General features: G+C 35.9%; 2 protein-coding genes across 2 annotated transcripts; both read right to left on the bottom strand.

Moving 5' to 3' along the window:
* Window positions 1-32,057: 32,057 nt before the first annotated feature.
* LOC131074415 (CBL-interacting protein kinase 2-like) lies at window positions 32,058-32,906 on the bottom strand. The gene has a single exon (XM_058011044.2). It carries the CDS (start codon window positions 32,904-32,906, stop codon window positions 32,058-32,060), a length of 849 nt encoding a protein of 282 aa, XP_057867027.2.
* Window positions 32,907-66,611: 33,705 nt separating this feature from the next.
* LOC131074416 (non-specific lipid transfer protein GPI-anchored 5-like) lies at window positions 66,612-68,307 on the bottom strand. Its single transcript, XM_058011045.2, has 3 exons — window positions 67,950-68,307; window positions 67,805-67,849; window positions 66,612-66,772 (listed from the first exon to the last, which is right to left on the bottom strand). The coding sequence occupies exons 1-3, from the start codon at window positions 68,305-68,307 to the stop codon at window positions 66,612-66,614; spliced, it is 564 nt and encodes a 187-aa protein (XP_057867028.2).
* Window positions 68,308-72,089: the final 3,782 nt, after the last annotated feature.

Genomic DNA, 72,089 nt, shown 5'->3' with positions numbered 1-72,089 from the left:
TGGAAGATCCCACAAATCACAGGACGTGTTGCAAAACTATTGCAGAGGTTTGTGGCTCGAGGTGTGGGGGACATCTTAGAGCCAGCTAAGAGTGATTGAGGAGATTGAGGCGGATGAAGGAAACAACAAGAGAAATCTTGGTGGTTGACCAATAAATCAGTCGATAAGGGAAAAAGCAGATTGCCAGAGATAGAAGGCACATAAATGGCAGAGTTGTACAGTTGGTTGTCTGGGCGATCAGATCAGGCAAGATCTTATTGGATTTGGTTTCCCTCAAGGGTGATGAGGAAACCCTAACCATCTAAGGATTTGAATTAGATTTTGGTGGGAAAACTAGAATATAAATATGTAGGCCAAAGACATAGTTAAGGTTCTGCTGAAGAGAAGAGGATAGTGCTACTGTGAAGTGATTGAATGTTACTTCTGCATGTGAGAGAAAATCAACCAACTGCTCAACGAGAATCTAAGAAAAGAGGGAGAGTGAAGAGAAGAAATGGTAGTGGTTATATTGGCAGAGCAGAAGTGAAGAGAGTTGCAGAGAAGGGAGACACTGGACCGGTAGAGTGTAGCACCGGTAAAGTGCAGAGCAGTGAGGAGGAGATCAAGGGAAGAAGAAGAAGAGGAGAGGTGTACTGGAAGATTTTGTCAGCATTAGAGTAGTAGATGAGAGTAGCGGAAGTCTGAGTTGGTGTAGCAGAGATGGTATCTCACCGACAGAGTAAGGTATATGAAATGGTTACAAGATTCACTTGTAACAAGACAACTACTTTTGTAATTGATGTTTTTATTGTGAACACTGAGTTGTAGCTTGATGCAGGGGTTGTATATCCTTTGGGTTGTAGCCCATAAACAAGTTAGGGGTTGGTTCTCCTTGGGTTGGTGCCCTAAACATTGCAACAGTTTTTTATTGTGAGGCTGGATTCGAGTAGTAGACTTCAGCAGCATTGATCATCAAGGTTTTTCCCATCTTGGGTTTTCCTCGTACATGCTAGTGTTATGTGATGCCCCCTGTATGTGTTTGCATTTGTGTTGGTCTCCTCACTAATCGGTAAGTCTATTCCTCGTTAGAGGAAATAATTGATATGTAAAAATAGGATACAAACTAGGAAAAGTCTGAGAACCATTGATTCACCCCCTCTCAATGGTGCATTGTGTTTAACAATTGGTATCAAATCCTAGGTTCCCAGTTAGATGAGATTTCTCCAGCTTGGGTAGATTCTAGCTTAAGGACACAATGGTTTGTTTAGTGTCAATCACTTCTCCTGTGTTTGATGGTTAAAACTATTCTATTTGGAGTTGTGGAATGGATGTCCTCCTATCGTCTCTAGGGTTTGATGTATGGATGTCGGTTATTAATGGTCTCCCTAAGAATGTCAGTCCTCCCATCGGATCTGAAGAAGAAAGAAGATGCTTGTGCAATGAAGAAGCCATGAAGGCCATATTCAGTGGGCGCACTAGTGATGTCTCTTCATGGGTGGAAAAGTATAAATCAGCAAAGAGTCTATGGGATAGACTAAGGAAGCTCTATGGAAATGAACCCTGTACCACTAGATAAATGTGTGGAAATGAGAAGAACAATACAATAGATACATGTGCAGATGATGAAGGGAAATCCACTAGCAATCACAGCATTGCTAAAGAAGGAACCCACCTCCTCATGGCTCAAGGATATGAAGATGAGGAGCACACATCTGAAAGTGGTAAGGAAAATAGATACCATCAACAAGATGTGTTTGGCAGTGATGATGAGGAAAAAGGAGACAAGACATATAGATCTAGCCATCAAGATCTATTGTATAGTGAAGGAGAAGAAGAAGAAGAAGATGCAAAAGTAGATCTTGAGTGTGAACTGGTAAGTGCTTTAGAAGAGCTTAAAAATGTTAGAAATGATTTTAAAATATAGAAAAGATTAGTTCATAAGGATTGCATTTAGTTGAGAACCTGCCTTGATGTGTCAAACCAAAAGGTTGGCCTATTGGCTTCTCAACTAGAAGAGACTAAAATATTGACTGATGATTTGAAATCGATCTTGGACTCCAAGGAAAGTGAAAGGGAGAACTTGAGAAATGAATGCAATATATTCAAGAATGATGCTATAGTGGAGTAGAACCGGCTGACAATATGCCTTGAGGAATATGAGAAATACATCTCAGAGTTCAAGTCTTAGGCAAATAACACTAGGGTGTCCTGGTGTGAAAATATTGCATCTAGGCTAGAAATTAAAGATAAATAATATCATAAGCTAATTGGAGAATTGGAGACTCTCCAAAATGACCTTGAGAAATGTCACAATGAGCTCAAGGTAAGAATCTCGCTTGATGGCAATAGTGATGCCTTGGACAAAATGTTGAAGAAGCAGAAGCATGCCAAGGACATTGAAGGATTAGGAAGTGGTATCAGTGAATGCTCCACCAACAAGAATGTCCCCCACAATGACATTCAGTTTGTCTCCTCAAATAGAGAGAATAATGGACAGACCTTCATAGTCATAAATTCTCCCCAAAAGAAGGTTGACCTAAGAACAACTGGTGAAGACTTATAGACAAGAATGAAGACCAGTGTTGCACAAAGGAGGAACAATGTAGATCCAAAAGGTAAACAGAAGATGGGAGAAGATAGCTTCTCCGGAAGCAAGAAAATGAGAAAGCAACAAAGAAGAACTCCTACCAGCAGAGGACAAACAAATGCTACCACCCACAAGGCAAATAAAGTGTGGGAGAAGAAGAGACCAGATGGAAGACCTACACATAATGGACAACCAAGGATCTATTCTCAAAGAGGAAGAAATGGAGATGCTAAACCAGCAAGATCTTCCCACGCATGGAAAAATAAGTTTGTAAGTTGTATGCCATCCTTTACTGGTTACTACTTTGCATATAATGCTTATGGTAATAGGGTAGGGGAATGTAGAAAGAGATCTAGAAAGAATAATTCAGGATCTCATAAACATCATGCATATGAGAAAAATGTATCCAGGGGTAGATACATGCATGTCCCCTCTCTCGGTTATGCAAATGTTGTTTATCATAACTACAATGGTTTTGGCCATAGCGATTTTGAATGCATGAAGAGGAACCTACAGTCACATCGAGGCTAGTATAACAACTATGCTCTGCAGAAAGGTGGATACAAAGAATATGGAAGTCAGAGACCTGCATGGAACCAAAGGAAAAATGTCCTTACATAAGAAAGAGGTCCACAGTTTTGACTGCCAGCCACAACAACATGACTAGGGGAGGATGATCAAACTAGTATGTCAAGAGATTCCCCATTCATGAAGTTGGGATGGATGTTGTGTGCTACTATAGTGCTACATCTCATCATGGTGGAGAATCAGGATAAGAAATGACCCATCAGTAGAAGATGGTAAGACCTGCTTCCATGTCTGTGAATGGGAAGAAGAACGAGGCCAAGAAGGTATGGAGGAAGAAGACCATGGACCGATAGTGTGGATTCAATGCACAAGTGATATCTCCTAAAGCCTAAAGGAGATGCAGGATCTTAGGGGGAGTAATACAATGAACTTATCATTCACCCCCTCAGTGATCAAGGTAACATGGGAGAACATACTATTGTCGGTATGAAAGAAGAAAATGAGATGATAAAGTGTGAGGAGATCACCTTGAATACATAACTATAGATGAATACTTGATCACTACTACTTGTGTCAATAAATGGAGGTTAACAACTGGAATGAGATGCTAAGTGACAGAAAGATTAGGAGTCATAGGAAGGTACTCGGACAATGATGATGGATCGATACAAGAAACTAGTATGTGCAAGATGTTACCGACATGAATGCTAAATAGGTACTTGCAGGTTATGTAAGACAATGAAGTTGGAAATCATTGCATTAGCCCTAGTAGTATGGAATGTTGAGTTGTGTCTCCGGTGGTGTTGATAAAGACCTGAATGGCATATGTTGGCCTAGTGGCTGACCATGCAAGCATGCATGTTTATGGGCCTACCGATTAGAATTATGGCATGATGATGTTAGTGTATGGCATTGTGTGGTTCCATAATCATGTCATAGGTTATGGTGGAAACAATGGAGCTGAAAAATTCATCAGATGATCACATTTACAAAGCTAAACCGATATATGGAGGTGTTTGGAGCCCCGGTGTTAGACCCCACCAGAGATGAGGACCTGAGATGTATGACTCAGGGGAAGTTCAAGTGGCTATGATGCAAAGTTGGGTTTCTTGAACCTGGAAGAGTAAGTGCACTGACTACCCAAAATTGCAGATGATGAAAAGTTACAGTAGGAATGCCCAGGAGAATTTCATTGTAAGGGGTGTCTACCTATCATTTGGTTAGTTTTATTCATAGTACAATCACATTTGACTCCTACTTTCAGTTGGTTGGTCGTATTGGTAGTACAATCACATTTTATTCCTAAAGAAATTTGGGATCAAATGGGAGGTGTTGCAGGTTGACCGGGAAGTGAGTAGTGTTCAATGGCACATACCTCTAAAATTGAGTAGTTTAACAAATGGTATAAAATTTACATGCTCAATTGGTGTCAGTTGATGGTTGAGTCCTCCATCTCAAGTATTGTGACTTGAGAAGATGTAATAATAGGTAACAATTGGTATCAAAGGAGGAATAACTGTTGTCAGACTAAAGTTCCCTTTGCCATTGGTATCAAAGGGGGAGAAACAATTCTGGCAGTGACTGGTATATTCAAAGAGGAATGATATCCTAACAGTGCCCTTTTCCATTGTTGCCAAAGGGGGAGAAGGATTTTATAGTATAGTACATACATTATGTAGTATGTCAGATACTAGATGAGTTGACATGAATGCCAAAAGGGGAGATTGTTGGCATTGTGTTGTCATTGATGTCAACCAGTATGGGATGACTACCAGTATGAGTGATGTATGTGAAACACTGTTAAGGAGGAGTACAGGTTGAGATATCTTTGATATCACCTTGTGTTGCACAACATCAGTAAGGTAAGGAAGATGATCACTAGAGTCACCAGTACACAAGTTTATCCCTAACTTGTGTGGATGGAATGTTAAGGTTACAGTACCGGTACAGTGTATCAGCAACAAGAAGGGTATGTCAAATGGGAAGTGAAGTGTTGACGATGAGCAAGGTTATTGGATGTTGTTTGTGATGAAGAGGCAAAATGTTACCTAAATCACATCAACACTGGAGGAGAAGAATGAATAGGTCACACGTATGTTGTAAGGTTGCAGGACAACAGGACTCCCACTTGATGAAGATATAGTCATCATGAGAAGCAATGATTGATAATGAGTGTGCCCACACCGGATCTATTGATGAAACAAAGGAATATCTTAAGTGCATGAAATCAAGGTTATACACTGACCAACAAAGAAGGCATGTTGAGATGTCGGTACATATGAAGAGTCATGTGTTTGTCAGTTTGACAAACTGGTTGTGATATGGTCAAATCTGATCAGGGAGAAGGCAAGGTTGAGCAGATGTAGCTAGAGGAGAATGGTCAGACTGAAGATGAAGTCTGTTGAAGGTTGATGAAAGAGTTTCATGAAGAGTGCTTACCGGTATGTAAGTCCACCAGTACTAGGGACAAGATGCAGATACAATTGACCTCCCACTTGATGGGAATGAGCATGCTATGCATAGAAATGTCTGGAGATCGATTTTGGTATTCCATCGATAGTTTAGAAGAGAGAAGATATGATGAGTTAACCGGTAGAATAAGAGATACCAAAAGGGTTAGTAAACTGGCACAAAAGAGAAACCGGTAGAGTGTTTTGTCAGTGACCCTATCTAGACTGACATGAAGAGTCAAGCTGGTAGCTAGTCGAAATGGATGCCACATGGACTCAAGGTGGTGGACCTACATTCGGATGAAGAAGGAATGTACACCAAAGAGGTAGTTGTAGAGTTGGTCCACATTAATGGAAGATCCCACAAATCATGGGAAGTGTTGCAGAGGTTTTTGGCTTGAGGTCTAGAGAAAACTTAGAGACAACTAAGACTGATTGAGGAGATCAAGGCAGATGAAGGAAACAACAAGAGCAATCTTGGTGGTTGACCAAGAAATCAGACGCTAAGGGAAAAACAAGATTGCCAAAGATAGAAGGCATGATCAAGAAGGCACGAAAATGGCGGAGTTGTATAGTTGGTTGTCTAGACGATCAAATCGGGCAAGATCTAATTGGATTTGGTTTGCATCAAGGATGATGAGGAAACCCTAACCACCTAAGGATTTTAATTGTCTTTTGGCGGGAAAACCAGACTATAAATATGTAGGCCAAGGATATGGTTAAGGTGTTGCTGAAGAGAAGAGGATAGTGCTACTGCAAAGTGATTGAGTGTTACTTCTGCATGTGAGAGAAAATCAGCCAAGTTCTCAACGAGTATCTTAGAAAAGAGGGAGAGTGAAGAGAAGAACCGATAGTGGTTATACTGGCAGAGCAAAAGTGAAAAGAGCTGTAGAGAAGGTAGATAGTGGACCGGTAGAGTGTAGCACTGGTAAAGTACAGAGAAGTGAGGAGGAGATCCAACAGAGACAAAGAAGAGCAGAGGTGTACCAGTAGATTTTTGTCGGCAGTAGACCAACAAGTGACAGTAGAAGAAGTTTGAGTCGGTGTAGTAGAGAAGGTATCTCACCGACAGAGTAAGGTATATGAAATAGTTACAAGATTCACTTGTAACAAGACAACTACTTTTGTAATTGATGTTTTTATTGTGAACACTGAGTTGTAGCTCGGTGCAGGGGTTGTATCTCCTTTGGGTTGTAGCCCATATATAAGTTAGGGTTTGGTGCTCCTTGGGTTGGTGCCTGAAATCAGGGGTTGGTGATCCTTGGGTTGGTTCTCTAAACATGGTAACAGTTTTTGATTGTGAGACTGGATTGAAGGAGTTGACTCTAGCAGCGTTGCTCAATGAGGTTTTTCCCATCTTGGGTTTTCCTCTTACATGCTAGTGTTATGTGATGCCCCTTGTATGTATTTGCATTTGTGTTGGCCTCCTCACTAACTGGTAACTCTATTCATAGTTAGAGCCAATAACCGGTATGCACACATCAGATACAAACTAGGAAAAGTCTAACAACCACTGATTCACCCCCCTCTCAATGATGCATTGTGTCTAGCAACAATCTCAAAATGTGTCCTTCCAGTACTCATGTTTACTATATTATGGTAGGAAAACACTACTTGTGCAATAATCAAATCCCAACTTCTACTCTTGTCTTCAACTAAACATCTTAAAAAATTTCCCAAACTCTAATTAACTACTTCTATCTATCCATCTGTCTGTGGGTGAAAACTAGAACTGAACTTCAAATCTGTCTTCATATTCTTCCAAAGTGTTCTCCAAAAATAACCAACAAACTTAGTGTCTCTATCTGAAAGTATGCTCTTAGGTAATCCATGAAATCTCACTACTGCCTTGAAAAATAGGTCTGCTACATGTAATGAATCTAATGTCTTCTTACAAGGTATGAAATGAGCCATCTTTGAGAATCTATCCATTACCACAAATATAAAATCATTCCCTCTCTGTGTTTTAGGCAATCCTAGTATGAAATCCATGCTTATATCCTCCCAAGGTCTTATCGGTACTATCAAAGGTTTATACAATCCCACATTCTGACTAATCCCCTTTGCAACTTCATACAAGGTCTTAAATTCCTCAAATCCTAATACTGTTATTCTCATATTTGTTAGCAAATTCCTTCTCCTACTCAATGCATCAACAACTTTGTTAGATTTCCAACTTCTATGTCTCAACATAAAGGTGTAACTCTGGAAAAATTCTACCCATCTCATATGTCTCTGATTCAACTTACTCTGAGTGTTCAAATATTGCAAAGATTGATGATCCCTATACAACACAAACTCCTTAGGCAACAAGTAATGTCTCCACTTCTTCAAGGCTTGAACTATGGCATTAAATTCTTGATCATACATTGAATATCTCCTCTAGGCATCGTTCAATTTCTCACTGAAATAATTTACTTCTCTCCCTTCTTGACTCAAGACTACTCCTATTGTTGTTCCACTTGCATCACAATCCACTTGAAATGCTTTATTAAAATCTGATAAAGCTAACATGGGTTTCTAAGTCACTTTTCGCTTCAACAGTTCAAAACTTTTGTTTGCTCCTGTGGTCCACTTGAATTCCTTCTGATCTCCCCTCATTGTCTCAATCATAGGGTTACAAACTGAACTGAAATTTTTTATGAACTTCTGGTAGAAACTAGCCAATCCATGAAATGATCTGACCTCTCCAATGGTTTCTGGTGTAGGTCATTCAACAATTGATTTTACTTTCTCAGGGTCCATCTTCAAACCATCCTCAAATATCACAAATCTCAAATAGACTAATTCTTCCTTCATGAAAGTACACTTCTTAAGATTTATCAGCAACTTTTCTTCTCTCAACCTCTACAAAATTTGTCTCAAATATAACAAATGCTCCTCTTTTGTCTTACTAGAAAATCAAAATGTCATCCAAATATACCATAACAAACTTACCCAAGAATTTCTTCAATACCTCATTCATCAACTTCATGAAAGTACTTGGTGCATTAGTTAATTCAAAAGGCATCACCAAGCATTCATACACTCCTTCATTTGTCTTGAATTTTGTCTTCCACTCATCTCCTTCTCTGATCCTAATATGATGATATCCACTCTTCAAGTCTATTTTTGTAAAGTATTTGTCTCCACTCAAACAATCCATTATGTCATCCATCCTAGGCAAAGGAAACCGGTATTTCACTGTGATCTTGTTTAGTGCTCTGGAATCGGTACACATTCTCCATTCTCCATTGTTGTTAGGTGCTAATACTATTGGTACTGCACAAGGACTCAGACTTTCTCTGATCAAACCTTTCTCTAGCAGCTCCTGCACTTGTCTATTCAACTCTTCATTCTCTGTTAGTGTCATCCAGTGTGCATCTTTATTAGGCAAACTAGCTTCGGGAATTAGGTCCATACAATGGCTAATAATTCTTACAATTGGTAATCCATCAGGCACATTATCTGAAATGATGTCTTCATACTCTGTTGGAAAATATTTTATCTCTCCTGGTTGTTCTTCTTCATGATCTGGATTCTTAGTCTTCTTAGGAACTAAGGCAAAACATACATTCTCATGTCTTATTCCATCCAGTAATTTCCTTCCATCCACCAAACAGATTCTAGCATTCATACAAAATTCACTCTTCAAAGGCTCCTCCAAGGGCAACAAGGTTTGCTTCATCCCATTGGCCACAATAGTGTATGTATTCTTCCTTCCATCATGTATTGCCTATCTATCAAACTTCCAAGATCTACCCAACAAAAGGTGGCAAATATTCATAGCCATAATATCCTACAAGACTTCATCATGATAATTCCCAATTTTTTATTTCACTAAACATTTCTCACTTACTAACAACTTATGATCATCCTAAATCCATGCTATCTGATAAGGCTTGCGGTGTTTCAATATTTCCAAATTCAACTTATTCACCATCTCTTCTAAAAGAATATTATCTAAACTACCACTATCAATGACAACTTTACAGAACTTACTAGATACCTTACATCTGGTCTTGAAAAAATTCTTCCTCTGCAAGGGCTCTTCATCTCTCCTGGTATGACACAAATATCTCCTCATCATCAATAGTTCTCCATCTTCCGGTTTATTAGCTGATCTGGTGGGGTTTTATTCTACCACTGTTGTTATTCCGGTATTCTCTATCTTCTTCCACTCAAAAGAATGATGTCCTTCTCCTCCATACTTATAGAAAGATCCTCTAAATACTCTCCTGTCTTGTCTTCTGTCATCTTTTCCAAAATTCTAATTCTGGTAGCCATCCGGTTCTCTCCTCTAGTAGAAATTTCTATCATCTTTCTAATATGAATTACCTTCTTTTCTTACTTCCTTGTCCTTGTTTTAATCCATATAGGTTCCTCTACCTCTGGTATATCCTCTTCCTCATTGAAATGTTCCTCTAGAAAACCTTCTACCTCTGCCTTACTTCTCTTCTTTTTTCAAGGCATACTCATAAGTTCTTTGACACTCTACAATTTGATCAAGCTAAGTTCATCTTGTATAGACACCTGTAATCCATTCAAATATCTTGCAACTTGTTCAGCTTCATCATCAACCATTCAAATATCTTGCAACTTGTTCAGCTTCATCATCAACATGTCTGGATCTGATATTCAACTTGTAAAATACCTCGGTGTAATCCTTCACACTAGATTCCTTCTGTCTCAAATTCTGTAACTTTTGGAATAGATTCACTTGATAATCAACTGGCATAAATTTTGATTTCAACTTAACAACCATTGAATCCCATGTCTTGATCTTCTCCTTACCTCTTCTCTATTTATCAACCTGTAAATGCTCCCACCAAAGAGATTCATGACATTTCAACCGGGTACAGACATATTTCACCTTCCTTTCTTCTGCAGTGTTTTCAAAATCAAAATATTTCTCCATCTCTGAGATCCAATCCATCAATTTATCTGAATCCAACTTTCCATCATATTCTGGTGGGGTAAAATGAGGTTTACTATTTCCCCTACTCAAAGCGCTTAAAAACCTTTCTTCATCTGGATCAACCGTCGGTGGGTTTACTTGTTCTGTCGAGGATTCTTCTCCTTCATCTTCACTTACATCTTCAATATGTCAGCCTCTTCTCTAGGTTGTCTCAACAGCTTCCAATCAGGCTGCTATTCATCACAACAGGTTTTGTATTCCACATGCTCCACCATTTCTATTTCCTCTTCGCACCATCCTCATGCTAGTCCTCTGCAACTATAGGTCAAATCCATAGTCTAGCACCCTACAACTAAATTCTCAGGACAACACAATCTCTGGAATGAAAGCTCACTCTGATACCACTTGGTGCAGTCACCGGTTAGGAGGGACCTTAAAGAGATTAGTCCAGACCGATCAGCAAGAGTAATCACAACATAAACACAAGGAAATGATGGAGGAAATGTGAAATGAATTGAATTATATCATGAAAACTGATTACAACCAACCAGTAACAACCGGGTTACAATAACCGGCTCATGGGCCTACTAAAACATGCTCAAAATGCAAAACAGGTCACAACCGAGACCCCAAACTTAAGATTTCTCTTATATTTTTTGTCTAACTCCTTTGGTGCATTCTAATGCTCTATTACAATTATTTATACGATCCAAGGGGATCCGATCAGCCCAGAAAGGTATCAAAACCTAGAAAACAAGACCTAACATGTAAAACCAACAAGGTCGGCTTATGACAAAGAAAATCCTCCAAAAAATACAAAGGACAAAGTGAGAATCAAAGGGAAGGTCGACCACACACCAAGGAACAATAGAATTAACACTCAGGACTTCACCAACTATGGAAAGGATCAGGTAGATCACCAATACAAATACATCCAGGTAACCGGTAACAGAAAATTGTCTCAAAAACTGATAGTAATAACTTACTAGAAAAACTATCCAAATGCTCTATGGTTTGGGAATAAGGAAGATGATCAAGTCTTCAAGTGAAATCCCACTCCATAGGTTCCAGTGAGACAAATCCGGGAAACACAGAAAGAAATGTCAAAACTTCAAACAAACAAAAAATAAAAAGGAAATATTTTTGGTTGATGCAAGATTGCCATGAAATGAGGATGCTCCTGCATCTAGAAGGAATCATCTCCTTCTATTTGCTCATAGTCAAAGGGAAAAGGGAATGCATTGTTCGCTAAAACAGGTTCTTTACAGCAATGGACACTTGACTTGGGTGCCTCTCATCATATGTGTTCTACAAGTGAGTATTGTTTCTCATTGGAACCATCTAAGGTGCCTCACTTTTTTATTAGTGATGAAACACAAGTGGAAGTTGAAGGGAAGAATTCGGTTGCCATGGATGATAAAACTTTTGAGAATGTTCTCTATGTTCCTAACTTGACCACCAACCTTATCTCTATCTACAAAATCACCCACTATGAAAATGGAAAGAAAGTTGAGTTTACATCTGATTTAGTTATGGCAAAAGAACTTGATAATGAAGCCTTGGTAGCAGTGGTATAAGCCAATCACAATTCACAACTGTATTCATTCTCCCACTTTGTGCCTCAATCTCTTTCAATGTCCTTTCTCACTCATTCAAATTTGGAAAGTAAGTTATGGCATGAATAGTTTGGTCATCTCAACTACTGCTATGTTTAGTAGCTTATCTTGAAGGACATGGTCACAAGTCTACCTCAAATTTTTTTTTAGATAGTGTATGTTCATGGTGTTCCATGGGCAAGCATCCTGAAGAGAAGTTTGACAAGAGGAAGTATTGGAGAACTTTATAAGTTCTTCAATTGGTTCATAGCGATGTAACAAGCCAATTTCTAGTACCTTCATTTAGCAAGGCTCACCATGTCCTCACTTTTATTGATGACTACTCTTGCTTCAATTGGGTCTACTTTCTTGTTCACAAGACTAAAGCATTTTATCGATTTCTAGCCTTCAAGGCTCATGTTGAGAAGCAATCAAGGAACGTAGTCAAGATCCTTCACACAAAAAATGGAAGGGAATATGTGAACAATATACCTAAGGAATTTTGTACTCTTGGGGGGATTGATCTTCAACACTCAGTTGCCTACACTCCACAACAAAATGGTTTTGCAAAAAGGAAGAATAGAATGCTTAATGAGATGTCCAGCTACATGAGTCATGCCCATTCTTTTGATCTATCTTTTTGGGAAGAATCTATCAGTTGTTCCATGCAATCCAAAATCAAATTCTCCATAAGCCTTTGAAGGGTATCACTCTTTTTGAGGCATGGTATGGTAGAAAACCAATTGTGAGACATTTCAGAGTCTTTTCATGTCTAGGATGGGCTTGCATTCCTCATATAAATACAAGGCATTGGAACCTCAAATTATGCCTTGCATATGTTTTTGATATCCTAAGGGTGTTAAGTCATATCTAATTATGGATCCAGAGACACATGAGGTATTCATTGAGAGGAGTATTCACTCTGAGTAAATCTCTCTTGGCTTAGCCTCTCATCCTCCTCCTCCTTCCTCCATTGTACATAGTGGTGATAGTGACTCAGATGATGATTCTCTCTCAACTCCAACTTCCAGGGTTACACCTCTATAAGGTCCACTTTCAGTTGAGGAAGCTCGTCCTTCATCTCCTCTTAGACCTTGTTGGGCTTTATAGACTCTTGAGTCAGTAGGTTCTCTTGTTGTGGATCCTTTAGACACTCCAAGGACTCAGTTACAACATTACGAGCTTCCACATGCTTACATTGCTATCACTTCGAATCCACAAACCTTTCAAGAAGAACCAAGAGTTCCCAAGTGGGACTTTGCCATGGAGGAAGAGTATAGTTCCTTGATGAGGAGCAACACTTAAGAGTTAGTCCCTCTCTCTAAGGGGAGAAATATGGTTCGATGTAAGTGGATATATCATACCAAGTTTGCAGCAAATGGTAGTATGGATAAGTACAAGGCTTGACCTGTTGCGAAAGGTTTCTCATAGGTTCCTAGTGTTGACTATATTGATACCTTTGCACCCGTAGCTAAGATGAAATCCATTCGCTTGACACTTTCTATTGTTGTAGCTCATAGTTGGGTTGTACATCAAATAGGTGTGAAGAGTGAATTTCTTCTCAAGGAACTTGAAGAGGAGATTTACATGTAGCAGTTGTAGGGATTCATTTAGGATTATTCATTGGTTTGCCAATTGAGGAAGTCTATCTATGGTCTCAACAAGGCCCATAGGGTTTGGTATGCGAAGATGGATTCCTTTCTTCTCTCTGTGGGATTCACCAGGTGTCATTTTGATCTGAATGTCTACATTTTGTAATGGGGAATCTCATTTGATACTTGCACTCTATGTTGATGATGATCATTACGTGGAGAAACTCATCCATAATTGGCAGTATAAAATCTACTTTATATGGGAGGTTAGCTATGACTGACTTAGGCCTTTTGCATTAATTTCTTGAGATAGAGATATCATAGTCACCTTCCAGGATTACTCTTGCACAACCCAAGTATGCTCTTGATCTTCTAGCACAGTTCTACATGGCTAATTGTAAGCCTATGTTAATGACTCCCTTTCTTTCAAGAGTCAAGCTTGAGGAAAAGTGTTCCACTCCACTTATTGATGCCACATTATATCATCAGCTTATTGGGAGTCTTATCTACTTGACTCACACATTCCTTGAAATTTGCTTTGCAGTTGGCATGGTTTCACGCTTTATGTAGGAAGCACATGGGCTTCATTGGAAAGCTACCAAATGCATCTTGCACTACATACAGGGTACACATCACTATGGGATTCACTATGCAATAGGCACAAGACTTACCTTAGTTGGTTACAATGACTCAAACTGGGCTGGTGATCTTGATGATCATGATTCCACATCATTTTATAGCTTTCATCTTCATTTGGAACCCATTTTTTGGTAAAGAAAAAAGTGGCATTGTATTCTCTTTCTTCGACTAAGGTTGAGTATTAAGGGGTTGTTAATGTAGCTACTAAGGCTATTTGGCTTCAGAATATTCTCACAGAGTTTGGCTTCACCACTCCATGCCCTACAATCCTTCATTATGACAATCAGAGTGCCATTCAAATCTTGAAGAACCTGGTTTACCATCAGTGGACAAAACACATTGAGATCCTCGTGCACTACATCAGGAAGTCGATTCAGGAGCAGGTCATTGATTTTCAGTATTGTCCTATAGTGGAGCATGTTGCAGTCATCGCCACCAAACCCTTCATTGAGAGTAAGTTTAATTAGTTGAGAGCTCTCTTGGGGGTGCAATATATATCATCAAGGGGGTCAACTAACTTCTCCTTTCTCTCTTATAAGGGGGGGACTTTTTCCTTTCTTGAGATTTTGTCCTTCTTTAAGATTTCTTTTGTATTTTCATCTCTCTTTTTTTTAGGGGGGAGGGGGGGAGTTTGTTGGTGTAAATTATGTCTCATTTTTACACTTTACTTAAGCTAACTTAGGATAATGAATTCATTATAGTTTGAATATGACACACTTAGGGAAGTGTGAATCTAGGTAAGTTGGTTGCAAGACAAATTCCACTTTTTGTGGTCATATCTTGTTGTCATATTCCAACTTCGATGGGTGATCCACCTTTAGTAAAATATTTTATTATTTCTCCTACCTACCCCTACCTACTCTTGTATCTCATTATCCCACATGTCATGATTGTGTGCTCTCATTTTCATGTGGCCTTGCCTTCAGAAGAAAGCTCATCTTCATTGTATAGTTTATCCAGTTGATCATTTTTTGCATCTTGATGAGAATACAGTTTTTTCTTATAAATTCTTGTCTATCTTGTATTGTTCTATTCATTGGGCTCTATAGCTTGGTATTATTGGAAAATTCTTACATGTGTAATGTGCAAAATTGCACATAGGTAGATCACTATTTCTTGTGGAGTAATGAATTTTATTAATTTTAGCGCATTCATGTATAACTTAGATGTGTTCTTATTACGTTGGAAAGACCTAGATGTGTTAGTACAAAAAGTGGGACTAGTTGTATTTGAAGTATAGCTTAGTGATCTACATGTTTATTGAAGACTTACAAATGTGAAGTTAAAAATATTTCATGAAGCTTATAATTCAATAAAGATTTATAGAATTCAATTTTCTACCCATTAACTAACAAAGCTACATAGTGTATTGGTGTGGCCATCATGCATCTCACTTATTCACATTTCTAAAATTTTACCCTACTAATCTTATAGTTCCTTTGACTAACAATCATACTCTTGTATCTACATTGAATTACATTCCTATGGATAAGTCTGGTCACTTTAAACTCTATGTTATTCCATCAGCCTTAAATCTTGAGGATTTCATTAAGCTTCCATCTCCTCCATCTCTTTCTTCTTCACAATTTACTATTTTTATGGCCTCCAATGATTTAATTTTGTAGGATATTTCTAGTATATATGATTTATCTTCATAGGAGGATTTTTTCATGACTATTATATATATTTTGTGGACCAATCCTTATATATTAACATATGTTTTTAAAAATCCTTAGTTGCATTTAAGGGGAGAGGGGTGGAATAAGGAAGGGGAGTATTAGTGTTGACTTGTAAATATAGTATATTAACTAAGTAATTCCATATTAGGTTCCATTTTCTCTTGCATACTTAAGACTATTTATGCAGCTTCTCTATGTGTCTCATATCATAGGATTAAATTAGTTGTCATGTGGTCTTATTCTTTCATCATATTTCATCTAGTTTTTCACCCTTTCCATTATATAAAAGGTTTCCTAATTGCATATTGCACTAGTTTCATTCATGCATCTAATGAATCCTTTAGCTTCATAGAATTAAATAACGTCTCTCTTATGTAGAAAGATATTTGGTTGTAGTCAATCCTTGGCTCATGTTAGGTTGATCAACAACTGTTACATTTTTAATATCTTAATTCCATAGCCATGCTTCCCAACTTCACATATTAAAATAGAGTTAGGGATTATAATATGAGTAAGTGTATATATTCTATTGCATCTCTTTTTCTATACTCTAGATGGTTAGAATATTTTTTTGCATGGATTTAAAATATTGTGTTTCCCTTTTCTTTATGTAAATATGTAGTGATACATTTTCCAATGCATGAAGATAATACACCTATTCCTAGTCATGTTGGATCAGGAAAATAGAAGTTCGGAGATAAACCTTATTACCACTAATAAGATCATAAACCTGAGAAAATTAAGTTTTCTAGTTGTTCTGAGCCTTTTTTATGATCTTGAAAAGGTTGGGTTTGGGAGGAAAAATAAAGCCAATTGTTCTATTATCTATAATGTGAAATCTATCACACCGCTATTCAAGATAGGGTGTATCATCCATTATCTAGTTACATGCTAGATACATGTTGAGGTCATACATTTCAACTACCTTAGATTAAACAACAAGTATATACGACTCATTTATCAAAGTATACATAATTTTAGATTAAGATGTGGCACAAATGAGTGGAGAGGACTTTTTGTATAATCTATGCATGCCTTGTGCGTCTAGCTTATTGTATGTATACTAGCATGACATTTCTCTCGACAATATATCTAGACATGTTAGGTGAGATTTATATTAGTGATAATCTCTCTAGCATATCATTTGAAAGGCCATGAGATTTCTTATTTTTTAGGTTACACACTAGGTATTGATATGATAATTATTCATTAATTTGCAGGTCATACAATAGTTATTACTATAATAGTTCCTAAATCATTCAAGGTTTAGAATGCAGGCATGTCAATGGACAGAAGTATACCTCTCTAATGAGGGTTTGTGATGGAGTCTATCTTGGCAAAGAGATGATGCTATGGGAAACTTTGAAGTCCCAATGAAAGAGGTAACTTTTGATGGTTAGAAAAAAGTGAAGAGCATGACAAGATTGGGAATTTTAATATACCAATGGAGATATAATATAAAGTGAAATTGGGAGGAAAATCATGCCAAGATGGGAGAATTTACATGATAATATCAACTTGTGATTGAAGAAAATGTATATAATTTTCATCAAAACCCACATCTTTTTCTTTGTTATGCTCAATCACACCTTCCTCGACTATAATACCAACTATATGATAAATGGATAAAACAAAGATAAGTGATTAAGAAAAAGTAGCAATTGCACAATAGAAGTAATGTCGTGGTGATGTACGAAAAGGAATATGTAAAAGATGTGTGCACTAATTCTATTTTTACAAAGAATATTACTAAAGGAATAAAAGGCATAACATGCAACAATATATAGAGGTTATGTAAAAAAGTATATACTCAAACATTTGAAAAAAAAAAAAGAAGTGATTTTGCAATGACAGGTAATTCATCAATATATTCTACTTCAGGTTAGCGATAAATAATCTTAGGTAAACTATAAGTTTCTCAAATAGAATGAAAGTATAAAAGGGCGTACATATGTAGAATTGTTGTTGATTACTTAGATAACGAAATGAAAAAGTATAGAATTAATAATAAATAATATTAATATGTACATTATAAATACTTCAAATAGAATGAAACTAGAAAATTGAAAAATATATATGAATTGTTACAATTGTTGTTGATTGTTTGAATATTAGAATAACAAATCATCAACACAATTTATAAATATATCTCAACATAAAAACAACAATATTTAATTTCAACATATACCATTAAAGCAACAATTAAAATAAAAGCATAAAATTGAAAGGCTAGGGTATAAAATTGTGCTGGTTGTTTGTATTGAAACCTGTAATGTTTAAATCAAGTACAAAAGAGAACGTGCCAATGAAATCGGAAGACATGGAAAGACATGGGGCAAATGTCTCCACGTGATCTTGATACTTACACGGCAGAAAACCAGTATAACATACAATGGATAGAATCATAGAAATGACTGATACTATTCTTAATGAGCCATTAAACGACAGTTAGTGTGCGTGAATTAAGACAATCATTTGAGACTAATTGCTATTTATTGGAAGGTTCATGGGCGTAGGGCAAACTCTTCTGTGTATGGTACTAAAACTTCTGTGAATGGCTACGACATGGGTTAAACAAACAAGCATATCACCATATCTTGCCATAAATAAGACACAACATAAGTTAAAAAATCATGAGCACCAACTCATTCATGCTCCACATGAACTACGTAGTATGTACCTTACAAAAAGCTGAATGCAATTATATGCAAGGCCATGTGTATAGAAATGCTCCATATGAAAGGCTGTATATTTTCATATATCCTCATACAGTGCATTGTGGAGGCACTTCAATCTTCTTTTGTTCATGATTATATTCATACATTATATTTAACGCTCAAATTCAAACATACTATACGGCACATGCATATCATATGCATAGAGATAGATTCTGTATGAAAAGGGGATTAAGTGGCATGTGCATTAGTGTTTAGATATACGTAGTGCATAAGTTGCGTCATAGCTGAAATATACAGTGAAGAAGTATCTGATAGAGGTTGCACAAGTCTCCAGTAGAATAGTTTTATATATTGATGTATATTACAGTGTTATATGTATGGTCTTCTTTTGTTGACAACAGTTTAGATGCGAATTACTCCAAGTTGTTTGTTTCCAATACATTATTATTTAAATGGTATTAAAAAAAATTGTTGTCATATGTCAACATTCTTTTAAATGATATGTTTCCATATTTACATATTTTGCATCTTATTTTTATAAATTTGAAAAAAAAGGAATTGCATTGGATTTACTCAATAACATTAAATCTAATATTGCAAGTCGGGTTCACAAAAAAAGAAGATAGACTATAGATTTAAATGTTTTGATCTAATTTAACAAACTTAAAATCATTTATGGGAATCAAATATTAACAATTTAGTGTTTTAAACTAATTTTACATAAACCCAAATCCACAAATGAAACCACAAATGTGAGATAATTAGTAGAGCTTCTTCTTATATGTAATATAGTTTGAGTTGCATTTAAATTGGGCTATAATAATAGCATAAATCATAACTACGAATTTACAATTTATACATTCACAAAGATAACATAGATTGCAAATTGTGCTAACCAACAAAGATAAAATTATAGAACCTTTCTTTCACATTAAAGACGATAGAAACCCATTATCATACTTTGCTATGATTGTGACCACAATTAGAAATACAATAGTGTGTCTTGATAATAGAAATAATAGTAACACAATTACAATAGAAAACTAGAAACACAATGCTTACTCCTGATATTGGTTAGCTCAAATAACACACAATAACACCATATTATAGTGTCTCTATTTTCTATTATTCGATTTTTGCATTTCTAGATTTGGTAAGGATTTGGCTAGCCCTTTTTAGTACTAACAAAGTGGGGAAGTTTTTCCATCAATTTTAGAAGGCACCTCTTTTGGGAACCACGTATCGTTTCTTGTAGGATCTAAAGGGGTTATTTTTCTCTCAACTACTAATTTGTGCTTTTGTAGGGGTAGCTAGTTGAGTGTTTGTTCTTTCTTAGATTAGCTCACATTTGGATTTCGTAGTTTAAAAATAACTCTTGTTTGTCATGTCTTGTTTTCTTTCGTGCTTTGTGTTTAGAACCCATAATTGTTTTAAAGTATCCTCTCCCCTCACCCTCATGGACCTTGGGTGTAAGAAAAATCACAATATCCTTTTTTTCTTTTATAGAAGGTCAACCTTTGTAGAAGTGATCACTCAATAGGAAATGAACCAAAGAAGCTTTTCCTTTGGCCCACTATATAAGTGATAAATGTGAAAATTGGAGCCTGACTTGGTGATGTATGTCATTGGTGTCAATTTGATGGTAGACTTAGAGCCACACAGGGTTTACCAAACCCTTAAGTGGCTTACCAATGAGTGCAGGCACACAAGTCTCATGAGTAGTGGCTAAATGTTTTGTTGCAGTAGCCCACCATTTTGATTCATATTTTTTGTGGCTTATTCAGGGCAAGGAATGTGGATCATGTGCCCTAAAGTTACTCACCATATGGATCCCTTCAGATGACACAAAAATTTACAAGTTGTATAAGCTACACATAGCTTCGAAAAAGAGGGTGATAGGATCATGCTTCTAATCCTAGAGCCCCCTACCTATCATATCTTGCAAAGACAAGAATGTCAATGTTCCTTTAGGATTTTTCACATTTGAGTAAATAGAATTTCCAAGTGAGTTAGCATGTCTTCCTTTGTGTAAAGATTATTTAGTGTGTCTTCTTTTGCGATAAGACGAATGGATATTTAGGCTTTGAGGATCTTAGGCCATAATATTATTGTTATTCAACACATAAATAGTCATTTTGTCATTTTGTTTGCAGTGTTTTCTTGCCATGTTAATCATCAGACATTTATATTTGGTCAGGATTTCAATTTTCAAAACACACTTAGGCAAACCTTTCACCAAAATCACGTCTATGATAGATCTTGGCATATACTTGCCTTATCCACACACATATGTGGTAGATTTTGTCGCATGTCTGAGCAGACCCAATGCATATTTGGATGGCCCTATTGCATATTTGAGCAATCTTGTCATGTGCCTGGTCTTTTTCACTATGTATTTGTTTAAAGAGATTTAAGAGCCTCTAAGATAATTACATAGGATTCATGCTCATTCAATTATTAATTTTACCATAAATTTTTCTAATATTTCCTATCATTCCCCTTTAAAGGTCTAATCCAACCCAATCTTGTCAAAATCAAAACGTTATCTTTTATACTCATAATCTTGCATCAACCTTAACATCACTAGGTGGTTTTCTGCTTAGATCTATCATCTTTTATGCTAGGATACCATCTTAGTTTCTTGAGTTAAGTTAGCTTCCCTTGGAATTTATCATCTCATAAGAACTCATATCTTTCTTGAGCTATTCATTTGTAGCTATATATCATACTCCTAATCTTGTCTTTATTGGAGTCTCATCTTAGGACTTTGCAAGACAAATTTTCACTTTTCTTCACTCTGCTCATTTGTCATAACCTAGTCTCTACCATCCTTCTTGTCATCTTTCCATACCATCCCTTAGGTCAAACCTTTCCTTTGTATGGTTGAAAATAGAGCCCAAAAACCTAGAGGGAAGCCCAAGAAGCTCAAAAGTCTCAAAATATGGATCCCTATTCTTATGACGAGGATTAGTTTTACAATACCAAGTCCTTTAGAAACTGATGTTATAATAATGGTTCAAAGGATGATTCTCCAACCTTGGTACAAATTATAGACTTTATGGTTGATTCTAGGTGCAATAAGATATTTGATTTTGTATTACATCAATACCCACAACGTTACTTTCTTATGCTTTCTCAAAGTGGTGTCAAATTACCTCCCAATTTTGATGTGTCTAAACTTAAGGAGGTTAACCAAAATGATAATAGTACTAGTGGACATGGATTTGGAGATATCTCTATGCCTTAGTCATCGTTGTCCCTTTTCTAAAAGCCAAGTATTCCCATTCAAGATGACCAAATGTATAACCAACAAGACCAAAATAAATCTCATGTTAAGATCAATGTTTTTCAATCTCAGTATCAAGTCAACCATCATCAAATTGACCTTTTCTCAATCTTTGATCGATTTGTCATCGATCTCAATAAATCAACAATTTCTCATCAATTTTAGATTGATTAGTAATTGATCCTTTATCATTTGTCATCTATCATTTGGTCCTTTTCTCAATCTTCATCAATTTGTCATTGATCTCCAGTCAATCAATGTTGATTTCTTGTCAGTTTTTGAATCCTTGACATTTGGTTATTTTAACCTTACAATCTTATCATTTATTATCTTTGATTTTTTCATGACCTAGTTTCTCCTAGGGTTTAATGATTTATTCATTTAATCCTACTAACATCCCTTGGTAGGTTAAGTGAATTTATTCTCTTTTCCTAGGTCCTTCATGTCACAATTAAATATTTCATTTAATTAACTAACTTATCTTTGTGGATTAATTAATAAATGACAATTTATTAATTAATGTCACCTCTTCCTATTTTTTTTTTCCTAATTTTTCTAATTTCACCTTTTCCACCTAATTTGCTAATTTTAGAATTTTGAATTTCCACTAATTTTCCCTACTAACTTTTCCCACTAATTTCTCCATCAATTTTGGGCTCCACTTTTCATGCTTACAATTTTCATATGATTTGAAAGATATTTCTCCTCAATCATACCATATGTCATGAAGCAAATTATGTGCATAATTTGCTCTCAATTTGCCATATTTTTTACATGGAAATTTATCAATCAATTTGTCATAAATTTAGTCATTCAATTATGCCTTTTTGAAATCAATTTACCTTTTCGAATCAATCATTCTAATTTTATGATTTTCCTCATCAAATTGTCTATAAATTGGTGTATTTTCTCATTCAATCTCAACCACGATTAGACTAACTTTATGCTATGATTTTCATCTCTCATTGTAAATTTTATTTTCACTTGCATTTGCATTTGTAGGTGATATCCACATCAAAGTTGAAAGTGAAATAATAACAATGGATCTCAACGGAGGAGACACCTATTCTTTTCATGGTTTGCATTTTTTATGTTTATTTTCCATTCTTTTATTAATTGAACTAGGATTGCATTTTAGGTTTGTGGTAGCCTAATTATGTAGTTTGATTATTTTTCCCTCATTTCCTATGTATATTTTCTAGTGAATCCAATGTGAAAAACATAGCTAATCTTCTGTCTTTTGAGTTGTATTGAGTTTTTGAGGGTTAAATTTCAAGAAAATGAGCCTTTCTAGGGTGTTTCAAGCCTTATGCGCTTGTGTAGGGACTTTTTACGCCTGTGTAGAGAGTTCCCGCACATGCGGTTCAATTTCCTATGCATGTGCTTGAATTTCTTGCACTTGTGCTTCAACTTATTGCGCCTATGCGAGGATTTATCACATTTTGCAATTAATGAATTTGTGGTTTCTTTTTTTATTTTTTCAAATTTGCAAGGTTAAGGTAGGGTTATTTATTAATCTAAATGGAATAAAATGAATTCATCTAACATTAATTAATGTTTGGTGAATGAACAACAATCATACAAACTTCTTTTTTTATAAAAATAAGGGTTAATTTAAGAACAAAAGCACTTCAAATTGGGCTTTAAAATGAACACAAACTTTACAATTTGCTTCAATTTCATCATCTTTAGCTTAATTAGGGTTAGATAATCTTGTATGAACTCACATAGCCTAATTAGGAATGGAAATGAACAACAATCTTTCACATTAGGGCTATTAGGGTTCTAGGGTCTTAAGTCCTGCATTTTAGTTTTAAGCATTGCAAACTTGTGCATTGTAGGACTTGATGTTTGCATCAAGGCTATATTAGGCATATATCCATCATGGGTCTTTGAAAATTGATCAAAATAATCGAAACAATAGTTAATTTTGAAGTCAATTATGCCAAATTTTATCAAACTTAGGGTTTTCATGCTCAAAGTGTCTAATTTTGTACAATTTCTTCTTTGTCTAACTAATTATCATTGTTTTGTAGGTGTACTGCACTCTTGCACTTTTGTGCCAACTTCTTATGCATGTGTTCCAACTTCCTGTGCATGCATGCCAACTTCTTATGCATGTGTGCTAACTTATTTTGCCTGTGTGCCAAGTTCTTACACATGTGAAAGGGCAGAGCCTAAGGTATAAATCTTCGATTTGGTTTACAAATCATGTCAATTTCATTATATTTTTAGTATTTTAGTTTTCCATGCTTCTAATTATCTGTGCAACAACTTGGCAAAAGCTGAAGAAGACCAAGGCACAAACTACTAACTCATTTGGTGCAAGACATGGTCAAAGAACATTATCCAAAAACAAAGTTTTTACATTTTTTAGATTAGTGCACATTTTGATTTATAAACGTTGATGAATAAGTTCTTGTCATGTTTTCATTTAGATGTTTAGCATGTGTTAACCTTTAGAGGGCCTTCCTCCCAAGTAGCCTATAAGGTCGGGTGAGAGGTAATGACCTAAGTGGTAATAGGCTAAATCCAATCCCTTTCAAACCACTATAATCAAATGCGTTTGTGACAAAATTTGCAAGCAACGAGTATTACATGTTATCATAATGGTGTCATGGATCCCTTAGTGTCTGCGTGGCACATAGAAACCTGTAGAGTGTAACCTTTGTAGGCTGGGAGGCCTCCTTTAATAGAGTAGAAAACACTGTTGGTTATGACCACTCAAACGGATGCCTTAACTACAACCCTTTGTTTTTAAAGACAAAAAACTTCTATTTGCTGGCATAGGAGGTTGAACCTCTAAAACTATCCTACACTTTCATGGCTCATAGTAGATATAGCAGTTCCTTGGGAAGTGATGACCTAAGGAATTCAATGCTTGGTATGCCCAAAGTGAGTGTCATGGTGGGGAGCCTATGTTACCAAGTTCCTAGGCTATCTTCTATGAGTAGGCATAGTTGAGAGTAGACTCAAATGGTAATCCAATAGATATTGTCCTTTCTAGCCTTAGAATTTGTTGTCGAATGCACACGAATGTCTTTTATCAAAGTCAATAAACATCTTGTATTTCATGCTTGTTAAAACTGAATCATAAATAGAGGACATAATCAGCCTTACAAACATTGACAAAAATAATAATTTCAAAAGCAGTCATTATCAAAGTTGGTTATCAAACCCAAAAAATTGTCCAAACAAGATTCGAAGAAAAGTCAAACTTGGTCAAAGAGTTTCAAAGTACCCATCTAACACTTGACAATATTTTATAAACATAGCTTATGAAAACATGGGGTATCCTTGTTTCAAAATTCATGTCACTTAGGGCTAGATTTTGCATGGTTCAAATTTTGGTCTTAGGACACATTGTCATTACCCTTCATTTTAGTCCATTTCATTACAAGCATCCTCATTTTGGACTTAGGTTTAAGATCATTTTCCTAATTCTTCATTGCATTATTAGGTCTTAGCTTAGGTTGCATTTTGCATTTCCAAAGTCAGTGGTCCTCACATATCCATATCACATTGGTTTTATCATTGCATAGTCCAAACCCTAGGTCTTGTCTTAGGTTAACATTGTCAAAAAAATTCATTCATATCCTTGGTTCATATCAATTTTATCATATCATATCCTTAGATGATACCATATATTGAGACCTTATCATATTTATATCACATCCTTAGGTCCTTGTCATTATCATAGTCAATTTAAATAATAGTCTCAAAATTTGGTTTTGTCAAATTTCCAAAATCAAAAATTTAGATTAAACCCTGAGTTGTTTTTAGGGAGGCTTGACCTTTTCCAAAAAAAATTACCCTTTTGTCAATATCATTTTGTCAAACCTAGCTTAGTATCCAAGTTTATATGTGAGACATTGTTACTTTTTCATTTGTCCTCTTGTCCTTCTAAGGTCTTGACTTCATTTCAATTTCCTAAGGTTGTATCTTTAGGTTTGCATTTCAAAGTTTGACCAAATATTGAAAAATAACAAAAACATAGGTTGCATTATTTCCCTAGGTTGCATCGTCATTTTCTAAAGTTACGCTTAAATGCATTTCATTTTCATTTCAAAAATTCAAAAAAGATCAAAAACATAAGTTGTATTGTTTTCCTTTTAGGTTACATTTGTCAATTCCATTAGTAGCATTGCACAGTGACATGTCTATTGAAACAAGGTTGCAAGCTCTTATGATGCAAAAAAGTTTGACATATCAACTAATGAATGGTCCAATGAATAACACAATGCAATCAAGTTTTAATCCAAGGCAAACACAATTCTATCGAATCCAACAACAAGGCAATATTAGTCAAAAATTTTATGATGAAACAAGTGTCCAAATACAAAAATTGGAGGAGAAACTAGCTCAATTAAAAGAGATCATAGAACAAAAAGTGAAAAACAGTCAAAAGAACTAGATCGCAAATGATGAAAATGCTTCAAAAATTTTAAGGTATAAGTTGAGCCAATTGATGATAAAGATCTCATCAAAAAATCGAACATACCATCTCCCATCTCTCAAATAGAGATGATTAAATATTTTAAGCAACGAGCAGAAACTTCAACCAAATCTCAAATCAAACTTCATTCGACCAAGTCCAAATTCAAACATCATTTCATCAAACTTCGTTCAATCAAATATTGAATCAACAACCAATGATCCAACATACACAACCAATGGTCCAACATTTCCAACCAATGCAACCAATGATCCAACATATGAAAACAATAGTCTAATATTTTCAACCAACACAATCAATGGTGAAATTATAACAATATTCTCAACCAAACACACAATGTCAACAATTGGTCCAACCAATTGTCAAGTATCAAAAACATACACAGTATCAACAACTACAACCAGAAATTCAAAAATGAAAGCTACAACTCACACTAGGACACATTTCAAACATGTCAAACCAATTTCATGAAGTCCCAAAACAAGTTCAAAATACAAACCTACCAATGTCAAAACCTTGCAAGGATTCAAATGCATCTCCAAAGAAAGGTGGCTTTATTACACAACCCTTAAAGAGATTCCTAAGTGATTTTCCTATGAAAGATTAAAATCATGCACCTATGTCTAGAAATGGCACATCCCCCCATAAGAAAATTGACTCTCCAGTTGTATCTATTCCTACACCTTTCAAATATTTTCAAGAGCCTTCCATATCATACTCATCAAATGATACACCCAAGGATGAAATCCCCCAAGGGCTATCCACAATTGATTACCAAGATAATCCAATTCATGATGCACGCCCCCTTCATGCTTCACAAATGCTACACACAATGCCATCATGCACTTCATTTCTCATCAAACCTATTTACAATGATCCCATTCAAATTACATCTCTCTCGTTTCAGATCATTGATTCCTTGCTAGAATCCCCCATGCATATCCCAAATCATACCCCATGTCAAGAAGATGATTTAAAGCACCAAGAAATGAGTCCTAAAACTAATAATGTCAAGATCATGAAACCTTATCATCCCATCCAATTATTGACCTAGATCCCATCCTCCCAGTAACTCATGATGATACCCCTATGCCTATCCAAGAACATGACACCTTTTCAAATCCAATTAACATTCCACTTCCTAAGAATGATCAAGATATTCCTTCCATCCTTTTCGATGATCTCGTTAAAATTCAAAAGCAAAGTACTTTTAAAGAGGAATCCAATGATCTTCCTCCTTGTCAAGATAAAAGTATCATTTCATATTCATGTCCACCACAAGACGCTATCATCCCTTTACATCCTCCACTAGATTCCTTTGTTCCTCCATCTCCATGTCCTAATCCTCCATATACACCCCAAGATATCATTTCTTTTGATGATCTCATTATTCCTCCCATTCCATCTCATGAAGAGCCTATCGTTGATCCTAGTCCCCCTAATGATATTGATCCCTCTCATGATTCTAACATGTTGGTGCAAGATGTTCATGAACCCCCTACACACACAATTGGTTCCTCCACTTTGGCCCAATCTGATCCACTTCATAATGGACTAGTGGCTTCTTCACGAAGCAAAAAGTACCCTATAGGTCAAAATATTCATAAAGGTAAAGGGGTAGACCTTCATGAGAAAGAACCCCTCCATGTTAAATAAAATATTAATGGTCATGACCTTAGTGACATTCCTCAAGACGTTGGTATCCCTACCAAACCTACATCCAAACATGCACCTAGCATTTCATCCTTTCCATCCATCCTAGGTACCTATATCCCTTCGTCCCCTATTCAAGGTCTTTTTATTCTCTCCTTTATTTTCTTGTTATCTTAATTTATGTTAGTTTGTATGGGTCTTTTTATTTTATTTTTAATTGTTTCTCATTTATTTTTATTATTCTTATTTTTTTCTTTTTGTCTTTCTTTTTTATTTTGTTCTCTTCCTTGTTCCTTTGTGGTAGCCTTGTTAGCCTTCCTCGATCCTTGTGCCTCATCCCTCCCTATTTTTATTCACTTGGTTTGCTTCTTGGTCATCTTCTCACTTCTAAATTCTCTTTGTTTCTCATCGTGATGATGGATCACGAAGTCTGATCTGAAATGTTTGTTAAAAAACTCATACAAAATCTAATCTGAAAACACTCAAGATTAATAAAAACTTCATATCAAAGTCAATTGGTCAATCTTATAAGATAGTTCTCTTAAAAAGGCTATTTATTATTTTTATGGAACAAAATTAAAATTTTCATAATTTTTAAATGATCTTTTCATTTTATGTTAAATATAATTTTATTTATAAATGTTATATAATTTGTGAAAGATTTATTTTCTTAAATTTAATTTAATATTGAATTCAGATTTTAGTGATGGTAAATGTTTTTGTGTCATTATTTTTTTAAAATTTAAATTATGGAAATGACAAAATTTTTAATGGGATTCATATAGATTGTGTCAAATTAGTTGTTTTATAGAATATATGAATGAGCTAGTTCTGATACGTGAAAATAATTTTTATATTTAATTAGTTTTAGAAATTATGAAAGTTATTTATAAATATTATCTAATGTGTATCTTTGTAAAAATTTAAATTTAAATTTAATTTATTTTAGATTTTTTTGTAACCATGATTCTTAATCTTTAAAATGTTCTCCTATCCATTGATTTGGCTTATTATGGTTGAACCAAACTTGGTGGTTTCTTTGATATTTTAACTATGATAATGATTCTTTTGTAAACTTCTCTAAACACTCATTTATAGATTATACAAGTGAGTCAAGTGTTTTATCTTTAAAATAATGTATTGTTGTTTCATTTCCTTGTGGAATTATGAACTTAATTTTATAAGATTGAAAATAAAATGGGTCCTTGGATTTTGTATGGATAGATAGGTCCTCAAATCCTAATATGGCTTCAATTATGTTTTTATTTTAATATCTATTAAGGTAGGAAAAATATTTGTTTTGAGAAAATTTGATGTTTAAGTTCTCACCCAATATTTTACCATTGAATTAAGGAATATATTAACAATTAATTTACCTAATTTTTAATAAGATTTCTAAAATTGTAAATTTTAAACAAATATTTAAAAATTACAACCTTTAATGAAAATTTAATGAATCTTGACTATAGTTTGACCACTAAATTAAGGCATATAATTGATTATCAATAGTATATTACAAATATATAAGATTCTCTGATTTATTAAAATCTTTCCAAAAATTTTAATTTTTATTTCAATAAATCAAAAAATTGTAGTTGATAAAGAAATTTTATAAAAAAGAGTAAGATAACTATAAATTTTGTAAAACTTACCTTGAAATTATCTTGTTGTTTCTAAACGTTTATCTATCACATTCCTTAAAACTTAAAAAAAAATCTATCACATTTCTTGCCGGGAGGCCATGCCTCATACTCTCTTTTTGCTGCCTCTATGAGGCCCGGACTCGTTCTTGTATAATTGTAACTTTTTGAAATCCTTATTATTAATACAAAAAAAAAAAATCAAATGTATTGTAATGGTTTGAAAGTTATGATGGAAACTAAAATCTTGGCCCTAATCATAGCTCTGATATCTCTTCCTATATTTGTTGGAAATAAATGCAAAAAAATTTAGAAACATAGAACACTTCAAGGAGGTGACCTCCAAATATCAAATGATAACATATATACTCAACAAGATATGATATGATAATACGGAAGAGAGTCCTTACTATTATTTCTAGAATTAATTATGTAGGGACATACCTCATAATTTTAACTAATACATATTCATGTATTAAATAAATTATACTTAAGATTACATATAATATATAATATTAGTAATATCATACTAGAATCATAACAAAGGTACATTTAGAAATGTGATTAGATGAAAATGTAATATAAATTATAGGATTTTAAAGGCAGAAATGAGTTCTTTATTTAATTCTAAATTGTAGTATACTATGATCCTTAAAGGTGTAATGCTAATTCAATGTCAAAGTAGGTTCAAAAGTAGAATGAGTGAAACATGAGGTGAAAAAAACAAAACATAAGATTATGAAAAAAGTATAATATTATAGTTCTAGAAAGAAAAAATTAGAGAATAGAATTTATTAAATCATTTTTTAATATCCACATGAGGTGAAAAAAATTCATAAGATTATGAAAAAAATATAATATTATTGTTCTAGAAAGAAAAAATTATAGAATAGAACTTATAAAATTATTTTTTAATATCCAAGGACATGTCATTTAAACAATGTATGCATGTTATAATAATAACCAATATCAAAGATATGACTAGGGACATATCACAATCAAATTATTATTCACCTTTTGAGGAGCTAAGTACTCTACATCTCTTGTTTGAATTACTCTTTACTTTTCATTTATCAATATTGACTTATTTACATTAATTTAAGTTTGTAATTTATTTTTTATATATTAAAATATTTAAACAAAGTGGAAAATAGAATTCATCCTCTTGTCTAACACATTAAATTAATAAAAAATTACTCATAGCTTAAAATTTGTACCATCTTTTTATTTAGAGTCAGCTAAACGTTTTTATAGAAATGAATTAAGTCATATTTTCAATTTTATTTAAATTTTAATTTATTTAACCATGATTTTTATACATCACCGCCTTTAGGTGTAAAAAAAAAAATTCTTTAATCATAGGCTTTAATTCTTGATCATAAAAATGTTGATATTCTAGTGAATCTCTACTTTTTCTACTCACCTCTATTTTGAACAATGATGGCCCTACTTCATATATCATGGCTTTAATCTCCATATTCATTTTCTTAACATATTCATTTTCTTACCAGCTTCCTTTCTCTTTATATTCATTGTACAATGTGTCTTTGTGGTTGTCAATTTCCACTCCTTCCCAATCTTCCCAAGTTTTTTAACAATACTAATTATAGGTTCATTTGATGTAATACTAATTATAGGTTCATGTGAAACTCAAAATTGAATTTTCCCTTTTTCATCATCCCCAATAATCAAAGGTGATATATCAAACCTTGAATTGATTATCTCAAATGCATTAAGAGACTTGTGTTTACTTTTTCCATTAAAATTTTCAATCGAATTTTCTGAAACAAATCATCAAAGTATATATTAGTACATATCTATGAAAAAATTAATTTTCAAAAAAGAAGATACTCTGAAATACATTCATATAAATTTAATTTTTCTTCTCATTACATTTTTAATACCAAATTTTATTTTATTTTAAATACAACGATAAATTATTTGCTAATTCATAATTGTAAGAGTATAAATTTTAAATTTAAGGACATATTCATATATTTATATTTTTTTATTTTTTTAAAAGATGCTATTAATTAAACACTTAATCAAAACATTATGATTAACATATTAATTATTTAAAAAAATACCTAAATTTTCATATAAATAAGACATTAATTATCATCTAAATTTTAAATCTACATTACAATTATAATACACTAAAAATCTTCATTTGTCAAAAAAATAAATAAATATGATTTCAGATGAGCTACTAAGCAAGTCAACATTTAGAATGTATAGTTTAAACCAAAAATTAACTGATCTCTGTTAAACAACAAACCTTAAACTTTGATTTGATTAGATGAAATCACATTCACTTCTCCACTAAAATTTATATTATCACCATTTAAATGACTGACTAAACAAATCAAAACTTAAAATAACCGATAACTCAAATTTCTCACTTATATTTACCTGTGTTTTCATTAACAGCTTGAAAGTTCTTACGAAACCAGGAGTGCTCCATAATCTGACGTGTACTAAACCGTGTTTTAGGGTTAGGATCCAAAACTTTAGCCACCAGCTCTTGCACTTTTTCAGAAAGAAACCACGGCATATCAAATCTCAAATCCTTCTTCTGGAAACTAAGGCACCTGAAGAACCCCCCATCATTTTTATTATCAAAGGGATAACGCCCCTCAAGAAAAAGATACAAAATAACCCCACACATCCAAACATCAGCTTTGGCGCCGTCATAGCCAAAAACAGAGGTATAAACCTCAGGTGCAATATATTGCGGCGTCCCACACATTCCATGCAACTTCCCGCCCTCTTTCTTTAGCGTACTCAGCCCAAAATCAGCCACCTTCAGATTCCCGTCTCCGTCAACCAACAGATTCTCCAGCTTTAGGTCGCGGTGGAAAACCCCGCGGCTGTGACAGAAATCCACTGCGATGATCAATTCCTGGAAATATTTCCTGGCCTCTTCTTCTCTGAAACTTCCCACGCCCTCGAGTTTATCGAAAAAGTCTCCACCGCTTACGTACTCCATGATTAAGTATATTTTGGTTTTGGTGGCCATGACTTCGTATAATTGCACTATGTTGGGGTGGCGTAGAGATCTCATGTTGGCGATTTCTTTCTCTATTTGGCGGAGAGATGGAGTGAAAAGTTTTTGCTTGTCTAGAAGTTTTATGGCCACTGTGTCGCCTGTTTTTGTGTGTACTGCACGGTATACTTTTCCCCATCCGCCCTTTCCTATTAGTTTCTCTATTTCGTATTTGCCCATCAGTATTTGACCTCGTTCCATGGTGTCCTTCGTTTTGAATTGTTTATCCTGAAATTGTGCATTGTTGATTCAGATCTTTATATCAATTTTAGGGGTCAATCGATTTGGTTTCCCAGATTTTGGGAGGCACCTCATGAGGTGTGGAAATGGAATGTACTTAGTAGTTATTACATGATTTTTTAACAATACTGAATTTTAAAAAATCAATTTTGTTGGGTTGGTAGCTTCGCTAACCACAAATTTAATAGAAGATAATTAAATGTATGTCATAAGCATTTTATAATGGTATAAGGAGTGTAATGTAATGGTATGAGTATCATATGTTAAAATATTAATGTTTAATAGTCATGTAATTTTTATGCAAATAAAATTATTTCACATTGTTATCTCATAGCAATTTTGGATAGATGCATTTAAGATATCTATACTGGAATTTATTTTTGAATTTTCATATGATTTTCTCCATCTTGGTGGTGAATTATAGAATACTATACAATATTTTTTACTAATCATGATGAAAACGTGTATAGGATTAAATCATAAAAAAATTATTTGCAATGTAACCACCTCTCAAGTTCTTAAATGGTATTTTTATGATCAGCATGTCTTTTTATTTGAGTAGAAAATGTAAAGTTATTATTTATAATTTGGGTATTAACAATGTACTCCAATAAGTTATATGGCATTGAATCATTCAAAAACTCTGCCAAAAAAGTTAGACCATAACATTTGTTTCAAAGCATGTACTACCAATCAAGTTATGGGTCACCCAAAAATTGATTATTTTATTAATGTGTCTTGTGAAGAGTATGATTTGTTGAACATGCCTTACAACTAAGAGGTGGGCATGGTGGATGGAAGGGGGTGAATCTATCTAGGCCCAAATCTTAAAACTTATTTCTTAATCCATAATCAGTTTAATCTTATCCTTACCAACAATAATGAAAGATAAAACAATGAAACACCATACACAAGAGAACACTAGAATTACATGGAAAACCCAAACAGAGAAAAACAATGGCGAGAGATAACTCACAATATATAAAACTATTATGATAAATCACTACCAGGGTAGCACACTATTCCCTAAAGGACTTTTATGGTAGAGTGCATTACCTAGGATAAGATACAATGCTTGAAATATGTATATCGCTTCTCCAAACAAAGGTACAATGAATATATGAATCATAAATGAACAGGACTTCAGCATCACTGCCTCTCATAATCTCCATACATGAAGTTGTTCGTGAATCTCTGTTGTAAGTAACAAACTCCACAATAGCTACCTCACGTTGAATTTTTCACAACTGACTTCTAAAAATGGTATATTAATCATGTAGGTATAGTACACACAATGATCCACACACTCATCTACACCATCAACATCAACTTGATTTCTATATATACCATCTCCTTCATTGCCAATATCAGTTAGGTCAACCAAAATAGAGGACAAACATAGGTCTTATCAAGTTGGCCAATAAAATATAATTGCATGGTGAAAGGAGTCCAATCCAAGAGAGAGAGAGAGAGGGGACCTAAAAACAATGTACCGCTTCTTTCTAAGTAATTAGAACCGATTCACACACTATCGCACTTCCTACTTTTCAATTTCTATTTCAAAGTCATCCATATCACCACTATCGTAATCATTAATTTTTCAATCATCCTTCTAATATTTCACCAAGTTTTAATTTCTATAGGGCTTTCTTGATTTACTATATTTAAGGAAATTAAATGGTCTACCTCCTTTAATTGATAGAGATTACTAGCAATCCTTGTTTTCCTTGCAACCAATCTTTTAGAGAACCTTTTCTAATTTCACCTTTAATATTATGAAATAAAAGTATGCATCCTTCACTACACATTCGCCTAATACTAAACAAATCTTTCTTTAGTTCCTCAACATAGAAAACATCCTTTGTTCTGTATTTTCCGTCAATGTGACAATTCGCTTTCCACAAATTTGAGTAGCTTCTTCTCCACCATCCCATTCTATAAGATTGATAAACATTTATTATTACCGGTCATGTCATTGGAGTAGACACTATCAATCACCCAAACATTTAGTTTCTCTTTTGCATGAAGAGCATTTCAATAATCAAGGATATTTCATTGGTTTCATTAGTATGTAGACCATCAGACTCTTTACATACATCAACATTGTCAATTTTTATAACCGTACATAATATTTTATCATTTGACTCTTCACAACCTACATCTTTAGAAGAGTAGCACTTTTTGAGTAAAACCTTCTTTTACCTGCATGTCGCTTTTGTCTCTATCTTCTTCTCTTTTATTTCTCTCTTTTTCCTTTATATTGCTACTATCCTTAAAACTACACTTATATATATAATGATCAATTCTTCCATAGTTAATGAATTAAAAGGGTAACTTACCTTTATATTTGCTAGTTCCTTTATTCAATTTTCTTACAAAGTTTACTTTTGCATCAAATTCATCATCTAGATCAACATTATATTCCACTCTCTTACTAGCTTTAAATGTAGCTTCCTTCTTGGAATTGTCAATATCCATGCCTCTCATCTCAAAGGAAGTGAGTTCTCCATAGATTTGATCCATTGTATATGTATCCAAATCATTTCTTTCTTAAATAGCATTAACCTTAGCAATAAATGATATAGGAAGGTTTTGAAGTACCCTCTTTACTACTTCATCTCTATCTGGTTTATCATCAACACCTTTGATTCCACTAACCACTTTAGTTACCTCGTGCATGTAGCTATCAATATTCTCATCCTCAAATATTCTCTCTCAAATCTTCTTTTGAGGTTCTGTAAATTCACTTGGATTATCTTTTTATCTCCTTCAAATATGTTGCTAAGCTTCTCCTACACTTCTTTGGTAGATTTGCAGTCCATCACCTTCAAGAATTCTATAAAATAACTTATGATTGCATTCCTTGCCTTTCCATTATTCTCATTCATTCTAATTTCATACAAAGTTGTAGGTTGAGTAGAGGGAGGAGTATAATCATCTACAACAAAGTTCCAAATTCTAAATCCCATAGAGTTCAAATATTATTCCTTCTATATCTTCTAGAAGACATGGTTTGTGCCATCAGTCTTGGGAATCTTGTAAGATTTATCATAAGCCATCCTAGATCTGTCTCAAATAGTTTAGCTTCTTTTATAGGAACTCACATCTAATACCAATTGTTTAACACACATTAGCACTGGAGGGGGGGTGAATCAGTTTGGACCCAAATCTTAAACCTAATTTATCAATACGCAATCACTTTAATCTTAACCTTATCAATAAAAGAAAAGATAAAACAATTAAACACCATACACAAGAGAACACTAGAGTTATGTGGAAAATCTAAATAGGAAAACCATGGTGAGGGATAACTCACAATATATGATATATGTAGAATAATATTTCAAGCTCACTTGGTGAAGGAGCACCTAGGACTTACGTTCATAGTCCTTCTACAATTTTGGCTTGTACTGACCTTAGCGAAGTCAGGTTTCTAATAACAACTCCATGAAGGTCCAAGGTGTGTGTGTAAAGTTTTTTTTGAGTCAGGTGTAGGCCTACTTGAGTTAGTTTTCCTTCTAGGTTAGCACTTTGTGAGTAGGTGGTAGTTTGAGTAGGTAAATGGCCTTCTTATTGGTCAGAAGACACATAACTTGGTATGATCATTAGAGAGGTTTAGAATAGTCTTAGGAATGATTAAAAATTTATGACTAATGACTTGTAATAAGTTGCTTAAGTTGAAAAGATAAAATGTGAAAACTTTTGAAAGTTGTCATGACAACTTTGGTCCTAAAGAGATTAGCGGTTGAGTTAGGGCTAGCATATTGACCTAGGATACCTCCACATGTGGGGAAGACTAATTTAACCTCCTCTTGCATGGTTACCAAGGTTGGAAGTTTCATTTTGTATGATTGACAATCTGAAACTACTTATTTTCAAACTCTTATAACTGTTTTTGTGTTATTTTTCATAAAATGTGAACACTAATGGATTGAATCCATTGATCCAGTTTTGGATTGTAGTTATTTGGTGTGTTCTAGTGCTATTTGGTTCATTTCATTCTTTGTAGATAGGTTTTGTTAGTACTTTCATTGTTTTGTTTCCAAACAGCCAGTTTTGGCTTGTAAATAGTAAATTCTTGTAAAATGGTTGCCCCATAAAATCCCTCTTTGCTACAATCAAAAAATGTTGGGAAATGGAAGGAAACCCTATGTAGAGTGTAATGATGTAGGGAGGAGTTATGGAAGTGGATTTCATCATGGTTACTACCTTGTTCTAGGCAAGTCCAGGAGCAACTCGGCTAGAGAAAACAAGGTGAAAATTGTATGCATAGTGCAGGGGTGAATAAAAAACCTTAACCAAATCATTTGGGATGATTCATGAGGTCCATACAGAGTTTCAGTAGCAAGGAGAAACCTTGACAAGTCATTTAGATGCCCATTTCACAAATTTGAATAGTCACTGTCGGTTAAAGGCCTAGAAACCCTAGCAAACCCTCATTTTTGGGTTAGGGCACTATACGGCAAGTTGGAAGATGAAAACCAACAAAATATCCTAGGGATGGGTGAGTGATTGAAGAAAAGTAAAACTCTTTGCAAGGTCTTTTGGACTGTAAAACCAAAAACCCTCAAAAAACGGATTTAGGAAGCCTAATTGGGGCTCATCCTTGCAACCCTATTTCTAGGCAAATTAATGAAATCGGTAAGGAAGATGGTGAATGCAAAACCAAAATTGGACCAAATTGGATAGATTAGATTGTAGATGCCATCTCCACACCTCTACAATGACTCACAATAACATGGGGGTGAAAAGTGAGAAATTGACAAGTTGTTGTCATTATAGCAAGATTGAGCATATGGGAAACACATTGAAATGGTAGGTTTCTTTGTCAAACACTTGTTCCAAACACATTGAGATTGGTGAGGAGAAATTCCTAGCAAAGATTGGAAGGAATTGAAGGTCTTGAAGCATAGATAGACCTGGTAAGGTTGCTGGAATTGAGCAACACCAACTAGGTGAAGTGTGAGAAAGCTAGGTAAACCCTATCAAATTTTTATCAGAGCCTATAAGATTTGGGCTATGTGAGTAGATGTCCTCAATGGAATCTTTAGAAGACAACACCATGGAGACCAATGTAGAGTTGTCAAAGAAAGTGGATGATCGAGAGGAAGAGAATAGACTCCTGAAGGAAAAGTTGATTGAATTGGAAAGTAAGCTTGGTGAGATTGAAACCAAGGCAGATGAAGTGTTGGTAAAGGTTGAAGGAGAAGAAGGGAAGGGTAAAGAGGTGTTAGAAGTAGACAAAGTACCTGAACCTAATCTTGTTTTAGAACAAGAACCTTTCCTAAAGGCATTGAAAGCCTTAAGTGGTAAATCACTAGAAGGATTGCCATTGTTTACTGGTAAGATGGAAGGAGAAGTGGTTCTAGAAAGGATAGAGGGCATAAAGAACCATTTTGAATGTGAGGGAATAAATAAAGCTCAAAGAGTTAAAGTGGCCAAGTCTAGGATGAGGGAAGCTGCTCTCACATGGTGGAAATTTGTGCAGGATGAGAAGAAGAAATAGGGTAAAACACCCATCTCTTCTTGGAAAGGGATGTTAGTCAAAATCAAAGAAGTCTATCTCCCTGATGACTATGAAGTGTAGATTCATAGGAAAAGACAAAAATTAATTAAAAAAGACCTTGATGTAAGTGGTTATACGAAGGAGTTTCACAAACTTAGTCTTAGATCTCATGCGGTGGAAGAAGAAAGTCTAAAAGTTGCTAGCTACCTAAACGAACTAAGATGGAACATCCAAGAGGAAATCAGTGTAATGAGCCCAAAGACGGTTTATCAAAGCTATCAACTTTCCCTTAAAGTGGAATAAAAACTGAAAAGAAAACATGATTCAAGTAGTAATAGGGGCAAAGGTAGAGGAAAATAAAATAAAGGCCATAAGGGAGGCTTTGGAGGAAGAAACTCAGAGCAAAGATCACAAGGTGAGTCTAAACTCATTGAGAAACAAGAAAGTGGCACTAGTAAAGGAGGATTCAATAGAGGAAGGGGGTCAAAGAGTGGTTTTAGAGGAATGTCTAGTGGACAAGGTAGAGGTTCCTCATATTTTTCCTCAATGAAGTGTTATCATTGCAATCAGCTTGGTCATCCAGTATATAGGTGTCTAGAGAAGGGATCATCATCATAGAGTAGTGAAAGGAGAGTGAACTATCTTCAAGAAGAGAGTTCAAGAAGAAAGACTTCAGAGGTTGCCTTAGAATCAGAGGTAGATAACAACTTGATGATAAGAAGAACTTTGATAAAAGAACCTATCAGAGAAGAGCCTAGCCAAAGGAGGTCATTATTTAGGATCAAATGTAAGATAATGGACAAAGTTTGCAAAGTGATCATTAACTTAGGGTCAACAAACATCATTGTATCAGAAGAGGCAGTGAGTAAACTTAAATTGCAAAGGATACCTCACAACAACCAATATAGGGTCACTTTGTTGAACAGAGGCCAACATGTCCTAGTCAATGCGCAAGCATGGGGAGATTTCACCATTGGGAGGTATAAGGATGAAGTGTTATGTGATGTCCTACCCATGGATGCATGCCATCTTCTATTGGGAAGACCATGGCAATTTGATAGACAAGCTATTCATGATGGAGCCAAGAATGCATATTTATTCAAGAAATAGGGAGTCACATTCAAGATCCAATCTATCCTTGACGAAGGTGAAAAAGGAGAAGCAAGTCCTAATATCCTCTTAGTGAGTGAAAAATAGTTCTTGATGACACTTGAGGAAGGTGAAGGTATAGGGTTTGCATTGGTGATGAAGTCTAAAGAGGAAGACAAGAAAGAGTAGCCAGATTTGCCAATAGAGGTACAAGACCTATTGAAGAAGTTCAAAGGGATAGTGAGTGATTGACAGCCAACCACCTTGCCTCCTAAAAGAGCCATAAGCCATCAAATAGACTTTATATGCAGAGCATCCTTACCTAAAAAAGTAGCTTACAAGATGACTCCCCAACAAAATATTAAGATTGCCAAACAAATCCAAGAGCTCTTAGACCAAGGCCTAATTAGGGAAATCATTAGCCCTTGTGATGTACCTACCGTTTTAGCCCCAAAGAAAGGTGGTACTTGCAGATTGTGCACCGAATCTAGGGATATAAATAGGATCACCATTAGATATAGGTTTCCAGCTCCTAGAATAGAAGACCTAATGGATTTTTTATGGAAAACCAAATACTTTACCAAGATTGACCTTAAAAGTGGATGCCACCAAATTAGGATTAAGGAGGGTGATGAATGGAAAATAACATTCAAGACAACAAAGGGTCTTTATGAATAGCTTGTAATACCATTTGGCTTATCTAATGCTCCAAGCACCTTCATGAGACTCATGAATGAGGTGATGAAGGACTTCGTAGGTAAATTTGTGGTGGTATATTTAGATGATATTCTCATTTTCAGTAAGGATAGGGTAGATCATGTTAATCATTGGGAAATTGTGCTACAAAGATTGTATGAAGAGAAGCTAACCATGAACTTGTACAAGTGTGAATTTGTTAAGAAAGAGTTGGTTTACCTTGGGTTTGTGTTGTCACAAGGAAACCTCAAGATGGATCCTAGCAAGGCTAAATCCATAGTAAATTGTCCTACTCCTAAGTCAGCAACAAAGGTGAGAAACTTCCATGGACTAGCTCAGTATTACAGGAAGTTCATTAGCCAATTCAGTGCTATATGTGCACCAATGTTGGACACTATTACAGGTGGAAAGAAGGCAAATTTTCAGTGGAATAAACAAGCAGATAAAGGTTTAATGAAGGCAAAGTTTCAGTGGAATAAACAAGCAAATAAAGGTTTTGAAACCTTGAAAGAAAAGATAGCCACTCAACCGATGTTAGTGTTGCCTATTTTTGAGAAACTCTACACAGTGGAATGTGATGCAAGCAATGTTACAGTAGGTGTTGTCATAAGCCAAGAAGAAAGAACAATAGCATTCCATAGTGAGAAGCTAAGTGATGAAAAGAGGAAATACTCCTCATATGACTTGGAGTTATATGCTTTAGTTCAGGCTTTGAGGAAGTGGAGACACTATCTCCTTCATAAGGCATTTGTAGTCTACATAGACAATCAAGCTTTAAGCTTTCTAAACTCACAAGAAAAACTCAATCACAAACATATGAAGTGGTTAGAGTATATGCAAGCCTACACATTCACAATCAAGCACAAAAAAGGTCAATTAAACCAGGTTGTTGATGCATTCAGCAGAAGACTTTTGACAGCCCAAGAAATTTAGTTAAGAAGCATAGGTGTTGATAGTTTTAGAGACCTATACCTGGATGATGACAACTTCTCAAATGCCTACAAGGTATGCAAAGAGTATCAAAATCATTTTCATAGTTAGTATTCATATTTTACTTTTCAAGATGGGTATTGTTTAGAGGAGGACAACTTTGTGTGCCTAGAGGGTCAATGAGAGAAAATCTTATACAAGAGAAGCATAATGGAATTCTTAGTGGTCATTTTGGAGTCAACAAGACTCAAGAGTTAGTTTAAAGGTACTAATATTGGCCTAGGATGAGTCAAAATGTTAGGAAGTATGTGGAAACTTGTATTTTTTGTCAAAAGGCCAAGGGCACTTCTTCAAATGTCGGTTTATACCAACCTCTTCCTATACCAAATAGACCTTGGGAATGCATTAGTATGGACTTTGTAGTAGGTTCACCAAGGACAAAGTCACGATTTGATAGCATCTTTTTTTATTGTGGACAGATTTACTAAGATGGCCCACTTTGTACCTTGCAAGACTACTCATGATGCATGTCATATACCTCATTTGTTCTTCAAGGAAGTGATAAGGATACATGGTTTACCCATGAGAATTGTTTCATATAGGGACTCAAAGTTCATGAGTCATTTTTGGAAGACACTTTGGCAAAATATTGGCACCAACCTATCTTTTGGATCAGCCTACCATCCACAAACAGATAGGCAGACCAAATTGGTTAATAGGAGCTTAGGAGACTTATTGAGGTACCTTATCAAGGAGTATGGTTAGACATGGGATCAAGTGTTATCACAAGCTGAATATGCTTACAATGACACAATAAATAGAACCACTGACAAGAGTCCTTTTGAGGTGGTCTATGCTCTTCACCCAAGGGGTATGTTGGAGTTAAGGGATTTAGGAAATGCAATAACAAGGAGTGGATATGCTGAAGATTTTTCTCAGTCAATGAAGGAGGTACATGAATCAGTCAAGAAAGCATTGATGGAGAACACAAGTAAAATCAAGCAAAAGGTTGATGAGAGAAGGAAGAACCTAGAACTCCAAGTAGGTGATATTGTCATGGTGCACCTTACCAAAGAAATGCTACAACAAGGAGTACCTAATAGGTTGCAGATGATAAGGTTGGGTCCATGTGCCATCCAAGCCAAGTATGGAGAAAATGCATACAATGTGGACCTACCTAGTGAAATAGGACTGTCACTATTTTTGAACATATCAGACTTAGCTGCTTACAAATGGCCAATTCAAGGTTAAGATGATGTAAATAACCTTCGAGTACCAGCAAAACCAAGTCCAAAGGCTGAAAAGATATTGAGTTCAAGGATTGCTAAGAAGACAAGGCACCAAATTTATTGGGAGCACATAATCAAGTGGTAGGGTATGGATGATGCTGAGGCTACATGGGTTATTGAGATAGAGTTCAAGAAGTTGGGCATTGATCATAATCTGATCCCCAAAGAGGTGACTTATTTTTATTTTGTTTGGGAGAATGGTGCAGGAGCACCTAGGACATAGGCTCATAGTCCTTCTACAATTTTGGCTTCTACTGACCTTAGCCAAGTCAATTTTCTAATAAGGACTCCATGAGGGTCCAAGGTGTGTGTGCAAAGTTTGTTTTGAGTCAGGTGTAGGCCTAGTTGAGTTAGTTTTCCTTCTAGGTTTGCACTTTGTGAGTAGGTGGTAGTTTGAGTAGGTAAATGGCATTCTTGTTGGTCAAAAGAGGCATAACTTGGTATGAGAATTAGAGAGGTTTGGAATATTCTTATGAATGTTTAAAAATTCATGAGTAATGACTTTTAATAGATTACTAATATTTAAAAGACAAAATGTGAAAAGTTGTAAAAGTTGTCATGACAACTTTGGTCCTCAAGAGCTTAACGATGGAGTTAGGGTTAGAATATTGATCTAGGATACCTCCACACATGGGAAAGACTAATTAAAACTCCTCTTGCATAGTTACCAAGTTTGGAAGTTTGATTTGGTATGATTGACAATCTGAAACTACTCATTTTCGGACTATTATCACTATTTTTGTCTTATTTTGCATAAAATGTGAACACTAATGGATTGAATCCGTTGATCCAGTTTTGGATTGTATTTATTTGGTGTTTTCCAATTCTATTTGGTTCATTTCATTCTTTTTAGATAGGGTGTGTTAGTACTTTCATTATTTTGTTTCCAAACAGCCAATTTTGGCTTGTAAATAGTAAATTCTTGTAAAATGGTTGCCCCATAAAATCCCTCTTTGCTACCATCATGGCCTATTGGGAAATGGAAGGAAGCCATATGTAGAGTGTAATTATGTAGGGAGGAGTTCTAGAAGTGGAGTTCAACGTGGTTACCACCTTGCTCTAGGCAAGTCCAGGAGCAACCCGGCTAGAGAAAATAGGGTGAAAATTGAATGCATAGTGCAGGGGTGAATACAAAACCTTAAACAAATAATTTGGGATGATTCATGAGTTCCATACAGAGTTTCAGTAGCAATAAGAAACCTCTACAAGTCATTTAGATTCCCATTTCACAAAGTTGAACAGTCACTGTCGGTTAAAGGCCTAGAAACCCTAGCAAAACCTCATTTTTGGGTTAGGGCACTGTACGGAAAGTTGTAAGACTAAAACTAACAAAATATCCTAGGGATTGGTGAGTTATTGAAGAAAATTAAAACTCTTCGCAAGGTCTTTTGGACAATAAAACCAAAAACCCTCAAAAATCGAATTTAGGAGGCCTAATTAGGGCTCATCCTTGTAGCCGTATTTCTAGGCAAATTCATGAAATTGGTAAGATGGTGAATGAAAAACCACAAATGAACAAAATTGGATACATTTCATGGTAGATGCCACCTCCACATATCTGGAATGACTCAAGACAGTATGGGGGTGAAAAGTGAGAAATTGACAAGTTGTTGTCATGATAGCAAGATTGAGCATATGGGAAACACATTGAAATGGTAGGGTTCTTAGTCAAAGACTTATTGAATAAACCTTTATATTTGTGAGGAGAAATTCCTAGCAGAGATTGGAAGTACTTGGAGGTCTTGAAGCATAGCTAGGTCTGGTAAGGTTGCTGGAATTGAGCAACACCAACTAGGTGAAGTGTGAGCAAGCTAGGTAAACCCTATGATCACTGCCAAGGAAGCACACTACTCCTTGTAGGATTTCCAAGATAAAGTGCACTACCCTAGGGAAAGATACAATTATTTAAATCTAAATATCACTTATCTAGAGAAAGGTACAATGAATATATGAATCAAGAATGAATAGGCCTTCAACAACACTACCTATGCCAATCTCCAAATGTGAAGTTGTCCTTGAATCTCTCTCAAGTGACTAACTCTATAGTAGTTGCCTCACATTGCTATTTTCACAACTCAATTTTAAAAATGATTAAATCACGTAGGCATGATACACAAATTGATCCACACACTTATCTACACCATCAACATCAATTTGATCTTTTATATATACCATCTCCTTCATCACAAATATCAATTGGGTCAATTAGAATAGAGGAAAAACAAAGGTCCTATAAATTGAGCCACCAACTCATAATTGTGGGGAATGTGGTACAATCCAAGAGATAAAGAGGATCTCCAAACAACATATCACTTATTTTTAATAAATTAGAATCAATTCACACACTATCACTCTTTGTCCAAGGTCGATAACAAGGTAACATATAGATACACCAAGCAGTACATCACAAGTTGGTCCAAAACACCAATGTAGATCCCCACATGCCATGTTAGGATCCAAAAATAATGTAACACAATCTTCAAGATAGATAGAGACACCTATAAATTCACCATAAGCCAAAGAACAACACCTATCAATCAAACTAGAGTGGTTACCCTAAAGAAAAGATTATAATCACAATATATCATCATTCAGATCATATAACATTTTACATATCATGTCAAGACATTCCATGAACATCTAACAATATTCTCAACTTTTTCTTTCATCTTTCCACATCAATATCATACTAGCACAACATAATCGATAATAAACATGTCATTCCTAAGATCTTGTCAAACACATAACACATTATTACTACATGCAAATGACATCAACATCTGGATGTTGAATTGAGACAAGGCACAAAGATTATAAACATGCCCTCCAAGATACAAGACGTAAAATATAAATGTAGATAAATGAAAAGAATTTTCTAGATCAATTTTAATAGAGAACCAAAATGTCAGCCAATTGCAATCACCAACCATATCAATTGCAACACAAAGGACTTGAAAACATAGGAGTATGGAATGTTCACATAGAATAAATATTATACCGAAGTCGATAAGACAATATCTACAAATGTGAAGGAATGCAAAAATTTCTTTTGGACACACACCAATACAACTTCTACACAAAATTGCCCTATCAAGCTTCCATGGACCAAATTGTCCAGGAATCATCACCTTTTCACTCATTACATCATCTTCATTTTATTATCATGCATCTAATATTAATATCCCAATCTATTTGGACTTCAACATGCTATGATTTCCATCAACATTAGGGTCGACATCTTCAACAATATTAGTACAACATAGTGAGTGTACATATCCATATGCCCACTGCAATCAATATATATTTATTCTTCTCATCAACTTATTCATAACAATCATATAAATCATGACAAAAAATAATATTTATCTATCAACAACTAGTGCAACCTCACCATTCCTTCAATTACAATAATACTTACTTTTTAATACACTAAACCAATGGTAAATAATTAAGAATATCATCTCAAGGCAAATGTCAGCATCATTATCAAATAATAACAAGTACCTTAATCAGTTCTCTCTTGAGAAACCATTCAATATTAGTATTGCCAAACATGTCACCATAGTATGATAGATATCCACATCAATAGAATGTACATCAAACGTAAGGCATTTTCTCAACTCCCACTTGAGATACTTCACACTCTGTTATATTCATCTAAATTCATTATATCAATTACATTCTATACTATCCATAGTCATCCACCAGCAACTAATATTCTCAATTCAATTGCACCATAATGTCAGCAACAAATAGGTAGATAACCAACAACCTAATGTGGGTCTATCACCCATATTTTTGTCAATCCATCATACCATGTTCATATGCTTAAGGACACCATGCAATTACTACAACAAGCACACTTGCATAATTAATCTCTCCAAAAAATTACCAATGACACCACAATAAAGGTCATTAGTTAATGAGAACAATATATATTGCCAACATAATTACACACATATGTGTACATGTAGTGGCTCCTTCATAAACATTAACTAATATATTATTTTTCACTACTAAGTCTTATAATATATCTAACTAGTTGTCAAAATGGATATCATCATAACAACTATAAATGTGTATTCATCTATCAAAAAAAATATTATTAAACTACCATCTTATTAAAAACAAATAACTATTACCACAAAGTAATTTAGTTTAATAAGTAAATAAATATAATAAATAAATTTAATTTATATTACTAGATTTGGGATACATAATTGTAATAATATGCAAAAATCAATTGTGATGGATAAAATTATTTCGCTCTATAATTACCCAAGGAAGAATGATGTTAAAATTGTGTAGAGATAATTAATTATTGTGTAATACTTAGTTTATTTATTTTCAATACATGATTAGATTTTACATAGCATTTTCTTCTCCCTATGCAATCAAACCTCATTGTAATATGTAACATAATAGTATCATATGAAAAATTCATCTTTCATATGATACTAGAGAGAGAGAGAGAGAGAGAGAGAGAGAGAGAGAGAGAGATGGGGAGGGGAAAGCGAGAGAGTGATAGAGAGAGATAAAGAGATTAGGGGAGAGGGAGAGAGATAGATTAGGGGGAGAGAGAGAGGGGGAATATAGAGATATTAGGAGAGAGAGAGAGAGGGAGGGAGAGGGAGAGAGATTAGGGGAAAGGGGAGGAGGGGGAGAGAGAGAGGGAGGGGGAAAGAAGAGAGAGAGAGAGAGAGAGAGAGAGAGAGAGAGAGAGAGAGAGAGAGAGAGAGAGAGAGAGAGGAGGGGGAAAGGGTCATATTATGTTCTATGACCCATAAGGACACCATATAAGATCTTAGGTGTCAAATTTTGGTAAGCAATATTGGCACTACTTTTTATATTTTAATAATGGTTCATCTTACCTCCTTATGACACACTATGACACCTTATGACACCATATGGTGTCGTTAGAGGTCATATGGTATCCCAAGGGGTCATGGGATACCATATGGCCCCTAAGGACAACATATGACCCCTTATGATACCATATTGGGTTGTTATGGATTCTATGGTGTCCTAAGGGGTCATATTGTTTCCTAATGGGTCATATTGTTGCATATGACCCCTTTACAAGACCATATGACCCCTTAGGACACAATATGACCCTTTATAACTCTATACGGTGTTGTTATGGGTCATATGACCTCTTATGACACCATATGGTGTCGTTAGGGGTCGTATGCTGTCATAAGAGGTCATAGGATACCATATGACTCCTCATGACAATATATGGCCCTTTATAACACCATATTAGATTGTTATGGGTCTTATGGTGTCCTAATGGGTCGTTTTATTTCCTCTGACCCCTTCAGACACCATATGACCCCTTACGACAACAAATTGTGTTGTTATGGGTCGAATTATGTCATATGACCCCTTTAAGCCACCATATAACCCTTTACAACTCTATACGGTGTCATAATGGGTGATATAACCCCTTATGACACCATATGGTGTTGTTAGGGGTCATATGGTATCCTAAGGGGTCATAGGATACCATATGACCCCTAAGGACAACATGTGACCCCTTATCACACCATATTAGCTCATTATGGGTCCTATGGTGTCCTAAGGGGTCATATTGTATCCTACGACCCCTTAGGACACCATACGACCCCTTACGACACCAAATTGTATTGTTGTGTCAGATTGTGTCCTAGGGGGGTATATTGTGTCATATGACCCCTCTAAGACACCATATGACCTGACCTGTTAGGACACAATATGACCCTTTACGACTCTATATAGTGTCATTATGGGTCATATCAACCCTTATGACCCCTTATGACACCATATGGTCTCGTTAGAGGTCATATGGTGTAATAAGGGGTCATAGTATACCATATGACCCCTAAGGACAATACATGACCCCTTATGACACCATATTGGGCTATTATGGGTCCTATGGTGTCCTATGGGGTCATATTGTGTCCTATGACCCCTTAGGACACCATATGACCCCTTACGATACCAAATTGTGTCGTTATGGGTCATATTATCTCCTAAGGGGTCATATTGTGTCATATGACCCTTTAAGACACCACATGACCTATTAGGACACAATATGACCCTTTACAACTATACAGTGTTGTTATGGGTCATATGACCCCTTATGAAACCATATGGTGTCGTTAGGGATCGTACAGTGTCCTAAGGGGTCGTGGGATGCCATATGACCCCTAAGAACAACATATGACCCCTTATGACACCATACTGGGTTGTTATGGGTCTTATGGTGTCCTAAGGTGTCATATTGTGTCCTACAACCCCTTAGGACACCATATGATCCCTTAAAACACATAATTGTGTCATTATGGGTCATATTGTGTCCTAAGGGCTCATATTGTGTCATATGACCCCTTAGGACACAATATGACCCTTTACGACTCTATATGGTATCTTTATGGGTGATATGACCCCTTATGGCCGCTTATGACACCATATATTGTCATTAGGGGTTGTATGGTATCGTAAGGTGTTATGGGATACCATATGACCCCTTACAACACCATATTGGTTTGTTATGGGTCCTATGGTGTCTTAAGGGGTCATATTGTGTTCTACGACCCCTTAGGACACCATATGACCCCTTACAACACCAAATTATGTCTTTATGGGTTGTATTGTGTCCTAAGGGTTCATATTGTGTCGTACTACCCCTTTAAGACACCACATGATCCCTTAGGACACAATATGATGCTTTATGACTATACAATATCGTTATGGGTCATGACCCCTTATGACACCATATGGTGTCATTAGGGGTTGTATGGTGTCCTAAGGGGTCATGGGATACTATATGACCCCTAAGGACATCATATGACCCCTTATGACACTATATTGGGTTTTTATGGGTCCTATGGTGTCCGAAAGGGTGATATTATGTCCTACGACGCCTTAGGTCACCATATGACCCCTTACGACACCAAATTGTGTTGTTATGGGTCATAATATATCCTAAAAGGTCATATTGTGTCATATGACCCCTTTAAGACACCATATGACCCCTTATGACACAATATGACCCTTTACAACTCTATACAGTGTCGTTATAGGTCATGTGACCCCTTATGACATTATATGGTATCGTTAGGGGTGATATGGTGTTCTAATCAGTCATCAGATACCATATGACCCCTAAGGACAACATATGACCCCTTATGACACCATATTGGGTCATTATAGTTCCTATAATATCCTAAGGGGTCAAATTATGTCTGACAACCCCATAGGACACCATACGACCCCTTAAGACATCAAATTGTGTCGTTATGTGTTAGATTGTGTCCTAATGGGTCATGTTGATGCATATGACCCATTTAAGACACCATATGACCTGTTAGGACATAATATGACTCTTTACGACACTATACAGTGTTGTTATGAGTCACATGACCCCTTATGACTACATATGGTGTCGTTAGGGGTCGTGTGGTGTCCTAAGGGGTCATGGGATACCATATGACCCCTAAGGACAACATATAGGACAACATATGACCCCTTATGAAACCATATTGGGTTGTTATGGGGTATATGGTGTCCTAAAGGGGTCATATTATGTCCTACAACCCCTTAGGACACCATATGACCCCATAAGACACCAAATTGTATCATTATGGGTTATATTGTGTCCTAAGGGGTCATATTGTGTCACATGACCCCTTTAGGATACCACATTACCCCTTAGGACACAATATGATCGTTTGTGACTCTATACGGTGTCATTATGGGTCATATGATCCCTTATGACACCATATGGTGTTCTTAGGGGTCATATGGTGTCCTAAGGGGTCATGGAATACCATATGACCCCTAAGGATGACATATGACCCCTTATGACACCATATTGGGTCATGATGGGTCCTATGGTGTCCTAAGGTTTCATTTTCTCTCCTACAACCCCTTAGGACACCATATGACCACTCACAACATAAAAATGTATCGTTATGGGTCATATTGTGTCCTAAGGGGTCATATTGTGTCATATGACCCCTTTAAGACACCATATGACCCCTTAGCACACAATATGACCCTTTATGACTCTGTACGGTATCTTTATGGGTCATATGACCCCTTATGACACTATATGGTGTCGTTCATGGTGATATAGTGTCCAAAGGGGTGATGGGATACCATATGACCCCTAAGGACAACATATGACCCCTTATAACACCATATTGGGTTGTTATGGGTCCTATGGTGTCCTAAGGGGTCATATTGTGTCCTACGACCCCTTAGGACATCATATGACCCCTTATGACACCAAATTGTGTCGTTATGGATCATATTGTGTCCTAAAAGGTCATATTGTGTCATATGACCCCTTTAAGACACCATATGACCCTTTACGACATTATACGGTGTCATTATGGGTCATTTGACCCCTTAGCACAACATATGGTGTCGTTACAAGTCATATAGTTTCCTAAGGGGTCATGGGATACCATATGAGCCCTAAGGACAACATATGACCTCTTATGACACCATATTGGGTCATTATGGGTCCTATGGTGTCCTAAGGGGTCATATTGTGTCCTATGACCCCTTAGGACACCATATGACCTCTTACGACACCAAATTGTATTGTTATGGATGATATTGTGTCATATGACTCCTTTAAGATACCATATGACCCATAGGACATAATATGACCCATAAGGACCCAATATGTTGTCATATGTTGTCCTTAGGGGTCATATGGTATCCCATGACCCCTTAGGACACCGTACAACCCCTAAAGACACCATATGGTATCATAAGGGGTCATAAGGGGTCATAAGGGGTCATATGACCCATAACGACACCATATAGAGTCATAAAGGTGTTAGTCCCAACTAGTGTTGAGAGGGGAGGGGTAAATCAACACTTTATCAATTTTTCACAATTAAAGTTTTAACTCAAATCTATACTTACTTAATATTCATCAATATACTTAATTACCATAGAAGAATATGCATGGATGAAAAGATATATGGTGACACCAAGATTTATCTCATGGAAACCCAAATGGCAGAAAACCACAGTGTGAGTAGGAACTCATAAAATTTGTTGTCTTCTGGAGTACGCCAGGTGAGGAGTCGGCCTTGTTAGGAGATTACAAAGACACTGTTAGATGCCACCCAGTTAAGGGATTTTGTTTAAGGCCTGCTAGTGCCTTTACTCTATTAAAGGTAGCCTCATTAAAGGACTAGAGAACATCAATTAAGATGTCACCCGGTGAAGGGATTTTACAAAGGGACCTATTAAAATCCACCCGATTAAGGGATTTAAGTTGCAATGGTTAGAAAGCAACAAAAGGATGATCTATTGAATTAGCTACTGATAGCTTGATCAGATCACAATGAGAATGATACTCTATCCACACTAGTTGTGTCTACTCTGCACTCTCTCAATGTTCTGACCTTCAGCTCTACACTCTGTTGGTCCTCTGACCTTCAGCTCTGGACTATGTTGGTCCTCTGTCCCTTGGCTCTGCACTCTGCCAGTCCTCTGACCTTTGGCTTTGTACTCTGTTGGTCCTTTGTCCCTCAGCTCTACACTTTATCGGTATAAGTCATACACTCTCTTCTCTGCTAAAAATTTTTAGCACTTCCTCTCACTCTACTCTTCACTTTGGATCACCTTCTCCAAGATCTTATTTCTTTAAATTTTAAGATCAAGAATTTAGAATGAACTCAAAAATACCTTATACATTTTTTGTCGTCACCTTCAGGTGTTTCCTAAATCAAAGCAATCAGAGATTTCAGAAGATTCCAAATTTAAAATCTCCCACTCTTTCTTTGCACGCCCTACAATAATATTGCCAACTATTAAACTAATTATACCACCACATCCCCCAAAAATAGTGACTTTTGGGTTGAGTTCAGTCATTTAAGTGTGAACCAGAAAATTTGCAAGTAATCATGGCTTGACTGCATGATAACTAAAATTGACTTCACCAAATTTTAGTTTGGCATAGACACAAGCTCACCACCTCACCTTTTGCCACTGCAACTGAATAACCGATCACCACTTCAAGATTTATGGTGATCACCTATCTTCCTTATGCCTTACCGGTGTATCGGTATGCCACTGCACTCTATATTACCACTTCATCCTTTGATTGTCGGTTTGTTGTGCTAGCATCAAGTCTCTTTCCCTGTTTGCCAATGAGGTTCTGGTTTGCATACAACCTCAAGTCTTTTTTCCTGAGTCACCTTTTGTGACTTCATCATCATCAGAATGACCGATCTTCTTGAGTGACAGACCGGTTGGCTTAGTCTGTCTTCCCTTGAGCTGATTCAACTTTGGTCATCTATTTCTAATGTTGTTTCCATGTTTGCAAGTCATCACCTTTTCTACTGAAATACACCACTTCACCAATACCACTTCGTCGATGAGTGTTAGACATCAATGACAAATCTTAGCTCATATATTGGTTCTCTGGATTGACTGGTTTTGCCAATGCCAACAATCTCCCCCTTTGGTATTGATGGCAACACTTCAGAATCTATCTTATCATTTGCATGCATATTTTTCAATTTTGTATCGGTCATTACTTCTTCTCTGAGTAATGAATATCTCTCCCTAACATTGGTAATACTCTATTTCAGCAACTTTATCTCAATCACTACTTACCAATGCTCAGACACTATAATCATAACTCCCCCTTTAACAACAATGTCAAACATTCATTTTAGTACACTTACAAGACTCCTCCCCCTAACCGGAGTAGTCTGCACTTATCAATCTAGTTTTTAAAAAAATTAAGAAATCATACAAGATTGATAGAGAGCCCTTTTTGTTTAAATTTACTGTAGGTAGGGGCATCACCCCCAACTTACCTCTGAGATATTAAAAGTTATCCTTCTATAGTGGCTTGGTGAAGATATCAACCACCTGCTCTTTTGTTGGTATATACTCCAGCATCACTTCCTTTGCTTGAACTTGTTTCCTTAGATAGTGATATTTGATAGCTATATGCTTTGTCTTGGAATGCATCACCAGATTCTTGGATATGTCGATGGCACTGGTGTTGTCACAATGAATCACTACCAGTCCAATCACCTTTTCTTGAATACCTTCCAACAATTGCTTGATCCAAACTATATGTGTTTAGTTCATTGCAGTAGCTACATACTCAGCCTCAGTTGTGGATTGAGATATGCAATTTTGTTTCTTGCTTGTCCAAGATACAATCCTATCTCTAAGAAAGAATGCACCTCCACTAGTGCTCTTTATGTCATCAATGTTCTCTACCCAATCTGAATCAATGAAGACACTCAAGTTGAAGTCTCCCTTATGTGGATACCAGAGACCATACTCATAAGTCCCCTTGAGATACCTAAATATTCTCTTGACTGCCACCATGTGAGTCTCTTTCAGGTTTGAAGAAAATTTGGCAACCAATCCAATAGCTTGTGCTATGTCCAATCTACTGTGTACTGTATACTACAACTTACCGATCATGGACCGGTAAAGTGTCTCATTCACTTCATGAGCCTCATCATATTTAGAGAGCTTTCAACCTGTAACCATTAGAGTTCCAATAGGTTTGCAATCTTCCATTCCAAAAAAATTTAGAATTTCCCTTATGTACTTGGTCTGACTAATGAAAGTGCCATTCTTTAGCTGTGAGACTTGTAGGCCAATAAAAAAATTTCTGGCCAATCCTGGACATCTCAAATTCTTTCTTCATTTGTTCTGCAAAACCTCTGCTCATCTAATCATCTCCTCCAAAGATGATGTCATCTACCTAGATCTCTACAATTAGATGTTTTCTTTTAGCTCCAGTCTTTAGATACAGGTTACTATTATCACTGGTTCTTTTGAACCCTATGCTTAGTAGATATGAGTGTAGCCTCTCATACCAAGCTCTTAGTGCTTGTTTTAGCCCATATAGAGCCTTCTGCAACCTGCATACCATATTTCTTCCATCTTCAAATGCAAACCCTTCTGGTTGATCTATGTATACTTCTTCCTCTAACACACCATTTAAGAATGTCGATTTAACATCCATTTGGTAAACTTTGAATTTTTTGTAAGCACCATAGGCCAACAAAATTCTGACCCCTTCCAACCTGGCCATCGGTGCGAAGGTTTCTCAATAGTCCAAACCTTCTTCTTGAGAATAGCCCTTGCAGAATAATCTTTCTTTGTTTCCTATCACTTTACTAGTTTCATCCATTTTGTTTCTAAACACCTATTTAGTTCCTATCGCATTTTTGTTTTCCGGTCTGGGCACTAGAGTCCACATTTCATTTTTCTCAATTTGCTCCAGTTCTTCTCATTTTTAGATCCTCCTTTGTTGTTTTGGTCTCAATTATGGAGAGCATATAGGCATTCTCTCTTTCTCTTCTTTTGGTTAGTACTCCTGCATCTTTGTCACCAATGATATTTTCGGCAGAGTAATTGTTTCTGACATACTTTGCTAATACCGATTTACTTCTTGGAGCTTCCTCTGCCAGTTGTGCAGGTTCTACTTCACAAGCTTCTTGATTTGCCACTTCAATAGGATCCTCTTTAGTAGGTTCCCCTGGTACAGTGTACTCGAACCCTTTATAATCCTCTGGTTCACTCTTGCTATCCTATTCATTTTTCTCAGAGTACTCATCTACTCTAACATTTGAACTTTCTACAATCTTGCCAGTCCTTTTGTTCAAACACTGGTATGCCTTACTCTTTGTGGAGCAGCCTAAGAAGGTTCCTTCATTTCTCTTCGGATCAAATTTTCCAGAGTACTCATCCCTCTTGATATAGCACCTTCTTCCAAATACCTTGAAATAACAAACATTGGGTGAGTAACCACATCATAATTCATATAGAGTTTTATTTGTCCCTTTCTTTACCTTTACTCAGTTCTAGGTGTATATAGCAAAGCTCACTGCTTCTCTAGAGAAAATATGTGGAATATCCTTTTGTATCATTAGAGTCCTTGCACAATCAATAAGAGTTATGTTTCTTCTTTCAACAACCCCATTCTACTGAGGTGTTCTAGGTAAAGACATTTGTATCATAATCCCCTATTCTTTGCAGTAATTCATGAACTCTTGAGAAGTGAACTCTCCTCTATCTGATCTCAGGCAATTTATATTCTTACCATTTTCTCTCTCTACTCGAGCCTAAAAGACTTTAAACATGTGAAAGGCTTCATATTTCTCCTTCAATAATACAGCCCACATCATTCTTGAGAAGTCATTCACAAACAACATAAAATACCAGTATCCATAGAAACTCTTGGTTCTCATAGGACCGCACAAGTCTGTATGAGCTAAGTCCAGCACATTTTCAGATGAAAAAGATTTGTTGTTGAAACTAGACCTGGTCAACTTTCCTAGTTGACACTCTTTACACATAGCATTTTCAAGTTTCACTATATTAGGCATACCTCTGACAGACTTCGTCTTACTGACTTTTTCTATGCTATCAAAGTTAACATGACACAGTCTTTTGTGCCACAACCAACTGTCTTCTACCTTTTCCATTAGACAGCTACCTATGGTGGTGTCTAGGTGAAATAGATTGCCTCTAGAGTTTTTATCGGTAGCAATCAAAATTCTTGATTTGTCATTTATTTTGCATATTCCTTCATTGAATTCTAACCAGTAACCCTTATTATTAAGTTGTGTAACACTTAACAAACTATATTTAAGCCCTTCTACCCAATAGACATCTTCACATTTGTTTTATCATTTAGGGCTATAGATCTCTTACCTTTTACTGCACAAGGAGCATCATTTCCGAATCTCACAATTCATCCATTGTAATCCTCCATGCTAAGGAATGTTTTTCTATCACCGGTCATGTGGTGAGTGCAACCACTATAAATTACCCAATCTCCACTCCAGTTTGAACTAGAGATTAGTGCCATATCACCTTCCTCTGTGTTATCTTCCTTAACTACCACATATGCAATTCCATCTCCATCAAATCCTTTTGATTGTTCATCAATGACTCCTTCTGCAAGATAACACTCCTTCTTTCTCTTGTCCTTGTAGCTTCTGAAATTATCCTTCCTATCTCTATCATTGTCAGGACATCTTGAAGCAATATGACCTATCTTATTACAAGAGAACCACTTTAAGGGTAATTTACCTTTATACTTTCCTTTTCCTCTTGGTAATATTCTTGCCAATAAAGCTTCAATTTCATCTTGTTGGACTGTTCTTCAGATAATAGATTGTCACTTTCATGAGAATGACAGGTTCTTATAGTAGAACTAATTCTGGTTTCTTTTCTTCTCCTTGTTGGTGCATGCATCATGGAGGCTTTGAAAGAAGCATCAATCTTTGGTACACTATTGTCATAGTTACTTAGTTCAAAATCAGTCAACTTACTGATAAGTGAGTCAAGTGATACATTAACTATTCCCAAGGATCTGAGTTCCTAGATGGAAAAGTCCCTTATGGCATATTGTGGTAGCAAGGTTCCTAGGATTTTGCTAACCACATAATCCTCTTCAAGATTTCCTCCAACACTTTTAGTGGAGTTTACTACATCCTTTATTATTTTGCTATACTTCTCTATATTTTCTCCTTCTTGCATCCTCATCGCATCATATTTTTCTCTCAGGTTGTCTACTTTAGCCTTTTGAACATGAGGATCTCCTCCATAGACTATATTCAACTTATTCTACATATGAAAAGTTGTTTTTAAATCTTGAACCTCACCATATTCATTATCAGAAAGAGTGCTAACAATCAGATCCATAGCAATAGTATTGTCTTGCCTTCCCTTGATTTGATCTAGAGTGAGAACCCCTGAAGGTTCATTATACTCTGTGATTACATGATTCCAATAATGTTCTCCTAGGTACCTTAGATAAAGCTTCAGTCTTCCACACCATAATGTGTAATTCTCCTTAGAGAACTTAGGACCCTCCTTTCGCATCATCTTGGATATTTCCTTAAGTTGTTTAATCTTCTTCTGAATCTAAGGACCTGATGCTCTGATACCAATTGTTAGTCCCAACCAGTGCTGACAAGGGAGGGGTGAATCAACACTTTATCAAATTTTCACAATTAAAACTTTTACCCCAAATCTCCACTTATTTAATATTCATCAATGAAAAATCTTAGCTCATATATCGGTTGTCTGGATTGACCGGTTTTGTCAATACCAACAAAAGGATCATATTGTGTCCTAAGTGGTCATATTGTGTCATATGACCCCTTTAAGAAACCATATGACCCCTTAGGACATAATATGACCCCTTATGACACCATGTTGGGTCGCTATGGGTCCTAAGGGGTTATATGACCCCTCTAACCTAATCCCTCTCTCCCTCTCACCTAATCTCTCTCTCTCCCTCTCCCCTTATCTCTCTCTCCCCCTCTCCCCCTCTCCCCTAATCTTTCTCTCTCTCTCTCCCCCTTCCCCTAATCTCTCTCTCTCCCTCTACCCTAATCTCTCTCCCCCTCTCCCCTCCCCACTCTCTCCCCTAATCCCTCTCTCTCCCCCTCTCCCCTAATATTTCTCTCTCTTCCCCTTTCACCTAATCTATGTCTACCTCTCCCCTAATCTCTCTATCCCCCTACCCTCTCCCCCCTCTCTCCCCTAATCTCTCTCTCTCCCCCTCCCCTAATCTCTCACTCTAAAATATGAGTACTAAAATCGGATATCTGATTTCATCAGATATCCAATTTCTGCCACTGCCATTAATGTGGCAACATTAAAAAAAAGCGGCAACGAGAATTATTTTTGGGACCCCAAATTTATGCATTAAAATCAAATATCCGATATTTGTAACTAAAAAAGAGCCTTGTGGACCATTTTGTGGATTCCAATGACCCACATTCTTCACACTCTATTTTTATGTCGATAATCATGGGTTTTCAGAGAGGTTGAGACAAATTTGTGCTTTTGAGAGATTCTTAAAGTCAAATCTTACATTGTCAATCATTTAGGATCATCTTTGTGGAGTGAAATGGGGAGTAGTAGTCGTCGGAAGTCTAAATGCAAAAGAAAGCTTTCAAACGACCAAATTGAAGTGTATAGAGAAAGAGATAGAGAAGGTCATAGGAGGAGAAGACAAGGTATGTTAAATATTACTAATATTAGTTTAAGTGAAGAGGAAATTGAATTTGAAAATGTTGAACAAGTTATTGAAAATGAAAAATGTAGATTTTGAAAGTGAAAATGTTGAAAGTGATGATGAAAATGCTCAACATGACATGAGAATGGAAAGTGAAAATTTGGGAGTTGACAATGAAGGTGTCCATAAAATTTTTGACATTGGAGGTGAAAATGTAGAAAATTTTGACATTGGAGGTGAACATGTGGAAAATTTTGACATTGGAGGTGAAAATGTGGAAAACTTTGACATTGAAGGTGGAATTTCTCAACCAACTGAACAATATGTAACACCTAATTACTTTATAAATGAAGACCCTCTCATGGATGAAAGACAAATTCCAAATACAAGACCTTCAAGAACCCCAAAATGGTTACTTGAAATTGATGAGAACATTATTGTGAATCTTGAAGGAAAGAGGTCAACCAGAACCGTTCGATTGTGGGCTACACAACTTTTTGACCAAAATTTTAGCAATATAACATTGACCGAGCAATGCCAACTTTTTGTTCAATTTCTAAAGATGATAAAGATGAGACCATTTCTAAACAAATTGAAGATTCGTATGAACAAGAAGATGGAGAGAAATTCTATTATTGCCAAAAATCTATTTGATGTTCTCAATTCTATTGGAAAGAATACCAAGGAAAGAGATTAGAGAGTCACTCAAAGAGTGATTACAACCTCCTTAGTAAGCCATCAATTGAGGAATGCTCATCAAATGAGACAAACTTATGTTGATTTGAACATAAACCGTAAAAGTTTGGATAGAGCACTTGCATGAAGACAAAGACTTGACAATCCACTTCAACATGATACATGGGCTTTTGGTGGGAGGCTTCCACATGTTGAAAGAAAGTTGACTAACAATGTGAAGGAGGAGATTCTACAATTTTGGCAATCTAATTTTAGAGTATCACCCAATGTAAAGGACGTTTTGAAATTAAGAATCAACAACCGAGACTGCACACTACATCCCAAACATTTTTTGGAATCAAGCCAAACAATCTTGTAAAAAAAATTTGTGTAGTACATCCAACTTTGCAAATATCACAAAGGGCCTTTGAATCTTTGAAGCCATTTTATTATTGTAGCATCCTAAAATTGCGACACTTGCAATTTCGACTGCATTTGGGTCTTCACGATGGCGATGCAACACGGAACATAAATGGAGACCCCGAAACTTGTTCATGACATCAAAAACTGCATTTTTCAGCACCCTGGCCTGATCCTCCTTGCACCCTGCTGTCCTTGGAGGTGGGACCATGGTGCCCAGCACCCTAGTCCTTCAGGACTAGGGCGCCTAGTGCCCTGGTCCCCCAAGACCATGGCGCCCAGCGCCCTGGTCCCTGGCCCTATTTTTGGGCCCGTTCTCTTTTGGGTCTCGGGTCTTTAAGTTTGCAAATTGGAAAATAATGTTTCTTGGTCAGCCTAAGGTCAGGAAAATCAGTCTATCAACCCTAATTCACAAGTATATAAACTACATTTCCTCTTCCAAAAAAGGAGAGGGACAGATGTGTGCAAAAGGCGGAAGCGATATTCAAACATTCAAACATTCAAGCATTCAAGCATTCCTTCAAGCAATTAAGCATTCTAAGTCTCCATTCAAGGCTAGGTGTTGCATTCAAGACAAGGATTCAACCATTGAAGAGGAGATCACATACAACATACAACATACTACATACATTACACCTTCGCATGTAAGAATACAAACATTCTTACAACAAGGTATCAGTACTTGTTTACATTACAAACATTTACATTTACAGCATTCTCATTTCTTGGTTAATTCCAAAACCGGGGTTTGACCTAAAGGCAAACCCCTCATCCCTAACCCCCCAATCGTCCTCTCTTTTATGTGTGTAGGTTGCAGGTACGCGGCTGTAATTGAAGATCTAGAATCCTTGTGCAGAGATGAACAGATCCCCCTTCGTTTTGCGGATTTTTCGGAGGACCGTGTGCACGTCGAGCACCATCGTCCCATCAACTTTCGCTCAAATTTGTAGAACAGCACTGTCTCGACATTTTATTGCTAATTCCAGGTCCGCAGCTTCATCCCATATTCCTATCTCTATTTATAAGTAAATCTTTCTTGCTTCTACATGCATTCCTAGTTCAATCTTTCTATCTACATTCTTTACAAAAGAGGGTATCCTTGATGTCACAACCCTTGAAACTCATTTAGAATCCAATCTTGCATTGTATGGGATTGGATCTTGTGGGTTTCAACCCCTCTTTTGAATGTAAAGTCTCTCCTAAGGGAAAACCATCAACCCTAGTGACTCTCCCTTCTCTCTCCTTGGAGTTGGGGAGGGGAGAACGACTAGGGTTCGATTTTTCCGCTTTACAATTATGTACCTCTTAAGATTCATAATGGAACAAGCAAATCCTATGGCTCCGAGTGATAAGGGTGATAGTAGTCAACAACCATTTGGGAAGTTTAAACCGAATAGGGAGTCCATTAAATTCAATGAAAACATCATCAACAACAATGTGAATGCGGCATCAGGTGTGCCTCCTATTTCTAAGTTTTTCAAGAAAGAAAGAAAGTTCACTCCTTTGAATGAATCATTGCATAGTATTATGAATAAGTTATTGGAACAAAATGTGCTTACTCTTCCTCCTATAAGGCAAATAGATCCTGCAAAGATTAACTCACCCTATTTTGATAACAAATCTTTTTGTCAGTTTCATCGTCATCCTGGGCATGATATTGAAAAATGTTTTGCTTTAAAGGGTAAAATTCAAGATCTGATTGATAATAATACTATTTCTGTTTCTAGAGTAAATGGTAAAGGCAACACATCTGTAGCTCCTCCTAACCAAAATCTTAAGCTTTTTACTGATCCATTACCTTCTCACACCTCTAATGCGATTGATACTACTGATTCCTCTGTCTCAACTGATGATTTTGTGTCCATGACTCCGAATGTGATTAACTTTGTAGAGCAGCAGAAAATCCCTAAAGAACCTTCCATCACATTTGATTCTAGTGAAACTATAAAGGCACCTAATGGTCCTTTATATATAGTTGCAAAAGTCAAAAATACACCTTGCCATGGAGTGCTTATTGATCCTTCTTGTATGGTTAATATCATTACTGAAGAATTTCTTTTTACTTTGCAATTAAATCAAGTGATCTATGATGAAACAAATGTGGTTGTGAAACTATTTGATGCATTTTCTTCTCCTGTAATTGGTTCTATTACATTACCTATTGAGGTCCATAACAAATCCCTTGATGTGGACTTTGGTATTATTCCATCATCTGAACAATTTCGTGTGAAGCTAGGCTATCCTTGGCTATCTTCCATGAAAGCTATTGCTTCTCCTATTCACAAGTGTTTGAAATTTCCCCATAATGGTGAAGTTGTTACTGTCAATCATAGTCTCTTTAAACCAGCTGAAAGAACTTCTAGCATTCCTATTGATTACTTTTGGCCTAAACAATTTCAATCTCTTCCTCCGCGAAGTGATCATCTTTTTAAATCTTATCAAAAGTGGAAAAAAGATATGATCCTATCTCTAAGTGAACCTAGATCACCCAAACTTGACATTCCTATCATTCTTGAGAAGGAAGTTCTTCCTTTGAAAGATAAAACTAATGTCTTTCCTCAAGAAGATTCCCAACCCATCCCTATGGATGTGACTATGCCTATATCTAATAAACTTCCTAAAAGTAAACCTATCCCTCCTCGTCATGATGGACTTGGTCTCCTTCCTAAACCAAGTATTCCTCCCTTGTATGGAGCAGTTCCTCCTCCTTCCTCTTATGGAGAGAAGAGACCTTCCTCTTCTCCTATTGTTCAACCTAAGAGACCACAACCTAAACACCCAAGTGATAAGGATGAGAACATTCCTCCTCCTCAATCTCCTCAACTTCCTACTAAGACTAGACGGAATCATTCTGCACGTGAACGCCGACGAAAGCGTCGTCTTACAGCTCAGGCAGCTGCTTCTCAAACTTTGCAATCCCCAAAAACACCTTCAGCTAGCATTATTCCATTTTCTCCTCAACCAAAAATTGAGCCAAAATCTCCTAAACATAAGGTGCATGATGGTCTTGATCCGGTGCGAGTTAAAGATCCTATTTTTATAAATCTTGATGATGATATAGATGAAAATGTTATTCATGATGAAAATGTTACTCCTGTTCATTCTGATAGTAAGTATGAATATGTTGATGTTGATAACCATCTATCTAACGAATTTTCTAAAGCACTTATCCTAGCTCCTAGACAAGAACAACGTGGCTCGGAACATGAACATAGCCCTTGTTTGGATCTTGTGATAGCTCCATCTGCTGTGTTGGATGTTCCTCCTCTTGCGTGTTTCCTACCTTCCCGAAATATTGATCAGCAAGATCGGGAGGTAGATGACGTGCTAGACTAGTTCATTAGCATAGTAGACTCTCTCCTCCTCTCTTTTGTTACTTCTTCTATGTGTTATTCTCATTCTTCTATTTGTTGTCCTTAGTGTTGTCTACTTGAGGATGATGCCAAACATTGAGATCTCTTTTGGTCTCTCTCATGTTGACTCAAAAGACACATGTGTTCCCTTCTTCTAGGTGACCTTCCTTGATTGGGGAATGAAGAACAATTATGCATACATACATATGATATACATGAATTATCATACAGCATACTGACCCTGAGGAAAGCGAAGTCACCTTGTGCTTTGTGTTTTGTGTCTATTATCCTTGGGCTTATCTCACACTTGGGGCTAAATCCTTGTGATAACGTGCTCCTTTCTCATTTCTTATATGTATCACTACCTTAAAGCAATCACCCCCAGTGAGGCATGTACGATCGCTTTAACGTAGGGGGGCATACATCCCGTCCATATCTTTTCAAGATACTTGAAAATTTCTTGACAAATTTAGCTTTGCCTTGAAAATTTTTGATATCTTTCTTGCATGACTCATAGTGAGGGAACCTTACTACTGACAGTCATGGTTCTCCCTCGTGATCTTCCCTTTTACTTTGTCAATCGAAGTCGTAAGATCCTTAGTCCACTGGGGGCTTGGTGTATCTTGCCTCCTTGACGTGGTGAAACTCTTTCAATGTTGATTCCTTGTACTTTACCAAAAGTATGAGCGTACGCTTATACTCCCGCTAAAGTGGGGGCTAAATGTAGCGTCCTAAAATTGCGACACTTGCAATTTCGACTGCATTTGGGTCTTCACGATGGTGATGCAACACGGAACCTGAATGGAGACCCCGAAACTTGTTCATGACATCAAAAACTGCATTTTTCAGCACCCTGGCCTGATCCTCCTTGCACCATACTGTCCCTGGAGGTGGGACCATGGTGCCCAGCGCCCTGGTACTTCAAGACTAGGGTGCCCAACGCCCTGGTCCCTGGCCCTATTTTTCGGCCCGTTCTCTTTTGGGTCTCGGGTCTTTAAGTTTGTAAATTGGAAAATAATGTTTCCTGGTCAGCCTAAGGTCAGGAAAATCAATCTATCAACCCTAATTCACAAGTATATAAACTACATTTCCTCTTCCAAAAAAGGAGAGGGGCAGATGTGTGCAAAAGGCGGAAGCAATATTCAAACATTCAAACATTCAAGCATTCAATCATTCCTTCAAGCAATTAAGCATTCTAAGTCTCCATTCAAGGCTAGGTGTTGCATTCAAGACAAGGATTCAACCTTTGAAGAGGAGATCACATACAACATACAACATACTACATACATTACACCTTCGCATGTAAGAATACAAACATTCTTACAACAAGGTATCAGTACTTGTTTACATTACAAACATTTACGTTTACAGCATTCTCATTTCTTGGTTAATTCCAAAACCGGGGTTTGACCTAAAGGCAAACCCCTCATCCCTAACCCCCCAATCGTCCTCTCTTTTCTGTGTGTAGGTTGCAGGTACACGGCTGTAATTGAAGATCTGGAATCCTTGTGCAGAGACGAACATATCCCCCTTCGTTTCGCAGATTTTTCGGAGGACCGTGTGCACGCTAGGCGCCATCGTCCCGTCAACTTTTGCTCAAATTTGCAAAACAGCACCGTCTCGACATTTTATTGCTAATTCTAGGTCCGCAGCTTCATCCCATATCCCTATCTCTGTTTATAAGTAAATCTTTCTTGCTTCTACATGCATTCCTAGTTCAATCTTTCTATCTACATTCTTTACAAAAGAGGGTATCCTTGATGTCACAACCCTTGAAACTCATTTAGAATCCAATCTTGCATTGTGTGGGATTGGATCTTGTGGGTTTCAATCCCTCTTTTGAACGTAAAGTCTCTCCTAAGGGAAAACCATCAACCCTAGTGACTCTCCCTTCTCTCTCCTTGGAGTTGGGGAGGGGAGAACGACTAGGGTTCGATTTTTCCGCTTTACAATTATGTACCTCTTAAGATTCATAATACTTGTTGTTGCAAGTACCATGTGGAGTTTTCAATGTACCATGAACTTTTATACCATATTCGTTCTATGATACATACTAATGAGATATTGTAGGAGTGTGGTGCAATGCTATATCCAAGACCATCAAGAGACTTGCAAGATCTATTTTTATGCCCTAGAGATGATGGCTACTATTTCTATAGAAATGATTGTATGAATGAGAAGTGCTCACAGTGTGGTGAGTTGTGAAAGTCTATTTAATGTTTTCATGAGAGCAGTGAACACGAGTTTGGAAAGAATTATGTTGAGAAAAAAAAATATGAGACAGTGAAATATACTTTGAAGAGTGGAGGTGAAGGTTCTAGATGCAAATTAGTCTCAAGAGAAGGGAGTGTTGCTTATTTTATTTTGGATTTTAAGGAAAACCTTTTCTACAAGTATGGAAGGCACACCCATAGGTCTCGGTGGTTTGATCAACAGTTCAAGATGTGTAAGAACTCTTTCCCGATTGGCACTATTATATCAATGGTTGATTTTGCAGAGAACTATACATTGCAACCACAAAATGAGGTATGGTCTTAGTACTACAATTCAATCCAGATTGTTTTTTTTATTCACATTACATATAGACATGCTCTTGATAGTACAAAAGAGGACAGGAAGATAATCAGGGAGTATTATTTTTATATGAGTGATGGTAGATCACACTCCTCCGAGTATGTGCAACATTCTTTCAATAATTTTTTTGAGTTCTTGCATGAGAAACATATTGTAATTGATCGACATATCATATGGTCAGATAACTGTACTAGTCAATTCAAGAATGCCCGTATGTTCTATTGGTTGAGTAGAATGCATGTATAGAGGCATATGCCTCATATTTCGTGTTTTTTTTTAGGCAGGGCATGGGAAGGAGGAGCATAATGGAGTAGGTGCATGTTTGAAGAGAGTTCTAGTTAAGGAGCAATTGAGGATTTTAGGTGCAAATTTCTCTGATGCACGCTGTATTGTTGATTGTTGTAGTTTAGCATTGTCACATGGAGGTACTCTTGATTCAGCAGTGACCAACTTTTTTTGGTTGGTTGAGGAGGGCATAGTGGGATACAGATTGGATTGTCAAACAATTAAAGATTCTTCAAAAATGCATTCACTTCACATCTTATTATAGCTACAAATGTCAAGTTGTTGAAACATCAAGCAAAACCGAAGACCAAAGACATATGGGCAGTGACTACTGCTGATCATGAAGCAATACTGGATACTCTTAAGCAAAGAGATGACCCTTCAGACATACTTGAGTAGTAGGTCTTTAATGGCACCTTATTTTTTCAGTATTATGAAAATGCATAAAAGAAAATTACACCCATATAATAATAAGACGATGACTACTTTAAAAACAGTTGATTATAAAAAAACAGCATTTAAACCTTCTCAAATATTTAAATAGAGTCCAGTTAAAAATTCATGACAATGATTCATGACCAACTACACAATTATTCACTCTTTAAAAACTAGACAATGCAGCAGACGAACTAATAATAATAAAACAAAAGCCATCATCCGCGTAGTTGTACACGTTCACAGCACGCCATAGTTTTGCTGACATATGTTTGGCCAAAATATTTTATTCAAAAAGATTGTTAGAAAGGTCATATACTAACAGCTTAAACAATTGTTATTATTAATTTGGGATCAACCTGCCCACAGGTGTTTCTAAACAAGTTGCAAGATTTATATTGAACCAATAACCAGAAGCAGAAATGGTGGTGCTACAACATCCATCCACGAAACCCTGGAGAGGAGAACACCTCCACTGCCTTTCATTCTACTCGAATTATCAGTTGGACCACCAGACACACTTCCGGTCGGAGCTACAGAGGGAGGATAAGAGCCTGAAACATTTCAGCAGAAGCTCAGTCATTAGATCTAACATCCAATTTTAAACATATTCATTTTAAGATCTAAATGTCACTTAACTATAATGTGATTATGTTTTTGCCTTGATTCTTAGGATCATAGTCCAGATAATAAGAGAGACAAAATTTCATATATTTTTTTATGAAATAAAATGTTGATGCAAAAAATCAGATATAATTTTCTTTCTTTTAGTTCTTTTTTATTCTGGTGATAGATTTCAGAAAGTGATCGAAAACATTGATGCAAAATTCATACAATTTTATGTCTTCTTTACCTTTCTTTTAATCTAATGATGGATCATACGGTATGACTGAAACAAAAGTTGATACAAAACTCACATGATTTTATGTCTCCTTTAGCTCTTTCTTATCCCGATGATGGATCACGGAGTCTGATCCAAGACGGTTATGCAAGAAGTCACTCACAATTTTATATTTCTTATAGCTCTCTTTTATCTTAATGATAGATCATAGAGTGTGTTCTGAAACAAATCATTGATGAAAAAACGCAAACACAATTTTGTATCTCCTTTAACTCTTTTTTATCATGATAATAGATTATCGAGTGCGATTTGAAGCATTGATGCAAAAACTCACGCACAATTCGTTTCATTTATCTTTCTTTTATACTGATGACGGATCATAGAGTGTTTAGAATGGAACATTGATACAAAAACTCACACACAACAATTCTATGTCTCCTTTAACTCTCTTTTATCGTGATGATGGATTATAAAGTGTGAGCTGAAATGTTGATACAAAAATAGTGTACAGTTGAATGTCTCCTTTAACTGTTTTTATCTCGTGATGGATCATACAGTGTAATCTGATAATTGAAACAAAAATTCACACATAATTTTATATCATTTTTAACTTTCTTTTATCCTGATTCTAAATAACAGAATGCACTTTGAAACAAAACACACAATTTTAATCAGCACACTCATACAATCTCATTCAAAAACATCAATCATCAAGATTGGCCAAGTTTAAAAGTAGATGAAATACCAGGAGGGGGAGAGTCAAGCGAAGAAGTGAAAGGAGCTCCTGCATCTGTAAACATAAAACAAAGTTCAGTTCCGACATTGAAATTATAATGGTTTCAGTAGAATTCAAAAGAAAAGAATAATGGGAGAAGAACTAATAAGTATACTTGTGCACTGATCGACAGGCGGCACGTTAACATTGCAGGCTCCAGGGATGATGAGAAGCTGAGTTTGATTGATTGGAAAGCCCAGCGGAGAGTTGGTGCCCAAAAGCTGGCAGAGGCACCCACCCGTAGTACCCGCAGCTTGCGCAACTGCACTGCAACAAGACTCAGGTGGATTGCTCCGGCTGCCATTAGAAGCACCTTGGAGGAACGCAACACAGGAAGATAACTTCCCTGCCATTCCTATACAACTTGTAGGCGTCTGACATAACACTTTTTGGCTTGCCCATACAAATAAAACCATTGCCAGCGCTATTTTAGGCATTGAAGGCGCTGCTGTTCTTCCTTCTGCCATGGCCATTGTCATAGAATTTAAACAAATCGATCTGTTAATTTTACTTTTCGGTTTATCTATCCTCCTGGTTTTAAAGGTAGAGGGTGTTAATATATTAGAGATTGGTCGTCAGACACAGTAAGCGAGACCCACAAGTCGTTAGTTATTTGGTACAGCTGGGAAAAGGGAATTTATTACTATCTTAAGATTTGCAGATTAAGAACAAAAATGTTTGCAGGTTTGTGAGATTGACAGAGGAAACTGAGGCAGTCGACCAACTGCAGGTAAACGTCTAATGTTGCACGTAACCTCTGTGCACCCTTCATCGTGTTTCAGGTTGAAGGTAAGTTGTGGGGATTTCTTTGCTAAAGTTTTCAATTGTTTATCAGTGGACTGGTGAGCTGACAAAGTTTTGTTAGAACTGTGTTGCGTATAATGAATTTATTATGGAAGCTCTGTTCGTTTTATAACGAGAATGTTGGTCTTTAATATTGTGTTTGTGAAATTTGCTTACGTATACCATTTAGATTTATATTTAGTTTTAGATAATGTTTCGATATGTGTATATAATAATAATAATAAACGTCGTCATATTATATAAAGTCGGTTTTTCTTTCTATTTTTTATTTAGTATAATATATTTTTATAAATATATATATTTTTTATGATGTTTTAATATATTTATTTTTTAATATTTTTATCATTTTTTTCTGTGTTCATTTAATCAGTTATTTATCATTTGAATGTGGCTTTTATTTTATTTTAAGTGAACTTTGTAGTCATAAATTTGTGGCTTTTCAATTTAAAATTTAAACTTCAAATCTGATTAATTGACCTCTTTTACCCTTTTACATTGAACTAATTAAACACAATTTTGACATGGATTGACATTATGTGCTAGTATTTTCATTGCACCCATTCTATTCAACTAATCCTCTCTCATTTTCAAGTAATCTAGAGAGAAATTAATAGCAACATATTCCAGGCTGCTGCAATAAAACAAGAAAATAATTTGTATCTTGGGTACTTGCTTGTCTTTTTTTGTTTATATTGGCTAGTTTCAAATAGTTAATTACAAATACTCACAACTTAGTCAAGAGTCAACTTGGCAACATATTTATAAATGTTCCCAATGATCTAATTTTTTTCTAAGATCAAAAGGACAACTTTATATGTAAAAAAGGTTATGGCTAAGGAAATACAAATAGATTTAAACTTGTTTTAGTATTTAGAAGTGTGTGATGTGCAAAATTACACATAGATCAGTTACTCTTTCTTGTGGAGTAATGAATTTTATTAAATCTAGTGCATTAATGTATAATTCGATGTGTTCTTATTATGTTGGAAAGACCTAGAGGTGTTAGTACAAAAAGTGGGACTAGTTGTATATGAAGTATAGCTTAGTGATGTGTATGTCTATTGAAGACTTACAAATGTGAAGTCAAAAATATTTCATGAAGTTTACAATTCAATAAAGATTTAAAGAATTCAATCTTCTACCCATAAACTAACAAAGGTACATTGTGTGTTGGCGTGGCCATCATGCATCTCACTTATCCACTTTTCTAAAATCCTACCCTACTAATCTTATAGATCCTTTGACTGACAATCATACTCATGTATCTACAATGAATTACATTCCTAAGGAGAAGTCTGCTCACTTTAACCTCGATGTTCTTCCATCGACCTTAGTTCTTGAGAATTTTGTTAAGCTTTCATCTCCTCCATCTCTTGCTTTTTCACAATTTAGTATTTTTATGGCATCCAATGATTTATTTTTTAGGATATTTCTAGTATATATGATTTATCTTTATAGGAGGACATTTTTTGAGTATTATATATTCTTTGCAAACCAATCCTTATATCTTTACATATATTTTTAAAATTCCTTAGTTGCATTTAAGGGGAGAGGGGGGGCATAAGGAAGGGGGGTATTAATGTTGATGTAATTATAGTATATATTAACTAAGTAGTTTCATATTGGGTCCCATTTTCTCTTGCATACTTAAGACTATTTATGCAACTTCTCTTTGTGTCTCATATCATACGATTAAATTAGTTGTCATGTAATATTAGTCTTCCTCATATTTCATCTAGTTTTTCACCCTTTTCATTATATAAAAGGTTTCCTAATTGCATATTTGACTAACTTCGTTCATGCATCTAATTAATCCTTTAGCTTCATAGAATTTAAATAACATCTCTCTTATGTACAAAGATATTTTGGTTGGCACTAATACATTTGGACTAGATTTTCAAATGAGGTTTTCGACGGAGAAGGTATATTGTGGCCAAATTTGATTTTTTTTTTAAAAATGCCTACATTCATTGTAATTCCGATGGAAATTACCCATTTGGTTTCAACGAAGAAGGCATTAGCAATGAGAATTTTATTTTTTTCAAAAAAGTGCTCGAATTCGTCATAATTTCGACGACAGCGACCATTACAAAATTAAAAAAGAGGCGGGGAATTCATTTGTGAATTGCAATCCCGCGTAGGCATCTGTGGCGACTTCAACCTCTAGGAACATCAAACCAGCATCGAAGGCAATCCCACGCAGGAGGTAGATTCAAATTGCCCTAGTTTTTAATTTCATGTTGCAAAAAATATACATGTGGTGATTAATTGTCCTAGTTTAATCTCGTAAAACCATAGAACTGTGATTGAGGAGTGAGTGTTCAATTTTGTATGAGCAATCCCTTCCTCCAGTATACACATGTGTTGATTGTCCACATGAGATCACATCTCTTTGCGACATCGTATCAAACAATTCACGAGCCTTGTCCATGTTTCCACATTTTGCATCATGTCAAGCAGGGCATTTGCAAGTACAACAGCTAACAAAATTCTTCTATCCGTTATGCTTTGATGGATGTCCATACCCTCTTCCAAAGCTCCCATTATAGCACAGGAAAGGAGGATGCTAGCAAAGGTTGTGGAATCTGGCTTTATGCCTTCCAATTTCATTTGCTTGAAAGTGTCTAAAGCCTTTTCGACAACTTCATTTTGTGCATATCCAACAATCATTTCAGTCCATGAGACAACATTTCTTTCAGGCATTCTATCAAATAGTTCACGTGCCTTGTCTATGCTTCCACATTTTGCATACATGTCTACCAGGGCAGTTCCAACTACAACATCTGACAAAATTTCTCTATCCTTTATGCTTTGATGAATGTCCATACCCTTTTCCAATTCTCCCATTTTGGCACAAGCAAGGAGGATAGTAGCAATGGTCGTGGAATTTGGTTTTCCACCTGTCGATTGCATTTGCTTGAAAGTTTCTAAAGCCTTCTCAACCAATCCATTTTGTACAGTTGCAACTACATCTGACAAAAAATCCTCTATCTTTTATGCTTTGATGGATGTCCATACCCTGTTCCAAAACTCCCATTTTGGCACAAGCTGGGAATAGGCTGGCAAACATAACTAAAGAAATGCAATGATCAGCTCCAAAGATATCAAACCACTACTAACAAAACTGAGAGTCTAAAATATGATAGGGAATAGTGTGAGTTGTCCTAAAATAAAATATTTTATTTTCAATTTCAACTAAAATATAATTAATCAGCCATTTAATGTTATTAATAAGTGTTTAATTTATGAAAGAGATAAATGGTTGGTCACAAGTACATGAGTTACTAAATGCACACAAATAAGTGAATTTGATATTCAAAACTATGTACAATGAATTCAATTCTTGTCCATTAGTCATTTATGTTTGCAATAAGCATCTTTCTTTGTTTTTCTTAATCTTTATTCATAGTTATGTGCATATTTCACATTTTATAATTAGGATATCAATTGT

This window comes from Cryptomeria japonica, chromosome 3, assembly GCF_030272615.1.
Source record: "Cryptomeria japonica chromosome 3, Sugi_1.0, whole genome shotgun sequence".
NCBI classification, from domain to species: domain Eukaryota; kingdom Viridiplantae; phylum Streptophyta; class Pinopsida; order Cupressales; family Cupressaceae; genus Cryptomeria; species Cryptomeria japonica.
This window is presented reverse-complemented; position numbering and strand designations above follow the sequence as displayed.

Excerpts from the sequence above, each read along its gene's own strand:
- LOC131074415 (XM_058011044.2), bottom strand. The coding sequence starts at position 32,906 with ATGGAACGAGGTCAAATACTGATGGGCAAATACGAAATAGAGAAACTA.
- LOC131074416 (XM_058011045.2), bottom strand. The coding sequence starts at position 68,307 with ATGGCCATGGCAGAAGGAAGAACAGCAGCGCCTTCAATGCCTAAAATA. Across the intron at positions 67,850-67,949 it reads GCCTGTCGATCAGTGCACAA|ATGCAGGAGCTCCTTTCACT; the intron begins GTATACTTATTA and ends TTATGTTTACAG. Across the intron at positions 66,773-67,804 it reads GCTTGACTCTCCCCCTCCTG|GCTCTTATCCTCCCTCTGTA; the intron begins GTATTTCATCTA and ends GAAATGTTTCAG.